Source organism: Bombina bombina, chromosome 3 (assembly GCF_027579735.1).
Source record: "Bombina bombina isolate aBomBom1 chromosome 3, aBomBom1.pri, whole genome shotgun sequence".
In the NCBI taxonomy this organism is placed as follows: Eukaryota; Metazoa; Chordata; class Amphibia; order Anura; family Bombinatoridae; genus Bombina; species Bombina bombina.
In genome coordinates this window covers 1,001,973,150-1,002,045,238 of record NC_069501.1, presented here as the reverse complement: position 1 = coordinate 1,002,045,238, position 72,089 = coordinate 1,001,973,150, and the positions used below count along the sequence as shown (strand labels likewise).

At 39.3% G+C, this 72,089-nt stretch overlaps 1 protein-coding gene across 1 annotated transcript; it reads left to right on the top strand.

Moving 5' to 3' along the window:
* Positions 1-28,201: 28,201 nt before the first annotated feature.
* Positions 28,202-46,443, top strand: ZBTB39 (zinc finger and BTB domain containing 39). The gene is made up of 3 exons (XM_053708170.1): positions 28,202-28,289; positions 42,202-42,259; positions 42,574-46,443. The coding sequence occupies exon 3, from the start codon at positions 42,667-42,669 to the stop codon at positions 44,755-44,757; it is 2,091 nt and encodes a 696-aa protein (XP_053564145.1). The 5' UTR covers positions 28,202-28,289; positions 42,202-42,259; positions 42,574-42,666; the 3' UTR covers positions 44,758-46,443.
* The last annotated feature ends 25,646 nt before the right edge of the window (positions 46,444-72,089 follow it).

The window sequence follows — 72,089 nt, the reverse complement described above, 5'->3', positions numbered from 1 at the left end:
TACACCTACTCTAATCCCCCTAATAAAATAAAAAAGCCCCCCAAAATAATAAAAATCCCTACCCTATACTAAATTACAAATAGCCCTTAAAAGGGCCTTTTGCAGGGCATTGCCCCAAAGTAATCAGCTCTATTACCTGTAAAAAAAAGTATAATACCCCCCCAACATTAATACCCACCACCCACACACCCAACCCTACTCTAAAACCCACCAAGTCCTCAACGAAGCCGGGCAAAGTGGTCCTCCAGATGGGCAGAAGTCTTCATCGAAGCCGGGAAGAAGAGGTCCTCCAGACGGGCAGAAGTCTTCATCCAGGCGGCATCTTCTATCTTCATCCATCCAGCGTGGAGCGGCTCCATCTTCAAGACATCCGATGCAGAGCATCCTCTTCTAACGAAGTCCAACTGAGGAATGAAGGTTCCTTTAAATGACGTCATCCAAGATGGCGTCCCTTCAATTCCGATTGGCTGATAGAATTCTATCAGCCAATCAGAATTAAGGTAGAAAAAATCCTATTGGCTGATGCAATCAGCCAATAGGATTGAAGTTCAATTCTATTGGCTGATCCAATCAGCCAATAGGATTGAGCTGGCATTCTATTGGCTGATTGGATCATCAGCCAATAGGATTTTTTCTACCTTATTTCCGATTGGCTGATAGAATTCTATCAGCCAATCGGAATTGAAGGGATGCCATCTTGGATGACGTCATTTAAAGGAACCTTCATTCTTCAGTTCGACTTCGTTTGAAGAGGATGCTCCGCGTCGGATGTCTTGAAGATGGAGCCGCTCCGCACCAGATGGATGAAGATAGAAGATGCCACCTGGATGAAGACTTCTGCCCGGCTGGAGGACCTCTTCTGGCCGGCTTCGATGAAGACTTCTGCCCGGCTGGAGGACCACTTCGCCCGGCTTCGTTGAGGACTTTGGCCCGGCTGGGTGAAGACTTCTCAAGGTAGGGTGATCTTCAAGGGGTTAGTGTTAGGTTTTATTAAGGGGAGATTGGGTGGGTTTTAGAGTAGGGTTGGGTGTGTGGGTGGTGGGTTTTAATGTTGGTGGGGTGGTATTGTGCTTTTTTTTACAGGTAATAGAGCTGATTACTTTGGGGCAATGCCCTGCAAAAGGCCCTTTTAAGGGCTATTTGTAATTTAGTATAGGGTAGGTCTTTTTATTATTTTGGGGGGCTTTTTTATTTTATTAGGGGGATTAGTTTAGGTGTAATTAGTTTAAAAAACTTGTAATTATTTTATTATTTTCTGTAATTTAGTGGGGGGGGGGTTTCCGTACTTTAGATATTTATATTTAATTGTATTTAATTGTATTTAGTTTAGGGAATTAATTTAATTATAGTGTAGTGTTCGGTGTAATTGTAACTTAGGTTAGGAATTATTTTACAGGTAAATTTGTATTTATTTTAGCTAGGTAGTTATTAAATAGTTAATAACTATTTAATAACTATTCTACCTAGTTAAAATAAATACAAAGTTGCCTGTAAAATAAATATAAACCCTAAGCTAGCTACAATGTAACTATTAGTTATATTGTAGCTATGTTAGGGTTTATTTTATAGGTAAGTATTTAGTTTTAAATAGGAATAATTTAATTAATGTTAGTTATTTTATTTAGATTTATTTAAATTATATTTAAGTTAGAGGGTATTAGTGTTAGGGATAGACTTAGGTTTAGGGGTTAATACATTTAATATAGTTGCAGCGACATTGGTGCGGCAGATTAGGGGTTAATAAGTGTAGGTAGGTTGAGACGACATTGGGGTGGCAGATTAGGGGTTAATAAGTGTAAGATTAGGGGTGTTTAAACTCGAGGTTCATGTTAGGGTGTTAGGTGTAGACATAAATGTATTTCCCCATAGGAATCAATGGGGCTGCGTTAGGAGCTTTTCGCTGCTTTTTTGCAGGTGTTAGGTTTTTTTTCAGCCGGCCCTCCCCCATTGATTCCTATGGGGAAATCGTGCACAAGCACGTTTAGCCAGCTCACCGCTACCGTAAGCAGCGCTGGTATTGAGGTGACATGTGGAGCTAAATTTTGCTCTACGCTCACTTTTTGCGGCTAACGCCGGGTTTCTAAAAACCCGTAATACCAGCGTTGTCTGTGGTGAGCGGTGAGGGAAAACTGCTCGTTAGCACCGCACAGCCTTACCGACAAAACTCGTAATCTAGGCGAGTGTGTTCACCAAAAATGGGCCGGCATCTAAACTTACATTCTTGCATTTCAAATAAAGATACCAAGAGAATGAAAAGAATTTGATAATAGGAGTAAATTAGAAAGCTGCTTAAAATTGCATGCTCTATCTAAATCATGATAGAAAAAATTTGGGTTCAGTGTCCCTTTAAGGCAAAGCTGGATAAATACAGCCATTGTAAGATATTTCACTCACAGTGGGGCATACAATACATAAGGTAATACAAATTACAAATGTTTTATGTTGATTGTTTGGCAGATATAATAAGTATGTATATGTCTAAAAATGTGATAAAGTTATGAGTTCGGAGATCAGACTATCTATCCAAGCTAATACCCATATTTGTGGTTTTTGCTTCCCAATAATAATTCATAGACCAACATGAACAATTTAATTTCATGCATTATATAATCTGCTGATAATAAAATAATAAGGAATTGTAAACACATTAATTTCTCAAAATATTATAGCATATTGTCACTTTAAGAGTCTGCACTGAATCATTTAAAAGCTTCATCAAAGAATGAAGATAAGTGTACATTTTACAAACAAGGTTCTCACACAGGTCAAATTTATATTCATATAACAGGATCAAATATGCAATAATTAGTAGTGTATTAAAGTAAATATCTTTTTGGCTTACTGTCCCTTTTATTTGTATATAAAATCATATATTTAAATATATTTTTCATATTCACACATGACTGCATATTTAAAAAATAAACTTAGTTTTAGTTTAGAGCTTGTGATGGATTATTTCATTTTTTATTTTTTTTTAATATTTTTATTAAACATTTTCATTGACAAACAAAAATAACAAAGAAAAGAACAATCAGATACAGCCTATATTGCCAATAAATCCTGTGCATGAACAAACTGTAGGCTGTCAATAATATGCATAGAGGCATCAGGATTACTCCAATCACAGTTAGCTTCTTGCCGTATATATCCAGATTGCATGTGACAAAGATGGATAATAATTTAAAATGAAATACAGTAAAATAAAGTAAAGATAAAGAAAAAGAAAAAGGAAGAAATTAAGAGAGAAGAAAACATAATAAGAAGAGGTAAGTAGCTACCTACATAAATGTGGTAGTGTTGCTATGCCGGTCAAGAGTGTAAAGAGCAGGAGGGGGGGGAAGGAGAAGAAATTGATAAGGAGGGGTGGGAGGGGGGGTTAGTACTATGGTCTAAGAGGGTTTATGGTTTCCCAGTAGAATTTGATGTTGCAAAAAAGGTTCAGCTTGTCATTTTTGAAGTAATAATATTCATCTAATTGTATGAGCTCCTGAGTTCGAGCTTTCCATGTCTCAATGGTGGGTATGATATTAGTTTTACAGTTTCTAGCGAGTAGAGATTTTGCTCCGTTTAAGCAGATCTGGAGGAGATGTGTTTAGGTTTATCATTAAATAACACCATCAAGGGTGTGAGTTTAAATTATGCGTTGAATAAAGGAGTGAGTATCTGTTACAAGGTGCTCCAAAAAGACTGCAATTTGGGACAGGACCACCAGATATGTGTCATGTTACCAATTGCGCTGCAGCCCCTCCAGCACATGGGGGATGACTCAGGGTAGATATATATTAGCCGTGCTGGTGTGAGGTACCATCTGGAGATGATTTTATAGTTCATCTTCAGAATTTGAGTAGATGTGGATGATTTATGGGTACAAAGGTACAACCGGTCCCATATCTCCACGGGTTCTTTTGACCAGTTCTGAGTGGATTTGGGTAGTTGTTTATGTAGACAAGTATCTAGTATTCTCCTGGATATTGCCAGTGTTCCTTTCAGAGCTTTCCCATATCTGCATAGTGATTCAAAATGTGTAAGGGGCGCATAAGAGATTGTGTGTGTGGGGAGGTAGCTAAGAGGTGCCTTAGTTGAAAGTATTTGAGCCAGTGGGTGAAGGTACCATTTAAGATATTTGATAGTTCCTGAGCGGGCTTCAGAGCTCCTAGCTGAAGAAACTCACATACTGGAGAGGAGAATCCCAGATCCATGAGCTGGGTGTTCCCAGCAGAAGCATGCATGTTCCTTAATAATTCTGTGTTCTGAAAAATTGGGGACATAGGTGAGAAAGGGGATGAAATTCCTGGTATGCGTTGTAGTATATTGTCCCATGAGTGAAAGATGTGTTTATATAAGGACGAGGACTTAACTGCGACCGGTCTGTAAGATGACGGTAACCAGCAAAGGACCAATTTGCGGAGTCCGAAGTATGTGGGAGTCCAGGGATAACCACGCTTTATCTTGATGCCCTAAGTGCCAGTCTAAAATGCGCTGCAATGTGCTCGCTTGGTAAAACCTCGCTATGCAGGGGACACCCATCCTGCCTCGCTGTTTTGTATGATAAAGGATTTGCTTTGCTACTCTGGGCTTTCTACCACCCCAAATAAATTTGTTGAGGATTGGTTGGAGTTGTGTTATATATGTTTGCGGAAGGTTAATAGGGACTGTCTGCATCACGTAAAGGATGAGGGGTAAGATAGACATTTTTACCACTTGTATTGTAGGGAGGGATTCTATAGCCAAGAGTATCCCTGAGATTTCTATGCGGGCGTCTAACTGTGTAGAATCTTCCTGTGATAAGCTTGGGAGGTCTGCATTTTTTTTATACTTATCGCTCTCCATCTGATTTAACTGATTATCAATATGGGAAGATTATACAGGGACTGGAAGTAGTCATGGAAAACTTTAGCTATCCCTCTACTGTCTTGAATATTGGCAAAGTCTGGAGTGGAAATCCTATGAATGTAGGAGTTGAGTGTTCTTTGGCGTAGGGCTCGTGCCAACATTGTGCCTACTTTGTTACCCTCTATGAAGTAAAGTTTCTTTAAAAAGAAGACGCCTCTTTATTAAGGTAAGCATTAAGTGTAGATCTAGCTTTTGCCAGCTCGCCCTGTACTGATATGCTGTGGGGGGAATGTGAGAAATCGGTCTCTAGTTCATTTAGATTTTTTGTCAAAGACTCAAATTCTTTCCTACTGGATTTAATTATATTTGCTTTATATTTGAGAAAATCGCCCCTAATAACCGCTTTGTGCGCGTCCCATAATATGTGTGGTGTAGTTTTGTCATTACTATTAAGGTGAAAGTACTCAGTTAGTGAAAGGGCGATCTTCTCTGTCAATTGAGGAGCGAGTCATCTAGCATCCAGCAGTATTTAGAAATCGGGGCAGTGGGCCAGGAGATTTCTAGCGTGATCATGGAGCGATCTGACCAAGATGTAAGGGTTATGTAGGAACGTTCCACTAAGTGTAGGTGATTCTAATCTAGAAAAATATATTCAATCCTGGATGAGGATTTCTGAGAGTGAGAATAAAAAGTGTATGTCTTCATCATGGGGTGTTAAAGTCTCCAGACATCTACTAAGGATAGGCCTTGCAGCTTGGCCTGAATGGCATGTAGAGTCAAAGGGGGGATATAGCTGCGACCATGTGAACAGTCTTGTTTGGGAAGTAGTGCTACATTAGCCGAGAGTATCCCTGAGATTTCTATGCGGGCGTCTAACTGTGTAGAATCTTCCTGTGATAAGCTTGGGAGGTCTGCATTTTTTATATATGTATCGCTCTCCATCTGATTTAACTTATTATCAATAGGGGAAGATTATACAGGGATTGGAAGTAGTCATGGAAAACTTTAGCTATCCCTCTACTGTCTTGAATATTGGCAAAGTCTGGAGTGGAAATCCTATGAATGTAGGAGTTGAGTGTTCTTTGGCGTAGGGCTTGTGCCAATATTGTGCCTACTTTGTTACCCTCTGGGAAGTAAAATTTCTTTAAAAAGAAGGCGCCTCTTTATTAAGGTAAGCATTAAGTGTAGATCTAGCTTTTGCCAGCTTGCTCTGTACTGATATGCTGTGGGGGGAATGTGAGAAACAAATCGGTCTCTAGTTCATTTAGATTTTTTGTCAAAGACTCAAATTCTTTCCTACTGGATTTAATTATATTTGCTTTATATTTGAGAAAATCGCCCCTAATAACCGCTTTGTGCGCGTCCCATAATATGTGTGGTGCAGTTTTGTCATTACTATTAAGGTGAAAGTACTCAGTTAGTGAGCGGGCGATCTTCTCTGTCAGTTGAGGAGCGAGTCATCTAGCCTCCAGCAGTATTTAGAAATCGGGGCAGTGGGCCAGGAGATTTCTAGCGTGATCATGGAGTGATCTGACCAAGATGTAGGGGTTATGAAGGAACGTTCCACTAAGTGTAGGTGATTCTAATCTAGAAAAATATATTCAATCCTGGATGAGGATTTCTGAGGGTGAGAATAAAAACTGTATGCCTTCATCATGGGGTGTTAAAGTCTCCAGACATCTACTAAGGATAGGCCTTGCAGCTTGGCCTGAATGGCATGTAGTGTCGAAGGGGGGATATAGCTGCGACTATGTGAACAGTCTTGTTTGGGAAGTAGTGCTACATTAAAATCACCCACCAGGATCACAAAGCCTTTAGCTATGGGTGTGAGTATGTCTAGGGCCTTCCTAAAGAATATAGCTTGTCTTTTGTTCGGGGCATATAAGTTAACTAGGGTAACCCGGTTGGTTGTATAGAGTACCTATTAAGATTAAGAGTCTGCCCTCTTCATCTTTGTGTACATATGTCAATAAAAAAGGTAACCTTTTATGTAATAATATACCAACACCGTTTGTCTTGGATTTGTTATGGGTAAAGTAGCCTGGAAGAGCATGCAGGCGCCGCCAACTGACAGAAGTGTGTCTCTTGCATAAAAAATCACATCTCCTCCTTGCCTACAGAACCAATTTAAGGCTATAGAGTGTTTTGTCGGGGAGTTGAGTCCCTTCACATTTTGGGACAGGAATTTCACATCAGGGAGGCTCATAAGGAACAATCAGTAAAGTGTGCAGAGCATTTCTGAATGGGGCTATAAATATTGTGTAGTTTGTGTGGTGAGGATTTTTGATATCATGTCCCTTAAAGCGGTACTCACGTGTGTATACCTAGGACCTTGCAACAGGAAGAAGGTGGTAGGAGGTAGCACAGGGATGAAGGGGACAGTTGTAAGGGAATGGTGACCGGCATTCTGGAGCATAATGGAAAAAAAAAACAGAAGTCAAACACCATATCAGCCAATAAACAAGAAACATCAAGCATAGCATTATGAGGTAGAAAAGAAGAAAAAAAAATAATAAACATAAAATTTAGCACTAATAATAAAAAAGAAAGAGTTATACATTGATATAGCGTTGTAGTAACACAAGATCATAACAAGAAATAGGGGGATGTAGTTCTAGGGGTATAGAGCTGCAATCAAGCAACAGTACAATACAAGTAATTAGTTAGGAGATCTTCTTTCTAATACTGGCAGTGAGGGTTCTAACTATAACAATGGGGAAAGGTTTTAGGTGGGCTTAACATAACTGACATATTGAGTTAGAACACTATCATTATACCGTGTGTACAATTAACAGACAAGGGTGGAACTGGGATTAAACTTGGTGATCTTATACAAGAAGGCTGATAATAGATTGGCCAGGTAGGCTGCTGTGAATAATTATCAGTAAACACTTTATATATGGAACTAATACTAAAAATCGGAGCAAATGTGTACTACTAAAAGTGAATATCATGTGGCCCATTATGATTTTGGCAAGAGGTAAGTGAGGGAAGTTAAAATAAAGGCCTCTATTTGACATCTTTCAATGCAAGCCATTCTAGCATTTCTATACATAGAGGTGCCCTAAACATAATGGTGTCTGACTGATATACAGAGTTATCTCTATTGCTCAAAAGTAAACAACAGGTAGGGGGGGTAACTGGATCCTAACTTAGTAGGCCTATTTTCTAAGGCCAGTAACAGGTTGGCCTAGCGGGCCGCTATGAGTAAATACCATTAAACATTTTGGACAAACGATTGAGTCCAGGAACTTGAACAAGTGTGTACTCCAAGCAGTACATATCAGGTGTCCTATCAGAATTTTGAGAAGAGGTTAATCCAACAAGCCTGCGATGAGGGATCAAGGAGGCGGTGGTGAGGAAGGCATAGGCTTCTGTGGGGAATCATCGTTTTTCCTATTTCTTTTTCTGTTGACTCTTGTCCAACTTTGCCTTTGCGGTTTTGGGTGTGTGGCATCTGATGTGACATTTTGGTTGGTTTGGTCAGCCAGCTTAGAAAGAGCCGGTGGTGGGATGTTAAGACCTTTGCAAAAGGTGTCTAAGTCCCCTGCTGATCTGTAGACAAAAACTTGAGAGCCTCTGAGAACTTTAAGGCAAAAGGGGAATCCCCATCTGTATGGTATTCCCATAGACTGGAGATGCTGGGTGAGGTATCGGGCCTCTCTTCTTCTAGCGAGGATTATAGGGTTCAGGTCTGCATAGATTTGAACTTGGGAGCCGTCAAACGATATAGACTGTGTTTTTCTGGCTGCATTGTATATTTTTTCCTTGTCTTTTGTATATTTTGAATTCTAGGATGACGTCTCTGGGTGGGTCGGTGTCCTTAGATTGTGGGCGTAGGGTTCAATGTGCTCTATCAAGTGGCATGTCCGGCAGTGATTCAGAGTCAGAAAGGTGTTTAAACAGTCTCTGCAGGTAATCATCTAACTGCTGAGGAAGGATGCTTTCCGGAATACCACGTATGCGGAGGTTGTGCCTTCTACCTCTGTTGTCGAGGTCTTCCACATGTGCTTGAAGGTCATCAATAGTAGTACTGTGGTGTTGTAGTTGTCTGGACATACTATACCATCAAATTTGTTGTTTATATATTCTGTCCCCTCCTCTAGGAACTCAACCCTGTTACCTAGCTCGTTTAAGTCTTTTCTTACTTCTTTTAATCCCTCTTTGATGAGCTGGCTGACATGCGTCATGAGATCTGCTAAGTCATCTTTGGTAGGGAGCGAGTCTAGGTTTGCTCTTGTTAGGGGTCTGAGTGATGAGCGTTGTGGGGTCTGTGTCTCAGAGTCCTCTGAATCACTCCCATCATCTTGCGTGTCTACATGGAGCGATGGAGTGGCCTCAAGTGGCTTAAAAACTTCTTTCATGGCCAGATTAGAAGTTTGTGAGCCTTTAGGGTGTTTAGGACCCTTAATAGTTTTAGGAGCTCTCCTAACTGATATGGCAGAATATAGGTTTGCTGTGTTTTCTTTGCAGATTCACGATAACAGTAGTACACTGAAGTGTCTGAGGAGGTCTTAATACTGGTAAGGAAGATTAAAAAAAAAAACTTTCACCTCTTTCGATTGCACCCAGTAGCTATTGAGGTTCAGTGTTTTAAAAACCTTTGAAAGTATCTAGGACCGGAATATAATGTTGCTGTTGGGCCCTTTTTGCAGCTAATTGCGGGAGTATACGCCTCCGACAGCTGCTTATATAGTCAATGTATTGCACAATTGAAATATTCCCTCTGGTACTTCTTGTGGGCTTATGTGTGGGTTTTGTGGGGTTTTATAGAGCCCGAATTGCTTCTTTAAGTTGAGAGACTGAGTCCCCTTTAGTACAGACCTGTTTATGGCAGAGCGTTATAGATCTGGCGGACCTCGTGGGCCTCTGCTGATTCTCAATTGTTGTCACGCAGCTTTGTTAATCTGTACCCGTCCGGCTGGTTTTGTGGCTGCTTAACTTCAGTCAGAATTGTGTACCGGAGGTGCTGTACAGGTTTCCCAGCAGTAGCTATGGGTGTGAGTATGTCTAGGGCCTTCCTAAAGATGCTGATGCATAGGCTTATGATCAGCAAAGCATTACTGGGAAATATCTACTTATTTGTGGGTGGGCAACAATGAATATTTACAATGTTTAGACAGATGTCTTTAGATAAATTTAAATATTGCATATCAGCTCATTAAAGGGACATTAATCCAAAAACGTTTCTTTCCTGATTCCTATTGAAAATATAATTTTAAACATTCAAATGTACTTCTATTATCTAATTACCTTCATTCATTTGATATACTTTCCTTTAAAACATATCTAGATATGCTCAGTAGCTGCTGATTGGTGGCTGCACAGAGATGCCTTGTGTGATTGGCTCAACCATGTGCATTGCTATTTCTTCTGTAAAGGATATCTAAAGAATTAAGCTAAATAGATAGAGTTAAATTTTAATGTTGTTTAAAAATGTATTCTCTATCTGGATCCTGAAAGAAAATATTTGGGTGTAATGTACCTTTAAAAAAAAAAGATACTGTTGCAAAAATAAATATATGTGAGCAGTTCAGACCAATACAAGCTCGATTTGATTTTAATAATAATGAACAAACGTTGATTTTAAAAATAAAAATATAAAACATTTTAATCCAAGTTACGTCCATTATAAATAATAATTACGCATTTCATAAGTTTTTAAATATAGCGTGGTAAACTTATCTTGCAACACGAGATTCACATCTTTAAAATTTCTATTCTAATTTCACGCACTAGCACACAATCGATGTGCATTGTTGAGATTGTAAATACATTTAGTAGAGCAATGTCAATACTTCACAATGAGTAACGATATTTCTTTAATAAACAATGAAAACATACAATGTTTAATTTTTAGAATCGAATATATTTTTATTAAATAACCTAAATAACCTGATCAATATTAAACATCGAAATGTTTAAAACATTTACTAATGTGACTGGATTATACTTACTATTGTGAGTAAAAATAAAATCGAGTTCAAATGTAAAGAATATATTAATATTTAACAGATTCTGTATATTATATATGCATCACACATATACGCATAACAGTCTCATAAATTACAAATAAGTCTACATGCAAATGTAGTAACAGCACCCCCAGGAGGTATGTGTATGGAAGTTACAAAGATATGAATCCATGAAACATTAAGGAACGGCCAATCAGAGTTCATAACTTGAGTCAGTATGGCCTCATAGACATGATAAAATTACAGTATTTTATCCAATCAGATGAACAGATACCATGTCCCATGGTATAACTCATGTTTACTTCCCCATATAAAAGTCCATCACATGTTGTCATTTTTGTCAGTTCTGTAATGCCTGTTGGGCTATGTTGTTTAGAAATATTATATATAAAAATATATAACTTGGCAGGCATGACATCTCCGAAGTTCACATGGGCGGAAAGTGCTGCACAAGGTCGGGGAGTTTTACCCGCAGCTGTTTGGGAATAAGAAGAAGTCGACGAAGCCGAATATTAGGAGGGCCCTCTGGGTGTGTATCACCCAAGATGTTAAATTGGTGTGTAACATCCAGAGGACCCCGGAGCAAATCATGCAGCGATTTGGGGATATGAGGTTGCGGCTTCGCAAGAAAGTCCACCTCATGAAGTAGTGGGTAAAAGCCCATCGGAGGGATGGAAATCAGGATCCACCCCCACGGAAACTTTTCCTGCAAGCTCATGAGGAGACTTTATGCACCCTCCCCAATCTCTGTTTCCCCGGCAGATTTGCATCCGTGCGCTCCTCGACTTCTTCTCAATCCCCAACTGCTGGCTCTGACACTCAAGACCCGGAGCGCAGTGCAGCAGCTTCTCCAATCGGTGACTTAAAGCGACAGTCAACAACATAAAAGATTGTAAATAAGAATACATGATCTCTTTATTTATAAAATAATTTTGAAAACAATGAACTCATGTGAATACAAATATTATTTTACTTTGTCAATTTGAAAAATAATATCTGATTGTTTGTGTCCATAGCCTGATTTGTATTAATGATATCCAATCCTGATTGAATCTTTTACAGATATGGATGTTGTTGCTGGAACCTCAAGCCCGTGTTCATCAGAGTATAGTATGTCTCATTATAATTTACCTTTGTCTTACAAACTTGGACATAACATTACCTAATCCATTCACATTGATCTATATTAATATGGATACTCTAATTCAATTTTCTTTTTCTTTTAAAATAACAATCACAAATCAGCGTTGGGATTCCATTGTAATACAAATCTAAATTTATGAGTATTTGAAGATATTCCTTTGATTCTTGATATCTTCATTTTAATCTAATCTTAGGGTCATGGCCATTTTGTATTCTGCCCCTGGGTAGTGCTTGACAGTTATTGGCTACATTTAGACAACACTAACACATTTTTACATATGTGCAGATTATATAAATATACGTTTCATATGCTTTGATATTTTCTTCTCATCATTAAAGGGACATGAAACCCAACATTTTTCTTTTTATGATTTAGACACAACATGTGATTTTAAACAACTTTCCAATTTGCTTCTATTATCTAAATTGCTTCAGTCTATCAGTATCCTTCCTTAGTTGAAAAGCATATCTAGGTAGGCTCAGGAGCAGCAATGCATTACTGGGAGTAACCTACTGATTGGTTGATGCACAAAATTGACTATTTACATTGGTTCAACAGATGTCTTCAGATAACTCCCAGTAGTGCATAGTTGCTCCTTTAAAAAAAGATTCAAAGACAATGAGGCCCATTTATCAAGCTCCGTATGGAGATTGTGGGCCCGTGTTTCTGGCGAGTCTTCAGACTGGCCAGAAACAGCATTTATTAAGCAGCGATCTAAAGACCGCTGCTCCATAACCCTGTCCGTCTGCTCTGAGCAGGCGGACAGGAATTGCCACAATTCAACCCGATCGAGTACGATTGGGTTGATTGACACCTTCCTGCTGGCAGCCCATTGGCCGCGAGTCTACAGGAGGCGGTGTTGCACCAGCAGCTCTTGTGATCTGCTGGTGCAATGCTGAATACGGAGAGTGTATTGCTCTCCACATTCAGCAAGGTCTTGCAGACCTGATCCGCACTGTTGGATCAGGTCTACAAGACCTTTGATACATAGGCCCCAATGAAGCAAATTAGATAAAATAATTAAATTGGAAAGCTGTTTAAAATCACATGCTGTATTTGGATCATGAAAAACAATAAAATTACACATTTGGAGTTTCATGTCCCTTTAAGAGAGAAGGATAATTAAATATTCTTGATGATAGCATGAAATTATATATTTGATTGTAATTGCATGCTCTATCCGATTCATTACATCAACATATGGACTAGACAATTCATTAACAGTGACATTGTGAAATAAAGATATTTATTTTTAATATAAATACAAAATATCTTCATTAATCCTTACACTGTTTTGATGAAACAATATTGAGATATAAATCACATCTGTCTCTCTTGGACTACCTATATATATATATATATATATCTATATATATATATATATATATATATATATATATATATATATATATATTAGTATTAGTTTAATATTAAGATCTCAAATCTTCTTAGTCTACACCTTTGTGCTTCAGAACATGGCTAGCACATGTTTATATTTAGTATAAATTTAGACAACAATCATCAAGCGATACACACATGAGAACTCTTAAATGTTCCTGGTACTCTGCTTTTGTGAATATTTTCTAAACACAGCCAATAAAATTTCATTATTACTCATCAATAATTATAAATCTTATTTTATTTGCATGCTCTATCAAAATGATGTAATGCCTAACTTTGGTTCAGTATCTCTTTAATGCAACATTGATGTGTGTCCTTGAGCACCAGTAACACATGTTATAATATTTGTTTTTAACGTGTACACAACATATTATGTTTTATAGAGATTGATGTAACATGTGAGATGGAGGAGAAATTGGCTCCCTTGGAGTCTGATGGTACGTCAAATATTTATAACATGTATATAACATAGGTTTACCATATTGCAGCTTTAAAAAGGGACACATTTGAAAAATACATAGGTCAGGGCTGTTTTCAAAGCTGTTTCAAGAAATGTTTTTATAAGAACCCTGACCTATGTATTTTTCATATGTGTCCATTTTTAAAGCGGGAATATGGTCACCCTAATATAATGTGTATTGTTTCTAAATCATACTATTGATGAAAAATAAAGTCTACAGCTTTGTACCTTTCAAATATATTATTCAATTCTTTTCAAATACACTACTGCCCCACTTTCTATATCATGCAGCATGAACGTATGTTTTTATTTTGTTTCAAATTTATGTATGATTTGTCATTAATGACATCATGATGTCACGCATATTTGTCAGTGTTTTTTCCCTGCTTTGTTTGCCATGTGCTGCTGGCAGCCATTTTACTAACCTCTCTTGCTAACTCTGGTGCATAATGTGTAATGCTGCTCATTTCCTGCACTTCCTTTTATGGCCAGACTGGTGTACATCATCCATGTGAGACAGGATGCAGTCTCAGAATTGTGATGTCATAACTTATTATTTAAAGGGCCTCTGTTCAGTATGCTTTGCCCTTGCGTTGTCTCAGACCTGTTTGTGAGAGCTCCTGTGTATTACCTGGCTGTCTGACGTCCCTCCTGGTTCCTGATCTCTGGCTTGTTCCTGACTCTGTTGTTCTCCATGTTCCTGATTCCGGCTTGTCTGACTACTCGCTTTGGCTCCTGACTTGGCTCGTCTGACTATTCGCTTTGGCTCCTGACTCGGCTCGTCTGACTACCAGCTCTGGTTTTGATTCCTGGCTTGTTATTTGACATGTGGACTTTTAATTATTTTTTGCTATTAATAAAGGTGTAATTATTTTTGCACTTCTAGTCTCAGTCTGATTCCTGGCATCCTGACATTACTCAAGGGCCATGAATCCTGATGGTGCTAATAATCCACCTTTATCTGCCATAATTTCCAGGATGAATGAACAGGATCACAGCTTGGATCAATTTGCACTAGCCCTGCAAACCCTGCTGACTTGCACTGCACATTTGGACCAAAGTGACCCACAAGTTATGGCTGCTCCTGTTTCCGCAGCTGCACCTCATCCTACCAGGAGCATGTCCGGTTCTGCACCTCTACCTCAGCGATATGGAGGCGATCATAATCATTGCAGAGGGTTTTTGAACCAGGTGGGCATTTACTTTGAGGTTACCTCAGGCGTTTCCCTCTGACAGAGCTAAGGTGGGATTTCTCATCTCGTTACTCTCTGACACAGCTCTTGCCTGGGCTAATTCCTTGTGGGAGACTAATAAACCTGTGATTTCAAATTACCCTGAATTTGTGGCCTCCTTTCGAAGGGTATTTGATGTTCCGGCTCGCTCCTCCTCTGCTGCTAAACGACTCATGTCCATTCAGCAAGGTACAAGATCTGTTGCTCAGTATGCCATTACGTTCCGTATGCTTGCCACAGAGGTAGGTTGGAACAATGAAGCCCTTGTTGCCGCCTTCTTTCATGGGCTCTCTGATGCGATTAAAGACGAAGTTGCTGCCAGAGATTTACCAGAGGATCTCGAGGCATTGGTGTCTTTTTTGATCCTAATTGACCTCAGACTCAGAGAGAGGCCTTATTTCAAGGAGCGCTTGCGGAAGCCTCCTTTTCCGTTGTCTCCTACGTGTTCGTTCCACCCATGCCTCCCTCTCCTCCCATGTCTCCTGGTCCAGAGTCATCAGGTACTGCTAAGTCGATGCAGTTGGGATTCATGCATCTCTCCATGGCGGAGAGGGCCTTTAGGAGGAGGGAGGGGCTCTGCCTCTATTGTGGGTTTCTGAAGTCTTGTCCTACACGGCCGGGAAACGCTCACACCTAAGGTCCTGTCGGGGGCAGACCTTGGGTGGTTTATCCTTGTCCCCGGGAATGGCTAAAGGAGAAACCTTTGGTCACGGTTGTCCTTTCCTGGGTGGACTCCTCCATAGTCACCCAGGCTCTTGTTGACTCCGGTGCTGCGGGCTATTTCTTTAAAAGTGCTTTTGTATCAAAGCACTCCATTCCTGTTTTGCCTTGGTCCTTTCCGCTTGCTATTGAGGCCATTGATGGCAGGCCCCTTGTCAGGGTGCCAGGAATCAGACTGAGACGAGAAGTGCAAAAATAATCACACCTTTATTAATAGCAAAAAATAATAAAAGTCCACAAGTCAAATAACAAGCCAGGAGTAAAAACCAGAGCTGGTAGTCAGATGAGCCGAGTCGGGAGCCAAAGCAAATAGTCAGACGAGCCGGAATCAGGAACAAGGAAAACAGCAGTCAGAAACAAGCCAGGGATCAGGAACCAGGAAGGACGTCAGGCAGCCAGGTAATACACAGGAACTCTCACAAACAGGTCTGAGACAACGCAAAGGCAGAGAATACTGAACAGAGACCCTTTAAATAATAAGTGATGACATCACAATTCTGAGACTGCATCCTGTCTCACATGGATGATGCACACCAGTCTGGCCATAAAAGGAAGTGTAGGAAATGAGCAGCATCCCCCAAAATGCACCATAGTCAGGAAAAGACGTGAGTAAAATGGCTGCCAGTAGCACATGGCAAACAACAGGGAAAAAACTCTGACAGTACCCTCCCCTCAACGACCTCTCCCCCGCGGGAGGACAAAAGGCTTATTGGGGAAACAGGCATGGAAGGAACAGAGGAGGGCGGGAGCATGAACATCAGAGGAGGGAACCCAAGAACGCTCCTCCGGACCGTAGCCCCTACAGTGAACCAAATACTGTACACGGCCCCTGGACATACGAGAGTCAATAATGCTGTTGACCTCATACTCCTCATGGTTGTCAACAAAGATAGCAAACCGATTACAAACCAATGGTTTCAAGAGGGAGACATGAAAAACATTTGAGATGCGCATAGCAGGAGGAAGGTCAAGAGTGTAGGCCACAGGATTAACCCGTCGGAGTATTCAAAAAGGACCAACATAACGGGGAGCCAATTTATTGGAAGGCACATGAAGGTTCAGGTTGTGGGAGGACAGCCAAGGTCTCTTACCAACCTGGTAGAAAGGTGCGGGCAGACGCCTACGATCAGCCTGGAACTTTTGGCGCTGCATAGAACGATGAAGGCAATCCTGAATCTGCACCCACGTGGAACGGAGTTGCCGGAGATGCTCCTCCAAAGCCGGAATACCCTGAGACATGAATGAATCGGGCAACAAGGATGGTTGAAACCCATAATTCGCCATGAACGGGGATAACTTGGAGGAAGCATTAATAGCACTATTACGAGCAAACTCTGCCCAAGGTAACAGTTCAGTGGTTATCTGAGACATAGCAATGGAGGAACTGTTCTAGAGCTTGATTAGACCGTTCTACAGCCCCATTAGATTGAGGGTGATATACAGAGGAGAAGGAAAGCTGGATCCCCATTTGAGCACAAAAGGAATGCCAAAATCTGGATACAAACTGGCTACCCCGGTCCGTCACTATCTCCTTGGGTAACCCATGTAAACGGAAGACCTCCCGGGCAAAAATCGAAGCAAGCTCCTGAGTGATAAGCAGCTTCATCAAGGGAATGCAATGTGACATTTTAGAAAAATGGTCAACCACCATAAGGATAACAGTATCGCCATTGGAAACAGGGAGCTCAACAATGAAGTCCATGGAAAAATGTGTCCAAGGACACTCAACATTAGCAGTAGGTTGAAGAAGACCCACAGGAAGACGTCGAGGAGTCTTATTCTGTGCACAAACTGAGCAGGAGGCAACATACGCAGCAATATCAGAACGAAGACCTGGCCACCAGAATTGTCGAGTGACAGACCAAATCATTTGGTTCTTGCCTGGGTGACCTGCGGCTTTAGGAAAGTGGTAAGTGTGCAAAAGTTTAGTTAGAAGATTCTCAGGAACAAAACACTTACCACTAGGTTTCTCAGGAGGTGCACTGGTTTGTGCAGCCAGGATCTCCTCTCCCAAGGGAGAAGTCAAATTAGTACGTATGGTAGCCAAAATATGGTCAGGAGGTATAACAGGAGTAGGTACAGACTCATCCTTGGACAGAGGCGAAAATTGTCGAGAGAGGGCATCAGCCATAACATTCTTACTACCAGGCAGGTAGGAGACCACATAATTAAACCGAGACAAAAATAGCGCCCATCTGGCCTGTCGGGGCAACAAACGTTTTGCTTCAGATAGATAAGTTAAATTCTTGTGGTCAGTAAGAATGAGCACTGGCACGCTAGTACCCTCGAGAAGATGCCTCCATTCCTTGAGTGCCAAAATTATGGCCAGTAATTCCCTGTCGCCAATTTCATAATTGCACTCCGCTGGAGACAATTTCTTAGAGAAGAAACCACACGGATGCAAGGAACCGTCAGGTGTAGGACATTGAGAAAGAGGGCACCTACTCTAGTCTCAGATGCATCGACCTCAAGAGTGAAATGCAGGACAGGGTTAGGATGAGACAGAACTGGAGCGGCAGCAAAGGCAGTCTTAAGTCTATCAAAGGCCTTAATGGCAGTAGGTGACCAATAGAGTGTATCATTCTCTTTACGGGTCATGTCTGTGATAGGTTTGACCAAGGAAGAAAAGTTTTTAATAAACTTTCTGTAGTAATTGGCGAACCCCAAAAAACGTTGAATAGACCGAAGACCAACTGGGCGAGGCCACTGCAGAACTGCAGATAACTTGTCAGGATCCATGGAGAACCCTGCAACAGAGATAAAATAACCTAGGAAGGTTACTTGAGTCTGATGGAACTCACATTTCAGGCCATTCTCACGTAGTCTCTGAAGATCGATTATTATTATTATTATTATCGGTTATTTGTAGAGCGCCAACAGATTCCGCAGCGCTAAATGAGCCTCAAGTGTGGGTGAGTGTATGAGGATGTTGTCTAAGTACACCACAACACACTGTTGCAACATATCTCGTAGGACATCATTAATAAATTCCTGAAAAACAGCAGGAGCATTACATAGGCCAAAGGGCATTACAAGATACTCATAATGCCCGCTCCTGGTGTTAAATGCTGTTTTCCATTCATGACCCTCCTTAATCCTAACAAGATTGTACGCTCCTCTCAAATCAAGTTTAGTAAAGACCGTAGCTCCCTTGAGGCGGTCAAAGAGTTCCGCAATGAGCGGAATAGGGTAAGTATTCTTAATGGTAAGACGATTAAGACCCCTATAATCGATACATGGTCTTAACTCGCCACCCTTTTTCTTCACAAAGAAGAAGCCAGCCCCTGCAGGAGAGCAGGATTTGTGGATGATTCCCTGCGACAGAGCATTAGCAACATACTCCTCTATAGCACAATTGTCTGCAACAGACAGAGGGTACACCCGGCCCCAAGGAGGAATGGCTCCGGGTTGCAGGTGTATGGCACAATCGTAAGACCGGTGAGGAGGCAACGTACCGGCACACACCTTGTCAAACATGTCTAGGAACTCTCAGTACTTCTCTGGCACTTGAGATACCGAAGAAGTGCCAGAGGAGTGCTTTAACTGGTTTCCGAAGACAAGTGGAAATACATTGCGGGGACCACAACAAAATTTCGGACCTGCGCCAGTCGAGACTGGGATTGTGCTTTTGGAGCTAGGGATAACCCAGAACAACCGAAAAATGCGGAGAGTTTATCACCTGGAACTAGAGGGTTTCAAAATGGAGAGCCCCAACAGCCATGGACAACGGAGCAGTTTCGTAAGTAACGAGTGCGGAATAAAGGGGCCTGCCATCAATGGCCTCAATAGCAAGCGCAATGGACCGAGGCAAAACAGGAATGGAGTGCTTTGATACAAAAGCACTATCAATGAAATAGCCTGCAGCACCGGAGTCAACATGAGCCTGAGTGACTATGGAAGAGTCCACCCAGGAAAGGACAACCGCGACAAAAGGTTTCTCCTTAAGCGTTCCGGGGACGAGGATAAACCACCCAAGGTCTTCCCCCGACAGGATCTTAGGTATGAGCGTTTCCCGGCCGTGTAGGACAAGACTTCAAAAGGTGGCCCTGTAACCCACAATAGAGGCAAAGCCCCTCCTCTTAAAGGCCCTCTCTGCTGTGGAGAGACGCGTGAATCCCAACTGCATTGGCACAGCAGTACCTGGTGACTTGGGACCAGGAGGCATGGGAGGAGAGGGAGGCATGGGTGGGAACGAACACGTAGGAGACAACGGAACAGGAGGCTTCCGCAAGCGCTCCTTGAAAGAGGGCCTCTCTCTGAGTCTGAGGTCAATTAGGATAAAAAAAGACACCAATGCCTCGAAATCTCTGGCAGCAACTTCGTCTTTAATCGCATCATAGAGCCCATAAAAGAAGGCGGCAACAAGGGCTTCATTGTTCCAACCTACCTCTGCGGCAAGCGTACGGAGCTCAATAGCATACTGAGCAACAGATCTTGTACCTTGCTGAATGGACATGAGTCGTTTAGCAGCAGAGGAGGAGCGAGCCGAAACATCAAATACCCTTCAAAAGGAGGCACAAATTCAGGGTAATTTGAAAGCACAGGTTTATTAGTCTCCCACAAGGGATTAGCCCAGGCAAGAGCTGTGTCAGAGAGTAACTAAATAAGAAATCCCACCTTAGCTCTGTCAGAGGGAAACGCCTGAGGTAACATCTCAAAGTAAATGCCCACCTGGTTCAAAAACCCTCTGCACTGAATAGGATCACCTCCATATCGCTGAGGTAGAGGTGCAGAACCGGACATGCTCCTGGTAGGCATAGGTGCAGCAGCGGAAACAGGAGCAGCCATAACTTGCGGGACACTTTGGTCCAAATGTGCAATGAGAGTCAGCAGGGTTTGCAGGGCTAGTGCAAATTGATCCAAGCGGTGATCCTGTTCATCCATCCTGGAAATGATGGCAGGTAAAGGTGGATTATTAGCACCATCAGGATTCATGGCCTTTGCGTAATGTCAGGGTGCCAGGAATCAGACTGAGACGAGAAGTGCAAAAATAATCACACCTTTGTTAATAGCAAAAAATAATAAAAATTCCACAAGTCAAATAACAAGCCAGGAGTAAAAACCAGAGCTGGTAGTCAGACGAGCCGAGTCAGGAGCCATAGCGAATAGTCAGATGAGCCAGAATCAGGAACAAGGAAAACAGCAGAGTCAGGAACAAGCCAGGGATCAGGAACCAGGAAGGACATCAGGAAGCCAGGTAATACACAGGAACTCTCACAAACAGGTCTGAGACAACGCAAAGAATACTGAACAGAGGCCCTTTAAATAATAAGTGATGACATCACAATTCTGAGACTGCATCCTGTCTCACATGGATGATGCACACCAGTCTGGCCATAAAAGGAAGTGTAGGAAATGAGCAGCATCCCCCACAATGCACCATAGTCAGGAAGAGAGGTGAGTAAAATGGCTGCCAGCAGCACATGGCAAACAACAGGGAAAAAACCCTGACACCCCTTCAGCCCGCACTCGTTACTCACGAAACTGCTCCGTTATCCATGGCTGTTGGGGCTCTCCATTTTGAAACCCTCCAGTTCCAGGTGATAAACTCTCCACATTTTCTGGTTGTTCTGGGTTATCTCTGGCTCCAAAAGCACAATCCCAGTCTCGACTGGCGCTGATCCGAAATTTTTGTTGTGGTCTCCGCAATGTATTTCCACTTTTTTTCGGAAACCAGTTAAAGTCTTGTGCACTTCTTTGGTATCTCAATTGCCAGAGGAGTACCGAGAGTTCCTAGACGTTTTTGACAAGGTGCGTGCCGGTACGTTGCCTCCTCACCGGTTGTGCCATAAACCTGCAACCTGGAGCCATTCCTCCTCGGGGCCGGGTTTACCCTCTGTCTGTTGCAGAGAATTGTGATATGGAGGAGTATGTTGCTGATGCTTTGTCATGGGGGATCATCCGCAAATCCTGCTCTCCTGCAGGGGCTGGCTTCTTCTTTGTGAAGAAAAAGGGTGGCAAGTTAAGACCATGCATCGATTATATGGGTCTTAATCGTCTTACCATTAAGAATGCTTACCCTATTCTGCTCATTGCGGAACTCTTTGACCTCCTCAAGGGAGCTACGGTCTTTACTAAACTTGATTTGAGAGGAGCGTACAATCTCGTTAGGATTAAGGAGGGCCACAAATGGAAAACAGCATTTAACACCAGGAGTGGGCATTATGAGTATCTTGTAATGCCCTTTGGCCTATGTAATGCTCCTGATGTTTTTCAGGAATTTATTAATGATGTCCTATGAGATATGTTGCAACAGTGTGTTGTGATGTACTTAGACGACATCCTCATACACTCACCCACACTTGAGGCTCATCGTTCTGATGTTACACGGGTTCTTCAGAGACTACGTGAGAACGGACTGTTTTGTAAACTCAAGAAATGTGAGTTCCATCAGACTCAAGTAACCTTCCTAGGTTATGTTATCTCCATTGCAGGGTTCTCCATGGATCCTGACAAGTTATCTGCAGTTCTGCAGTGGCCTCGCCCAATTGGTCATCGGTCTATTCAACATTTTTTGGGGTTCGCCAATTACTATATAAAGTTTATTAAAAACTTTTCTTTCTTGGTCAAACCTATCACAGACATGACCCGTAAAGAGAATGATCCACTCCATTGGTCACCTACTGCCATTAAGGCCTTTGATAGTCTTAAGACTGCCTTTGCTGCCGCTCCAGTTCTGGCTCATCCTAACCCTGTCCTGCCTTTCGTTCTTGAGGTTGATGCGTCTGAGACTGGAGTAGGTGCCCTCTTGTCTCAACGTCCTACGCCTGACGGTTCCTTGCATCTGTGTGGTTTCTTCTCTAAGAAATTGTCTCCAGCGGAGTGCAATTATGAAATTGGCGACAGGGAATTACTGGCCATAATTTTGGCACTCAAGGAATAGAGGCATCTTCTCGAGGGTACTAGCGTGCCAGTGCTCATTCTTACTGACCACAAGAATTTAACTTATCTATCTGAAGCAAAACGTTTGTTGCCCCGACAGGCCAGATGGGCGCTATTTTTGTCTCGGTTTAATTATGTGGTCTCCTACCTGTCTGGTAGTAAGAATGTTAGGGCTGATGCCCTCTCTCGACAGTTTTCACCTCTGTCCAAGGAGGAGTCTGTACCTACTCCTGTTATACCTCCTGACCATGTTTTGGCTACCATACGTACTAATTTGACTTCTCCCTTGGGGGAGGAGATCATGGCTGCACAAACCAATGCACCTCCTGAGAAACCTAGTGGTAAGTGTTTTGTTCCTGAGAATCTTTGAACTAAACTTTTTCACACTTACCACTATCCTAAAGCCGCAGGTCACCCAGGCAAGAACCAAATGATTTGGTCTGTCACTCGACAATTCTGGTGGCCTGGTCTTCATTCTGATGTTGCTGTGTATGTTGCCTCCTGCTCAGTTTGTGCACAGAATAAGACTCCTCGACGTCTTCCTGTGGGTCTTCTTCAACCTATTGCAAATGGTGAGCATCCTTGGACACATCTTTCCATGGACTTCATTGTTGAGCTCCCTGTTTCCAATGGCAATACTGTTATGCTTATGGTGGTTGACCGTGTTTCTAAAATGTCACATTGCATTCCCTTGATGAAGCTGCCTACCGCTCAGGAGATTGCTTCAATTTTTGCCCGGGAGGTCTTCTGTTTACATTGGTTACCCAAAGAGATAGTGTCGGACCGGGGTAGCCAGTTTGTCTCCAGATTTTGGCGTTCCTTTTGTGCTCAAATGGGGATCCAACTTTCCTTCTCCTCAGCATATCACCCTCAATCCAAGACTTTTGATAAAGGCCTATCACGGGCCGAAACGCGTAGACCTGCACTGGTAAGCCTTATTTCATTGAATCTAATATTTGTGAACTTGCTACACATTGGATTTATTTTTCTTTTCACAGGAACATTTCCATCTTGGTTTTCTCTTCCGTTTTGTGAATGAACCCTTTGCACCAAGGAGACAAATGTCTCAATACCTTCTAACACTTGGACACGTTTGATTGGAGTAATATTGTTTTGTGTTTATCTACACATCGCATCACATCAGTTTTTGTGCAGACACTTATCAATTGATATTTCACAGATTTTCCTTTTTCTTGGTTCATATTTTTACACACCTTTTAAAAAAAAATTTTTTATACACCTTTTAATTTTTTTATATATTTTACCGGACACTATTTCACCTATTGGATTTTTTCAGAGACATTTTTCACAATAACCCTCACAACTCAGCTGATTTGTCTACACACTTGCTTTATTTGGAATCATTATTTGGAATTATTTTTTGGACACATTTTTTGGATTCAATTACACCACGATTTATTCAAATTGATTTATTTAGAGTGGCTCACTATCCTCTACTGGACACTATACCAGGACACTGCTCCGTGGACATTTTATCTGTGTATAACCCACGAGATCCACCTTTTTTTGCAGGATTATCTGAAGCCAGTTCATTCATTGTATTTTTAGACATTGTATTTATTGGTTGTATTTGTTTGAATTGATAACCCTATTCAATTGTATAATTGATTATCATGGATCCATGATATGCATTGTGAATGTTTTATTTGTTTTATTGGTTTTACTGATTTCATTGTAATATAATAAATTGACCTTTACTCTTTTTATCTATCACTGACACCTAACCTCCGTTAGTTGGCGCCTGGGCAATCCATCCTTTGTGTCTTCAGCAAACTGTTTGTGGGCTTTCTTGTGCATCATCTTTAGAAGAGGCTTCCTTCTGGGACGACAGCCATGCAGACCAATTTAATGTAGTGTGCGGCGTATGGTCTGAGTACTGACAGGCTGACCCCACACCCCTTCAACCTCTGCAGCAATGCTGGCAGCAACCATACATCTATTTTCCAAAGACAACCTCTGGATATGACGCTGAGCACGTGCACTCAACTTCTTTAGTCGACCATGGCGAGTCCTGTTCTGAGTGGAACCTGTCCTGTGAAACCGCTGTATGGTCTTGCCCATCGTGCTGCAGCTCAGTTTCAGGGTCTTGGCAATCTTCTTATAGCCTAGGCCATCTTTTAGTAGAGCAACAATTCTTTTTTAAGATCCTCATAGAGTTCTTTGCCATGAGGTGCCATGTTGAACTTCCAGTGACCAGTATGAGAGAGTGTGTGAAAGCGATAACATCAAATTTAACACACCTGCTCCCCATTTACACCTGAGACCTTGTAACACTAACGAGTCACATGACACCGGGGAGGGAAAATGGCTAATTGGGCCCAATTTGGACATTTACACTTAGGGGTGTACTCACTTTTGACATTAATGGCTGTGTGTTGAGTTATTTTGAGGGGACAGCAAATTTACACTGCTATACAGGCTGTACACTCACTTCTTTACATTATAGCAAAGTGTCATTCCATCAGTGTTGTCACATGAAAAGATATAATAAAATATTTACACAGAAAAATGGCTTTCCTTTGCTCAAGTCGCCCGGCATAATTTTATTTCCAATGTTCTTCATATAAGGGAATATGTTCTGAGTATTTATAATTATATATATATATATATATATATATATATATATATATATATATATATATATATATATATATATATATATATATATATATATATATATATATATATATAAAAATATAAATATATATTTATCTACAGTATATATAAATATATATATACTGTATATATATTTATATATATATATATATACAGTATATATATAAATATATATATACTGTATATATATTTATATATATATATATATATACATACATACAGTATATATAAATATATATATATACTGTATATATATTTATATATATACATATATATATATATATATATATATTCATACATACATACATACAGTATATATATTTATAAACAGTATATATCTGAATATATCTATACCGATATATAATTTTATTTACATATATATATATATATATATATATATATATATATATATATATATATATATATATATATATATATATATATATATATATATATATATATATATATATAGGGGTTAAAATAAAATTAGGCCGGCGACTTGGGCAAAGGAAAGCCACTATATAAACTACCGCACTGTGTGTGTTTCCCACACGTGGCTTTCTTATAGGCGGAAGGGCTGTAGTGGGCGGAGCCAGACGGCCCTGCAGCAAGTAGGAGCTGCTCTTCTGTGTAGACACTGTTTCAAGGAGGGGATCCGGGTGGACCCTGGCCTCTGCATGTCATCAGGTGGGACTAGCCCTAGAATAAGCATGTGTGTCCTGGACTCCTCCTTCTAGGCTGATGGGCGAGTGATCACCTCATTCTGTCACTTCAGTGGTGCAGGGTGTTTCTTACAGCAAAAATAAGCACACAAAAATATGTTACTGACATGGCCGGTGCCCCTTGCTTAGGAGAAGAAGATGCAGTAACCGGCAGCCCCGGCTTAACTGAAAGGCATAAGGTCAGTGTTCATAGAGTGTAGATGAGGTTTTACTGGGACATCTGTTCATGCTATATTTTTATAGAGAGAAAAAGGAGGCTTCCATTCTCTCTTCTTTCATGTAATGCAGGTGACAGTGAATGACTATGCAGTGACAAACACATAATTTCTTATGAAGAAACCTTTTACTGTGATGAACAGTGGCTTTAATAATGTAGCACTGCCTACACAACTAGAGGTTCATGGGATCTATCTACCTATGACAAGCAGGGGTCGTTTTTTTCATTTTATAAGAGTTATGAATGCAAAATATTTTACATATTTTTGAGGATGACACCTTTTTGGTGCTTCAAAAAGTTATGTGCAATTGATGATAATAATTTTATAGACTGTGACTATCATAACAAAGTTAAAGTGATGGTTAATTTCAGACTATAAGAATGTTGAAGGAAAAAATATATCAGTTTACAAGTAAAACCACATATTTTTTTATTTTTTTTAAAGTGTATATTTATTTTTTAATAAAATATTTTTAATCCTAATTGGTATTGTCTGTTCCTCCACCCAGCTTAATTTCTTCTTTTGGCTGGGCTTTGATGTATAAAGCAGTCCCACCCATTTTCTACAAAGGCTTTCTAAGGGCTTTAAAGGGGTTGGACTTCAAGATTGTCAAATGACACACGCATTGATTGGATGTTCACTGGAATTGTCATTAAAAAAAAAAGAGTTCATCCGAGTGGGCCGGCATAACATTGCAAAAGAAGCATTACTTTATGCAGTAATTTAACCCTTTCACAGATGGATTAAAAACAAAAAAAGTACACTTATACTTTTTAATAGCAGAGATTAAATATATCATGGCATTTGATAAGTTCAGGTTCACCATCACTTTAATGCTTTGGCTGAAAAATATTTTATAGAGAACTTAATCTGAAAATACATTCTAACGTTAATCATTAAAGGCTATTTTACAGGCATTTTTAAACTCACAGTATTATATATTTAAATTTTGTTCTTTATAGTTCAAGCATGCAAAATGTTTTTTTTTTCCTTAACAATTTTCTGTCTGTCCAAAATTATATTCTGAATATAATTATCTGCATAGACTGAACTGCTTGATATGTTTTGGATTAGAGGTTTTAAATTCTTTATCTCCTTTAGGAACCAAATTTTTCTAGTATTCCTTTTCATATTTGCATCTGATCAGGTAAAACCAGACAATATTTCAACTGGCTGGTGAATATGTATATTTATAAAAAAAAAAAGGAAAAAAAAAGTATAGTGTGTGTGGATGTGTGGTTTGTGTGTGTGTATATGAAACCTTCTAGCGATGGGTAAATTAGATGATGTCCCAAATCAATCTTGTGATGTGAGTTAGCTATTAAATGACAGACCATAATCTATATTTCGGGCACTTTTGATTTAGAGTGACAAAGCAATGGTTTGATATATGTACAGCACTCTAAGCAGCACTGTAAACAAAAACCTCGGACTGGCCTCAGTAACAGCTGTTCCATTAGACACTGTAGAGGTAGGCTGTCGGGCAGGCTTCCCTGCTGCTTCTGTACGGGCTGTACTGACAATTGTTCCAAACCCTTGTTTATATTAAGCAAATATACCTTAACTTATTTAGAAATATATTGAAATTAAAGTATCACTAAACATTTTAAAATAATGTTATTGCAGTTTTATTACATCAATCTAGTTTACATTTAAATGATCTACTTTTACAAGGCATAGCAATGCTGTTTATAGATACTCTATGTCGTTTAAAATATATTTTCTATGGCTATTTAAGTATTTAAAGAACATTTCAGTGCTTTAAATTTGACAGAACCACATTATATTTGAGCTAAGCGTTGGTGATCAGCAGGAAGATATCTTCAAATCGAATGTATCAATGCTTTTAGACCAAATCCTGTCCAAGGATAGGATGAGATTCTGCTAACCTGTTTAGATTAGATATATCAGCCTCCCGCCGATAGATGTCGCAGCTTGATGATAGCTTGGTTTAGTGTTTAGTGACTTTCTAGCATGGATTCGTTCTACTCGTTATCAGCGGCGGAGGCCGGATGCACCGAGCTGCCTTTGTGTGCCCTGCCGGGACGACACCGAGGAGACTTCGGTGAGGACTCGGTTTTCATTTCCTTGTTTTGTTTACCTCATGGGTTTATAGTTCCTCACCTGTTTAGCAAATACATTGTTATGTGGGAAAGTGTTTACCCCCGTCTCAATGTTTTTGTACTGTTTATATTGAGATTATATATTTAAAAAAATGACTTACTGTGCTTTTGTGAGTCGCCGTATTCTCACAGGTGATTTTAAAAAGTGCACTATGCGTATAAAGTTTCATTCTCACATATTTTTAATATAGAAGGGATACTGTTATTTATCTTATTACTCCTAAATTGTATAGTACTACTTGATTACTACTTAAATATCACCTAAGAACATTACATGGATAACATCTTAAAATGAATGCAGTTTTGTGTGTATGTGTGATGCACTGTGGAACTGCTTTACCTATTTTGCTTCAATTATAGTAAAAGGACAATTTCGTTACAAAAAAATTACTGATATGTTCATAGGTTTAGCTTCATATTTCCTAACGTTTCTTGAAGTTTAAAAAAAAGTGGGTGTTCAGCACTTTAAAATGAGTGAATGAAAAAAAATATAAACATTCTTTTAATGAAGGCAGAATTTTAGCTATGGAAATGTTTAAAGGGACATAAGTTATATCTGTAACTGCTAATCACTGGCTGTGTTCTGCTCTGGAGTTGAATAGTAGTGCTTCTTTGGAGATACGTTAACTATGTGTTTAACCCCTTTTTAGTGCATAATCATGCTACTTTTGTGCATGGGTGGGTGCTGTGTTGCAAACTGGCAGAGTCAGGGAAGCTATAAGTGTCACTGTATTTTCGTGCAGGCACATGCTGCATATAAGCAAAAAAAAAAAAACCAAAAAAAACTTTGGTTCTGACTTTTCAGTTGAATGAACAACACTAAATTCAAAATAAACTTTCATTCAGATAGTACACACAACTTTCAAATCCACTTCTATTATCAAAATGTGCAGAATATTTTTATAGGCACACTTTGAGACCCCAGCTCCCACTGAGCATGTGCAAAAATTTCACAAAAATACATAAATATATACAGTGTATGTATGTGTGTGTGTGTGTGTATATATATATATATATATATATATATATATATATATATATATATATATATATTTTATCTAACAATAAAAAATTATACCCTTATTAAATCCATAAGCGGTAGTGCACAATAAATAAAAACAAAGTGGCAGGGCTCTAAATAGTGTCCTTCAAGGGGTCTTTAAAGGTACACACCTTCAAGGTACATGAAACTCAAAATTGTTCTTTTGTGATTCTGAGAGCATATGATTTTAACCACTTAACGACAGTGACGTACCCTGTAAGATGCTGGTCGTTAAGTGATTGTCTGGCTATAATAGCGCGGGTCTTCGGAAGACTTGCTAAAATGTTGCAGTCTCGCTGCTGGCTCTTGTGATTGGCTAAATAGATGTGTTCATCTTGCTGAGAGTAGTGCAATGCTGTTCCTTCAGCAATGGATAACAAGATAATGAAGCAAATTTGATAATAGAAGTAAATTGGAAAGTTGTTTAAAATTGTACGTGCTATCCAAATCGCGAAAGACAATTTTGCGGTTTCCTGTCCCTTTAAGCAACTTTCCACTTTACTACTTTTTATCAAATATTCAGCGTTCTCTTGGTATCTTTTTTTTAAAAAGCAGAGACTTGAGCTCAGGAGTATTCACGTGTCTGGAGCGCTATATGGCAGTAGTTTTGCAAGAATGTTATCCATCTGCAAGAGCACTAGATTTCAGCACTATTTCCTGCCATTTAGTGCTCCAGATGCCTACCTAGGTATCGCTTCAACAAAAGACTACCATGGGAGCAAAGCAAATTTGCTAAAAGAAGTATATCGGAAACTTTTTTTTTTAAATTGTATGCGCTGTCTTAATCGTAAAAAATGTGTTTTGTTTCATATCCCTTTCAGTGTTCTCCACAGAAACGTTTGCACGCTGGGTAGGATTGGAAAGTAGCTGGGTTGGGACAGAGCAATACTTTAACCCCTTAAGGACTACAGCACTTTTCAGTTTTCTGACCGTTTGGGACCAGGACTATTTTTACATTTCTGTGGTGTTTGTGTTCAGCTGTAATTTTCCTCTTACTCATTTACTGTACCCACACATATTATATATCCTTTTTCTCTCCATTAACGTGAAGGTAAACTTTGATGAATGAAAGCCTGTTTTTTAAAAATACTATTAAAAACAGGGGCACTTTCATTCATCAAAGTTTACAAAGCAGACATTTTGATTAAAAACTTACCTCTCTTCTTTGCACAGCCAGAGCAGCTTCCCCCTCCTGGAAATCCTCTCTTCACACGTCAGCAATGACTAATCCGGCTTCCTCCAATAACAGCATGGCCTCAGGCAATGACTACCCTGGGGGGGAAAGCCATGATTGGAGGAAGCCGGATTAGTCATTGCTGACGTGTGAAGAGAGGAAATCCAGGTGGGGGAAGCTGCTCTGGCTGTGAAAAGAAAAAAAGGTAAGTTTTTAATCAAAACGGCTGCTTTGTAAACTTTGATGAATGAAAGTGCCCCTGTTTTTAAATAGTATTTCTAAAAAACAGGCTTTCATTCATCAAAGTTTACCTTTACAACGGTTCAATTTACACCGTTTCAGAATAACAACCTTTTTTTCCAGTCATGTGACTGCTATTGAAAAGCATTGAGAAGCAGTGCATTTATTAAAATAGCCAGTAGGTAGAGCGGTCCGCTTGTATTGCAGCAAAGCCGAGCAAGCTGAAATTAATCAGTTTAACCAGACCTGAGCTATCGAGCAGATTTCAAAGGAACAAGATCTTCCTGTCTATAAATCTGTCCAGATTGGAATGCATAGAAATAACTGTTTACAGTAAAATGCAAGTAAAGTCTGTGTTGTGTGATTATTGTATTAGGTTTATAATGCGGTTTAACAAATGTTTTTGTTCATTTAACTTAGTTTAATTATATATTCTGTGTTGTGTGATTATTTTATTAGGTTTATAATGCTGTTTAGCATTTAAAGTCTTCATTTCAAAGCTTTAAAAAAAAATGTATTAGGTGTTACTTATGACAATTTTGAGAGGGGCCTGGATCCTATCTCCCTCACTTCCCATTGACTTACATTATAAACTGGGTTTCAATTTACAACGGTTTCGATTTACAACCATTCTTTCTGGAACCTAACCCCGGCGTAAACTGAGGGCTACCTGTATATTGATATTTAATATTGTTTTAAGTAGGGATGCAAAAAAATTTTGGTTGCAGAAACATTTTGGCCAAAAATGGCATTATCATTTTTGCCTGTTTTTTTTCTTGGTAAAATTATTGTGTAGGATATTTTTGTTTAAAGATATTTTTGTCAAATTTTAGTGTGTTACTTTCAGTAAAAGTGTGGACTTTTTTTATTGGCTAGAAGGTTTTCAATTCCGAATCATTCATTAAATTTTCTAATTATGCAAAAAAAACTAAAAAAAAATATTTGAAAATAATTTGAAAAAAAAAGGCATTTTTGGTTTCGGTTTTCGGCCAAGTGCATCATGGATTTTCGGGTTTGGTTTCGGTCCAGAATTTGCTTTTTGGTGCATCACTATAAGCAACTTTCTAATTTACTCCTATTATAAATTGTTCTTCGTTCTCTTGGTATTTTTATTTGAAAAAGTATTCACGAGCCGTCCCATTTTTTGTTCAACACCTGGGTACAGCTTGCTGATTGGTGGCTAAATGTATCCACCAATCAGCAAGCGCAACCTAGTTGCTGAAATAAAAATGGGCCAGCTTGTAAGCTTCCATTCTTGATTTTTCAAATAAAGATACCAAGAGAGCAAAGAAAATTTGATAATGGGAGTAAATTACGTTGACATGCTCTTCTCAGCAGTTTGAAGCCTGATTCCTCTCAGAGTACAGCGAATGTTAGAGGGATGTGAATTGTATTGAATGCAATGATTTCCCTAACAGGGGTCTATTTCATAGGTACTGGTTTGGCTATCTGCTATATGTGGATGGGTGTCTTTTAGTAAGTATGTTTTTTTTTATTACTTAAGACACCCCAGCTATGGTTTGGCACTTTATGCTTTTATATAAAGTTCTAAATATATGTATTGTACTTATATTTGCCATGAGTCAGGTTCATGTATTTCCTTGTGCAGACTGTCAGTTTCATATTTGGGGAAAATAAACATATTAAATATTTTTTCTTACCTGGGGTTTTAGTCTTTTTTTCTGATTGACTACATTTTTCTTACAAATTGCGGGCAGTACTAGGCTCGCGGGTGCCCCAAATGCTAGACTTTATTACGTCATTCTTGGCGCGAAATTTTTTTGGGCACGAAAGTATGTCCGTTGACGCAAATTTGTTATTTCCAGTGTCGTAGTTGACGCAGAGTCTTACACATGGTTGCGCCGTTAGTGACGCAAGGGTGTCATTTACAGATGTTGTTGGCGCCAAAATTTTTTCTCAGTTACGTTGTGCGTCATACTTGGCGCCAAATTTTTCATTTATTTATTACCCCATTGCTATTTGCCTCTTGCCTTTTTCTATGTCAGAGGACTATGCTGTTTGCATTTTTTCCCATTCCTGAAACTCATATAAGGAAATTGATAATTTTGCTTTATATGTTGTTTTTTCTTTTACATTTTGCAAGATGTCTCAATCTGATCCTACCTCAGAAGTATCTGTTGGAAATTTGCTGCCTGACATCGGTTCTACCAAAGCTAAGTGCATTTGTTGTAAGATTGTGGAAATTATATCTCCGAATGTCATTTGTAATAGTTGTCATGATAAACTTTTACATGCATAGAAAGTATCCATCAGTAATAGTACATTGCCAGTTGCAGTTCCTTCAACTTCTAATGTACATGATATACCTATGAATTTTAAAGAATTTGTTACTGATTCTATTCAGAAGTCTTTGTCTGCATTTCCGCCTTCTAATAAACGTAAAAGGTCTTTTAAAACTTCTCATAAAGTTGATGAAATTTCAAATGACCGACAACATAATGACTTATCCTCCTCTGATGAGGATCTATCTGATTCAGAAGATCCTTCCTCAGATATTGACACTGACAAATCTACTTATTTGTTCAAAATAGAGTATATTCGTTCTTTGTTAAAATAAGTGTTAATTACTTTGGATATTGAGGAAGCTAGTCCTCTTGACATTAAGACTAGTAAACGTTTAAATGCTGTTTTTAAACCTCCTGTGGTTACTCCAGAGATTTTTCCTATTCCTGATGCTATTTCTGATATAATTTTTAAGGAATGGAATAAGCCAGGTACTCCTTTTATTCCTTCTTCAAGGTTTAAAAAATTGTATCCTTTAGCAGCAATTTCTATAGATTTTTGGGAAAAGATGCCCAAAGTTGATGGGGCTATTTCTACTCTTGCTTAACGTACCACTATTCCTATGGAAGATAGTACTTCTTTTAAAGATCCTTTAGATAGGAAACTTGAATCCTATCTAAGGAAAGCCTATTTATATTCAGGTCATCTTCTCAGGCCTGCAATTTCTTTGGCTGATGTTGCGGCTGCATCAACTTTTTGGTTGGAGAATTTAGCGCAACAAGAATTGGATTCTGACATATCTAGCATTGTTCGCTTACTGCAACATGCTAATCATTTTATTTGTGATGCCCTTTTTGATATTATCAAAATTGATGTTAGATCCATGTCTTTAGCTAATTTAGCTAGAAGAGCTATATGGCTTAAATCTTGGAATGCTGTTATGACATCTAAGTCTAGACTATTATCTCTTTCTTTCCAAGGAAATAATTTATTTGGTTCTCAGTTGGATTCTATTATTTCAACTGTTACTGGAGGAAAGGAGGTTTTTCTGCCTCAGGATAAAAAACCTAAGGGTAAATCTAAGGCTTCTAACCGTTTTCGTTCCTTTTGTCAAAATAAGGAACAAAAGTCTAATCCTTCCCCCAAGGAATCTGCTTCCAATTGGAAGCCTTCCTCAAATTGGAATAAATCCAAGCCTTTTAAGAAACCAAAGTCAGCCCCTAAGTCCGCATGAAGGTGCGGCCCTCATTCCAGCTCAGCTGGTAGGGGGCAGATTAAGGTTTTTCAAGGATATTTGGATAAATTCTGTCCAAAATCAATGGATTCAGAGCATTGTCTCTCAAGGGTATCGAATAGGATTCAGAGTAAGACCTCCTGTGAGAAGATTTTTTTTCTCTCACGTATCCCAGCAAATCCAGTAAAAGCTCAGGCTTTCCTGAAGTGTGTTTCAGACCTGGAGTCTTCAGGGGTAATCATGTCGGTTCCTTTTCAGGAACAAGGTCTGGGGTTTTATTCAAATCTATTCATTGTCCCAAAGAAGGAAAATTCATTCATACCAGTTCTGGATCTGAAAATTTTGAATCGTTATGTAAGAGTACCAATTTTCAAGATGGTGACTATAAGGACTATTCTGCCTTTTGTTCAGCAAGGACATTCTATATCTACAATAGACTTGCAGGATGCATACCTTCATATTCCGATTCATCCAGAACATTATCAGTTCCTGAGATTCTCTCTTTTCTAGACAAGCATTACCAATTTGTTGCTCTTCCATTTCGTCTAGCAACAGGTCCAACAATTTGGTGCCCTACTCTCTGTAATCAGAGAGCAGGGTATTGCAGTGTTTCCTTATTTGGACGATATATTGGTACTAGCTCAGTCTTTACGTTCGGCAGAATCTCACACAAATCAACTAGTGTTGTTTCTTCAAAAACATATTTGGGGGATCAATTTACCTAAGAGTTTCTTGATTCCTCAGACAAGGGTCACCTTTTTAGGCTTCCAGATAGATTCAGTGTCCATGACTCTGTCTCTAACCGACAAGAGACGTTTGAAATTAGTTGCAGCCTGTCGGCACCTTCAGTCTGTCATTCCCTTCAGTGGCTATGTGCATGGAAGTTTTAGGCCTCCATGACTGCAGCATCGGATGCGATTCCTTTTGCTTGTTTTCACATGAGACCTCTCCAGCTTTGTATGCTGAATCAATGGAGCAGGGATTATACAAAGATATCAGTGTTAATATCCTTAAATCCCAATGTTCAAAACTCTCTGACGTGGTGGTTAAATCACCAGCGTTTAGTTCAAGGGGCTTCCTTTGTTCGGCCAACCTGGACTGTGATCACTACAGACGCAAGTCTTTCAGGTTGGGGAGCTGTTTGGGGATCTCTGACAGCACAAGGGGTTTGGAAATCTCAAGAGGCGAGATTACCAATCAATATTTTAGAACTCTGTGCAATTCTCAGAGCTCTTCAGTTTTGGCCTCTGTTGAAGAGAGAACAGTTCATTTGCTTTCAGACAGACAATATCACAACTGGCATATGTCAATCATCAGAATGGGACTCGCAGTCCTCAAGCTATGAAGAAATAACTTGGATACTTGCTTGGGCGGAATCCAGCTCCTGTCTAATTTCTGCGGTTCATATCCCAGGTGTAGACATTTGGGAGGCGGATTATCTCAGCCGTCACAGACTTTACATCCAGGCGATGTGGGGTCTTCTAGAGATAGATCTGATGGCCTCTCATCTAAACAAGAAACTTCCCAGATACCTGTCCAGGTCCAGGGATGTTCAGACGGAAGCAGTGGATGCGCTGACACTTCCTTGGTGTTATCATCCTGTTTACATTTTCCCGCCTATTTCTTCTTCCAAGAGTGATCTCCAAAATCATCATGGAACAATCGTTTGTGTTGTTGGTGGCTCCAGCATGGCCACACAGGCTTTGGTATGCGGATCTTGTTCGGATGTCCAGTTGCCAACCTTGGCCACTTCCGTTAAGGCCGGACCTACTGTCTCAAGGTCCATTTTTCATCAGGATCTCAAAGCATTAATTTTGAAGGTATGGAAATGGAACGCTTAGTGCTAAGTCATAGAGGTTTCTCTGACTCAGTGATTAATACTATGTTACAAGCTCATAAATCTGTCTCTAGAAAGATTTATTATCGAGTTTGGAAGACTTACATTTCATGGTGTTCTTCTCATAAATTTTCTTGGCATTCATTAAGAATTCCTAGAATCTTAGTTTCTTGGATGGTTTGGATAAAGGTTTGTCAGCAAGTTCCTTGAAGGGACAAATCTCTGCTCTTTCTGTTTTTATTTCACAGAAAGATTGCTAAACTTCCTGATTTTCACTGTTTTGTACAGGCTTTAGTTCGTATTAAGCCTGTCATTAAATCAATTTCTCCTCCTTGGACTCTTAATTTGGTTTTGAAGGCGTTATAGGCTCCTCCTTTTGAGCCTATGCATTCTTTAGACATTAAACTACTTTCTTGGAAAGTGGTGTTCCTTTTGGCTATCTCTTCTGCTAGAAGAGTTTCTGAGCTTTCTGCTCTTTCTTGTGAATCCCCTTTTCTGTTTTTTCATCAGGATAAGGCGGATTTGCGGACTTCTTTTCAATTTTTACCTAAGGTTGTGAATTCTAACAACATTAGTAGAGAAATTGTTGTCCCTTCCTTGTGTCCTAATCCTTGGAACGATCCTTACATTCTTTGGATGTGGTAAGAGCTTTGAAATATTATGTTGAAGCTACTAAAGATTTCAGGGAGACTTCTAGTCTATTTGTTATATTTTCGGGTCCTAGGAAAGGTCAGAAGGCTTCTGCTATTTCTTTGGCTTCATGGTTAAAGCTTTTGATTCATTTAGCTTATTTGGAGTCGGGTAAGACCCCGCCTCAGAGAATTACAGCTCATTCTACTAGATCAGTCTCCACTTCGTGGGCTTTTAAGAATGAAGCTTCAGTTGATCAGATTTGCAAAGCAGCAACTTGGTCCTCTTTGCATACATTTACTAAATTCTACCGTTTTGATGTATTTGCTTCTTCAGAAGCATTTTTTAGTAGAAAAGTTCTTCAGGCAGCTGTTTCAGTTTGATTCTTCTGCTGATGTTTTAAGTTTTTCTTGTCATTACAGAATAAATTTATAATTTGGGTTGTGGATTATTTTTTTCAGCGGAAAATGGCTGTTTTTTACTTTATCCCTCCCTCTCTAGTGACTCTTGTGTGGAGTTCCACATCTTGGGTATTGATATCCCATACGTCACTAGCTCATGGACTCTTGCCAATTATATGAAAGAAAACATAATTTATGTAAGAACTTACCTGATAATTAATTTCTTTCATATTGGCAAGAGTCCATGAGGCCCACCCTTTTTATGGTGGTTATGATTTTTTGTTTAAAGCACAATTATTTCCAAATTCATTTGTTGATGCTTTTTACTCCTTTCTTTATCACCCCACTACTTGGCTATTCGTTAAACTGAATTGTGGGTGTGGTGAGGGGTGTATTTGTAGGCATTTTGAGGTTTGGGAAACTTTGCCCCTCCTTGTAGGATTGTATATCCCATACGTCACTAGCTCATGGACTCTTGCCAATATGAAAGAAATTAATTTATCAGGTAAGTTCTTACAAAAATTATGTTTTTCCTGTAGTGTAGCTGCCCCCCTTAATACACTACCCCCTCCCAGATCCCTTTCAAAACATTATTCTCCCTCCTCTCAGACCATCCTCTCCCACCACTCTCTCCCACGACTTTGAACGGCCAGATCGCGGGCATGCACACGCCTCCGTGTGCACCCGAGAGTGATTTCCCACTGCTGGCCGGAAATTCGCCAGCGATGGGCCGCCCACCCACCTCCCTACAATGGCTCCCACCCACCACCGATCGGCAGCATCGCTGGCTGATGCAGAGAGGGCCACATACTGGCTCTCTCTGCATCAGTGTGAAAAAAGGTGTTGCAGTGATGCCTCAATATCGAGGCATCACAGCAATACCTTGAAAGCGGATGAAAGCGATCAGGATTACTTCCACCGCTTGAAACACATGATGTACAGGGTATGTCGTTGGTCGTTAAGGAACGTTTTTTTGTAGGATGTACCCTGTACATCGTCACTCGTTAAGGAGTTAAATATTATACAAAACACATTCTCTCATACAACACACTCTTATACCCACACACACACTAATACAAAACACATACTCTCATACAACACACTCATACCACACACTAATACAAAACACATACTCTCATACAACACACTCTCATACCACACACTGATACAAAACACACCCTCATACAACACACACACTAATACACACCACGCACGCTAATACAAGACATATACTCTCATACAACATACACACACCAATACAAAACATATACTCTCATACAACACACACACTAATACAAAACACACACTCATACAACACACTGTCAGCCCCATATCCAAGGTTGCCTTGTGGGAGCTAGCTGTCTGCAAAGACATAACCGGCATCAAATTGTGCTAGTGTGGGATGTATGTGTATGGCTAAATATCCTACCCAGGTAGACCTTAGTGAGCCCAATAGAGGGGTTAAATTCTAAAAAAACTTAACAATATCTGCTCATAGAGAGCAATTCATTTTTATGTGATTCATACTTTCTAATGCTTTCAAACTGTTTGGGGGTTTCTTGTCCGTTTTAGGAACATGTCATAACAATCAAAAGATTTTATGCAATTTAATGAAAAAAATGCTAGACAATGTCTGCAAAGGAAGGATTGGCTGGATTATAGTATGGAGATGTCATTTTTATTTTATTACATGTGTCACTCACAGGGTTAACTTTGGAGTAACCGCTGGGGTGGAGTGTCCTAGCTAGCTTTCAGATAGGGAGTGATGCATATACTTAGCTCTTTCTCTGCAGGGTTTGGCCGCTCCTCACCAGCTTGTGTCTGCTGCTCCTGCACGCTGCAGCTCAGACTAATGGAGGGAATGGCTTGCACTGGCGCAGAGTACATCAAGGTTCTAAACGTTCTGAATTTCCCTCATCCACAGCCCTATCATCATACTGCAACTGTGTGAACCGAGAACATGTTACATGGAGCCGCGCTAAATACTGACAGTGTTGGTGCGCAACAAAAAAAGTCCCTAAAAATACATATGTACAGCTGGTTCTTCCTACCCTAGCAAATGTTTTAAAAACTTTGTGCGTGCACATCGTGACCGCTCAAGGCAAGCTCACCACCTGAAGTATCCCCTGCTGGGCTAGATCAGGGCAGTGTCAGTCTGCAGGAGCCGGTCTGTGACAGTACTCACAAGGATATCCCCCGACTGCCTTGTCAGCATTGTGCGTGCACGACACGACCCCTCAGGGCCAGCTCACCACCTGAAGTATCGCCTGCTAGGCTAGATTAGGGCAGCCAAATAAAATATTTGGGGATGCTGCATTCTGGCTCTCAGGTTTTAGGTTGAACAATTCTGTTCTAAAGTAACTTTTTAAATACTTGAACGAAAGGAGCCTCGTAATCTAGAAACTATACTATGTTCTACCTAGTCTATTAGCGAGCACAAATTTAAAGGGAATTGCCAGATGCTCATGGTCTTTCTGGAGTTAATATTATATAGCAATTAAATATTGGCACTGTAGAAGTATAATGCTTAGTAAACATTAAACTAATAACACACAAAGAATGAAATGTTGCCATGTTTTTATTGAACACACCATGTAAACATTCACAGTGCAGGTGGAAAAAGTATGTGAACCCCTAGACTAATGACCTCTCCAAGAGCTAATTGGAATAGGATGTCAGCCAACTGGAGTCCAATCAATTAGATGAGATTGGAGGTGTTGGTTAAAGCTACCCTGCACTATAAAAAACACGCACCAGCATTGGCTGATGTGAATGATGCCTCGCACAAAAGAGCTTTCAGAAGACCTACGATTAAGAATTGTTGACTTGCATAAAGCTGTAAAGGGTTATAAAAGTATCTCCAAAAGCCTTGCTGTTCATCAGTCCACGGTAAGACAAATTGTCTATAAATGGAGAAAGTTCAGCACTGCTGCTACTCTCCCTAGAAGTGGTCGTCCTGTAAAGATGACTGCAAGAGCACAGCGCAGACTGCTCAATGAGGTGAAGAAGAATCCTAGAGTGTCAGCTAAAGACTTACAAAAGTCACTGGCAAATGCTAACATCCCTGTTAGCGAATCTACAATACGTAAAACACTAAACAAGAATGGATATCATGGGAGGATATCACAGAGGAAGCCACTGCTGTCCAAACAAAACATTGCTGCACGTTTACAGTTTGCACAAGAGCACCTGGATGTTCCACAGCAGTACTGGCAAAATATTCTGTGGACAGATGAAACAAAAGTTGAGTTGTTTGGAAGAAACACACAACACTATGTGTGGCGAAAAAGAGGCACAGCACACCAACATCAAAACCTCATCCCAACTGTGAAGTATGGTGGTGGGGGCATCATGGTTTGGGGCTGCTTTGCTGCGTCAGGGCCTGGATGGATTGCTATCATCGAAGGAAAAATGCAGGAGAACTTAAGGCCATCTGTCTACCAGCTGAAGCTCAACAGAAGATGGGTGTTGCAACAGGAGAATGACCCAAAGCATAGAAGTAAATCAACAACAGAATGGCTTAAACAAAAGAAAATACGCCTTCTGAAGTGGCCCAGTCAGAGTCCTGACCTCAACCCGATTGAGATGCTGTGGCATGACCTCAAGAAAGCGATTCACACCAGACATCCCAAGAATATTGCTGAACTGAAACAGTTCTGTAAAGAGGAATGGTCAAGAATTACTCCTGACCATTGTGCACGTCTGATCTGCAACTACAGGAAAGGTTTGGTTGAAGTTATTGCTGCCAAAGGAAGTTCAACCAGTTATTAAAACAAAGGGTTCACATACTTTTTCCACCTGCACTGTGCATGTTTACATGGTGTGTTCAATAAAAACATGGCAACATTTCATTCTTTGTGTGTTATTAGTTTAAGCAGACTGTGATTGTCTATTGTTGTGACTTAGATGATGATCAGATCACATTTTATGACCAATTTGTGCAGAAATCCATATAATTCCAAAGGGTTCACATACTTTTTCTTGCAACTGTATATCCAACACAATGCACCACAAATAAAGAAAGGGAAAGTCTAAAACATGAATAAAATAATCCCAAGTAGGGAAGAGGAAAACCACTCGGTGAAAACATCTAAACCATGTAAATACCCCCCCCCCCCCCTCAGTTTCCTGGCTAATAACGTGAACCAGTTTTAGACTTTAATAATACATTTCTAATTTTAATACTATAGTGCATGAACCCCTTTCTTTTTGTCTCTTTGTGGTGCCTTCTGGAGTCAAGAAATGATCATAACCTGTGCCCAAAAAACATTATTGTTCAAAATATAAACTCTCTACTCATCTGAAAGCCTGGCATTCCATCCTGCAAACATACTAAACACAAAAGCCTGGCATTCCATCCTGCAAACATACTAAACACAAAAGCCTGGCATTCCCTATGCTAAACACTTGATACATATCAGAAAACATAGCACTCCAGTGTCGCGCTATGGAGGGAGGGGCAAGTGTCAGTGTGCAGGTACTAACAAGGAGATCCCCCCCCCCCACCAGCTGCCTTGTCTGCAAGCACTTGACCTGGCTGCTCTGTGTAACCCTGCTCCTCCCGCTCCCAGTGCTAATAGCACAAAAAAAAGCGTTATCCCTGCTGCAGTCTACTTGCCCGCAGCAGGGCTAAATGTAAAAATAAAACACATTAAACTGCATGTCCCGGGCGTCGGGCGATAGGAATTGCGCATCCCTGATGTGCATTTATATTTTGACTGTATGCCATTTCTTTCTGCATACACGGTACGTTTTATGCGATGAGATTGCACAGTGCTCTGCCTTGGGGGTGATATAAATAACATTGTGCATTGTGGCTAAAATGCAAGTCTGTCAAAAGAACTAATATATGGGGCAGTCTGGAAAATGGTTAATAAAGGGATTATCTATCTTTTTAAACAATATAAATTCTGCAATGGGCTGTCTCTTTAATCAAGAAGAATCTGCCTGTCAACCTGTTTTGTTATTCATGCATATTGCTTATACATTAAATGTCCCAAGGTTTCAATCACTTCACTGATCTAAATTTATTTCTTTCTCTTCTCTATACAGTGGTGTCAAGCTTTTCATGTGAACGACCACAGTGAACATTTTTTCACTCGCAAGGCTGGTGAGCAAACTAAAGGAACTAAACGTACTTCATACATAAAACCATTGCTTTGGCTTCCACATTTAATGCGTATGTTATTTTATGGACAACCGTAGACAAATAGTAAAAAACTTATCCAACTTTCCTACTTTTTGCTTTAACATAATTTTCTTTAGCAGCACTTACTTTTTAGAGACAATATCACTGCTGTAGTATAAACACTTTATATAAATTATAGCATCTTCCTAAATAATATATTCTGTTCTGCATATTGTTTATGTTCTCAAGTAATGAAATTAGAATTACCTATAACTTTTTTTTTTTTTTTTTTAAAGGTATTTCATATTGCTTCGTCAAAAGGGGGATGAATTGCCTCTTTATCGGTAGGAGTCACAACAAGGCTTCCCTTCTTTCTCAGATCACCAAAGATGGGTATGCGGATCAAGCTTAACAGCAGTGACCACCCTTATAACCTGCTGAAGGAGCTTAACAAATCACGTTTGTCAGAGACACTATGTGACGTCACCATTGTTGTGGGGAACCGCTCCTTTGCTGCTCATAAAGCTGTTCTTGGCTCTGCTGCTGCGTATTTCCAGAAACTCTTCTTAAGTACAGAATTGGATGTTGCACGCACCTATGTGGTGGATTTTATCACCCCAGCTAATTTTGAGAAAGTTTTAAGCTTTATATATACTTCTGAACTGTTTACGGACCTAATCAATGTTGGAGTCATATATGAAGTTGCTGAGAAACTTGGTATGGAGGATTTGCTTAGGGCTTGCCATTCAACTTTTCCCGATTTAGAAGGCTCCTCCAACCATAAGAACCAATGTTCTGTGTCCTCCAGTGAAGGACGTTTAAGTACATTAAGTGCTGCATCCACAGAACAGAACCAAGGAGAATTAAAAGGAAATGGTGTTGGTAACCACCTTCCTTCTATTGATAAAAATTTCATTGGTCAGGATGATGCTATTGGTGGTTTTAAAGGTGAAGATCAAGAGGCAAGTACACACCAGCCCCCTAGTTTCCCACTGTCAGCAAAAAATGAAGAGCAAAGTACCTCAGTGAGGTACCAGTCCTCTCACTGCTCAGTAAACTCTGGCTTTGCTCCCACAAGTACCTGCCAGCCCTACAAAGCAGAACAAAATGGGGACTACAGTAAAACTGGATACTTTTCTGGGGATACTCCTAATAGTGGACATGCAAAAGAATCTGCTGGAGGATTTGAGGCAATAGGGGATTTGCATCTAGATGAATTAGAAGAGGATGAGTTGCAGTTTGATGATGGTGGAGATGAGGATTCTGGTCCTTCAGGAGAAATTATTGAACTTAGCGATGGCAGTGAGGATGAGCTACTCCTATTTGGTCAGGGAGAAGGGAGAAGTAAGAAAGCTATGCCTTGCCAAGTATGCAAGAAAGTGCTGGAACCTAACTTGCAGCACATTCGGCAACATGCACGGGAGCATGTGGATTTACGGATTGGCAGCTGTAAGGTATGCCAGACTCGCTTCCATGACAGGAGTGCTATGGTTACCCACGTTTTGTCACATATAGGGATCTTCTTATTCTCCTGCGATATTTGTGAAGACAAGTTCTTCAGTCAGTGGCAGCTCACTCTTCATCGGGGTCAGGAAGGGGCAGCATCAGAACATCATATAATTGTGCATCCAGGACAGCCTCTGCCAGGAGAGGTAAATACATTTGTTGGTACTCTATGTGCAGAGTTACCTTGTGCAGCCTGTCACAGGACCATGTCACGTGACTTTCACTCTGTACGCACCCATGCTTTAGAACATCTTAACCCTAAGGGGCTAACTTGTGGACTTTGTGAACTGCGTCTCCCATCACTTTGTGGCCTGATGTGGCATGTCTTTTCTCACATGTCTATATCTGTCTTCTCCTGTTCACTGTGTGCTAGTAGCTTCCTGGACCGCCATCTGTTAGAAAAGCACATGGCTGTCCACCAAAGCTTAGATGAGCCCCTATTTCGCTGCCACTTATGTTCACAGGCCTTTAAGTCTGAGTCAGCACACCGACAGCATCTGACACAGCACCATTGTGGCAGCATCCCATCTGATCGCCCAGGGTTTTCTGAATTCCCTCTAACCCATTTGGCACAATCTAAGAGAAAAGCACCAGAGGAATTTTCATTTGATGAGCATTCACTTGCAGGACAGACAGGCCACAGCAAATATACATGTAAGGTGTGTGGAAAATGCTTCTCACACACCAGTGAGTTCAATTACCACAGGAGGATTCACACTGGGGAAAAGCCGTATCAGTGCAAGGTGTGTCACAAGTTCTTCCGCGGCCGTTCTACCATCAAGTGCCATCTAAAGACGCATGCAGGGGCCCTGATGTACAGGTGTACTGTATGTGGACATTACAGCTCTACACTGAACCTCATGGGCGAACATATTGCAGTGCATCGGGGCAATCTGCCCTCAGACTTTACCATTGACCAAACATTTATGTACACTATTCACTCCAAAGACACAGACAAGAGTGCCGACAGTTGATTTGTTATACAGGGAACAGTTTAGAGTGCTGTTTATCTGCCTTTTTTAAATCTTATTCACACTATGACAGGTTGAATTCAGCTGAGGTATTTCCATATTTACATCATCTGCTTCTTCTTTTTTTTAATTTATGTTCTCTCATATGTTTGTTTGACTCACCAGTTTTCATTATATGTGAAATTTTAATTTACCTGAACCTAATGGCCCCACATGAGCTTTGCCAGTGGTGGTTTTTAGTTCACTTGAATATTTTTTTTAATGTGTTTTAATAATGTTAGTTTTTGCATGTTAAAATGTATGTCACTGTTATTGTAGTTTTGGCACTTTAAACCACTGACGATTAACCTCATTTGCTGCCACTTCGCTGCAGGTGAACTTTCCTATTGATCTATTTTGACCATTGCAGGAATAGAATAGATAATGGCATGTTTTAGAAAGTGACTGAAGGACTGATCAGTAAAAGTTATGGCATATGCACTGGGCCACCTGAGCATTATGTTAATCCTTAATTTATTGCAAGTTGAACTTTAATATGTTTTGCTTTCATCCTTAATGCAAAGTATGTATATTTCTCTTTGGACCTATTAATGTTGCAAACACTTAGTACCTCCCTTGTTTTATTAAAATCAGTTTTTAGGGTGGTTTCTTCAAGTTTACCATTTGTACCCTTCTCCCGGTTTTGTAACAAGGGCATATAGTGGCTTGCTTAAGTGAAAATAAATTTGAGTAATGTTTTAGGAATACTAGATGTTCTAAAAACGACCATCCAAATGATTTAAAAATGACAAGTTAGCTTAAATTCTAGTTTACTAGACAGTGATTAAAGGCCCAGCATATGGTGGGATTAAAATGTCATATAGCTAAATGATCTGGAATTGCATAATCTGTACAGTTTGTATTTTATTTGCATTTCCCCTTCTGTTTGGGAAGACTTAGTTCTAACCTCACTGTCTGTATTTGCTAATTAGAGCTTAACAAGTGAGTTTTATACTATAATTAGTATAACTGATCTGCACAGAATGTATTAAATCATTCAGATCCTTGCCTCTGCACTCTACCAGGCTTCTGATATCATTTGTAATTAGTGTTAGTTGTTAAACTACCAGTCTATTTGCTTTGTCTATTTTTTACAGTAGATTTATACAGTTGAACAGTCGTTCAGAATGAGCACTGAAGTGTTTACATATTATTTTCATTACTACAATTAGGGGATTATACTTCATTGACACTAACAGTATTGCAGATATCAATTGGATGCTCACCAGTGCCAATAGATGGAAGGGACTGCTGCTCTCCAAATTTTAAACTCTTTTTAAAATATAATGGGAGTCTGGAATGTTTCTTTGAAATAGATATGTGTATATTCCCTTCAGAATACTATAATTACTGTAAGCATATCTTAGACCTTATGCAAGTTATAATAATGTGCAAGTCTCACAAACTACTGACAGCTACTTCTATATAGAAGTAGCTAGTGCTAATTTATCATTTACTTTAGCTCTGTATTATTTATAATGTAATTGGTGGTTGCATTAAAGTGGGCTGCTCCTAAGTTTAGCTCATTTTGTTTTGAGTTCACATACTAAATAATAGATTTCCATTAAGTTGAGATATAATGTATCAACCTTACCAACACAGTTCAGTGGAATGAAAGCCAGTTTTGCTTTATATGACTTTCTTTCTGTACATTGTTTGGACCGTTAAGTTTTTGCTCATTAACATAATTATTATTATATAAACCATAGTACTGTAGATAAAGTTTTCTCATCTATAATTACACATTCGTAGCAGAAATAGTTTTCCTTAAGTGATCTGTACAAACACAAAGCCTTTCCAAATCTACCAGGTTCTTCCAAAAAAATTTTGTTTTTCTACTTTTTTTTTTTTTTTTTTTTATAGTCTAATGCTATAAACAAACTATGAAGCAACAAATGTAGGCTGCATACATTTTCAAGGCTCTCTTCAGGGACTATTATCAAGATCAAAATATATTAGGCAAGATTACAAGAGGAGCGCTAAATTATTTATTAAATAACCAGCCATTACAAGTGGCTAGTTATTGCTATCGCAAGCTCATGGTAGCAATTAGCACTCAGATATCAGATCTCTGGTTAATTTTTTAAATGTCCCCCCAGTTGCCCCAAAATAAAGTGTTGTGTTAAGGTTTTTTTTTTTTTTAAAAAAACTTTTTAAAAAAAAAATATATATAACAGCAGTTATAAGCAGTTAAAAGTAGCGGGTGTGGGATGTTGGAAAAAAACGGCACTGAAAAATGCTTTTACATTGTGGTCTATGGGGACTTTTATTTTTGTAAATATTTATGTATATGTTTATATACATATATTTGTGTTTAACCCTTTCGTGACAGGGTTAAAGTGTCTACATCGGAACACCTGTTCCGATGTAGACAAATTGAAACTACGCGATCGTGCATACGATCGCGAGATTTCAATTATTGGATCGCATCTGGGGGGCGTCCCTACAACCCTAGGAACGCCCTCCAGACCGCGATCAAGTCCTTGAAGCGCAGAAGGCTTCAGGACAGCCGTTTGATATGACGTTCTATTCCGTCATAACGGCTTTAAAGCCCAGTGTAAATATGACGGAATAGAACGGCATAACGGCGTTAAAAGGTTAATATGTGTATATACACATATAAACGCATAAATATATACAGTGGATATAAAAAGTCTACACACCCCTGTTAAAATGGCAGGTTTCTGTGATGTAAAACAATGAGACAAAGATAAATCATTTCAGAACTTTTTCCACCTTTAATGTGACCAATAAACTGTACAACTCAATTGAAAAACAAACTGAAATCTTTTAGGTAAAGGGAAATAAAAAACTAAAATAATATGGTTGCATAAGTGTGAACACCCTTAAACTAATACTTTATTGAAACACCTTTTGATTTTATTACAGCACTCAGTCTTTTTGGGTATGATTTTTTCAGCATGACACATCTTGACTTGGCAAGATTTGCCCACTCTTCTTTGCAAAAACACTCTGAATCTGTCAGAATGTGAGGGCATCTCCTGTGCACAGCCCTCTTCAGATCACCCCACAGATTTTGAATTGGACTGACACCACCATGCTTCACTGTGGGTATGGTGTTCTTTTAGTGATGTGCAGTGTTGTTTTTGCGCCAAATATATCTTTTGGAATTATGGCCAAAAAGTTAAACTTTGGTTTCATCAGACCAGAACACCTTTTGCAACATGCTTTTGGGAAACTTCAGATGTATTTTTGCAAAATTTAGCCGGGCTTGGATGTTTTTTATTTATTTATTAAGAAAAGGCTTCCGTCTTGCCACTCTACCCCATAGCCCAGACATATGAAGAATGCGGGCGATTGTTGTCACATGTACCACATCCAGTACTTGCCAGATATTCCTGCAGCTCCTTTAATGTTGCTGTAGGCCTCTTGGCAGCCTCCCAGACCAGTTTTCTTCTCGTCTTTTCATCAATTTTGGAGGGACATCCAGTTCTTGGTATTGTCACTGTTCCACCATATTTTCTTCACTTGATGATGACTGTCTTCACTGTGTTCCATGGTATATCTAATGCCTTGAAAATTCTTTTGTACCCTTCTCCTGACTGATACCTTTTAACAATGAGATCCCTCTGATGCTTTGGAAGCTCTCTGCGAACCATGGCTTTTGCTGTAGAATGCGACTAACAAAATGTCAGGAAAGACCTACTAGAACAGCTGAACTTTATTTGGGGTTAATCAGAGGCACTTTAAATAATGACAGGTGTGTACTGACGCCTATTTGACATGATTTTGAATGTGATCGCTTAATTCTGAACACAGCTACATCCCCAGTTATAAAAGGGTGTTCACACTTATGCAACCATATTTTAGTTTTTTATTTCCCTTTACCTAAAAGATTTCAGTTTGGTTTTCAATTGAGTTGTACAGTTTATAGGTCACATTAAAGGTAGAAAAAGTTCTGAAATGATTTATCTTTGTCTTATTTTTTTACATCACAGAAACCTGACATTTTAACAGGGGTGTGTAGACTTTTTATATCCACTGTATGTATGCGTGACTTACCACCTTCATTGCGCTAGTTCTCATGCCATGTTTCACATTTGCGTGCACTGGTATTACTCAGTTGAGCGGAAGCGATATTTTGCGCTCAACTTGTAATCTGGCCTATTATCTGCATTGTTTAAATCTATCAAGTTTTTTTGCACATGAATATGTCATTACAAAATAAAAAGGCAGTCCAGACAGAGTGTGGTAGGAACGTTTCTTACTAGAATGTAAAGCTAATTTGTAGTGTGCAATTAATTTGTAAGTCGAAAATATTTTCTTTGAAATGTACACTACTGACATAATTAATAATTTACTGTGTGTGAGCCATACGTTTCTATTAATTTTAAGTGCAGTAATACTGCATTCTTTAAAAGTTGCTTGAATACCAATACCCTCTTGTTCTATGGGTGTCTTATTCTATTTGATATTTGTTTGCAGTGATATGAGAGTATGAGGATTTATAATTTGGCCCAGTTTGACGTTTGAACATTTATTTTAAATTGTCCATGTTTCCTCTTGAGTCTACTAGCATCAACAAGGATTTACTTCCACTTTTATCTATTCATGTGTATTTATAATCATTATATAATTTAGCAAAATGCAAATGCATACTTAAGTAATTAATTAAATGGGATTTTAACTTGTATATTGTTTTAACTCAACCATGAAGAAGATGATATATTTCTAATAGACATTAGATTTTCATTACAGTTGTTGAGTTCTCATGCTTGTGGAAAATATTGTTTCCATGCTAGTTTGATTAGATATTTATTGTTATGATTCTGTTATGCTATTGTTTGTTTTAAAAATGTTATTTGGTCAATTGTCACTGCAATCAAATGTTGCAAACAAAGTTCTGAATATGAAATAACAAATTAGAATAAATCACTTAAAGGGATATGCTACCAAGTGTTTCTTTCATGATTCATGTAGAGCATATCATTTTAAACACCTTTTCCATGTATTTCCTTTATCTAATGTGATTTTTTTTCTCTCTGTAACCTTTGTTGAAAAGCATACCTAGGTAAGCTCAGGAGCTGCGAACTAGCTGCTGATTGATGGAGGCACATATATGCCTATTATCATTGGCTTACCCAGTGTGTTAAACTATCTCCCAGTAGTGCATTGCTGCTCTTTCAATAAATGGATGCCAAAAGAATGAAGCAACATAGAAGTACATTGGAAAGTCGTTTAAAAATGTACGCTATATCTGAATCTCAAAATCATTTTGTGGGAGGGGGGGTTTCATTTCCCTTTTAAGAATTGTGGAATTGTATGTTTGACGAATAGTTGCTCATATATTACGATTGATGACAGTTTTCTTAGTGCTGGCAAAGGAGCAGTAGGTAGTGGGAATTGTATCTAGTTCCTACATTTTGTTAACTTATTACTCATGCATCTATGACTAGTTTCAACAAATAGCTTACACCATTTATTTTTTTTACACAATTTCTAAAGTTAATCATATTAAGCCATATAAGATAGTGACCCTTCGTTTGTCAAAGCTTTCCCATTTCCTTATATAAATGTGGCAAACAAGAACTATTAAAGCTGAAATAATTGGCCTGGTAAGTGTATTTATATAGAAGTACCTTTTTGTCCTGGCTAACATAGTAGATGTTGCTAAAGTAAAATGTTGTACTACAAACTGCAGGTAGCTTTACTGACATATCATGCAAAAAGTGACCAGGAGGCATATAAAGTCTTCCAACATACACAGCTGGAGTACCATAAAAAATGCAATTTTATGTCCCTAAAATCTGTTAGGATAATGCTTTGTTGTTTGCATTTCCCTCCTATTTTTTTGTGATGCACGGCACTTACTATAAATAATCTCATGTACAGGTAGCCCTCCGTTTACGCCAGGGTTAGGTTCCAGGAGGAATGGTTGTAAATTGAAACCCAGTTTATAATGTAAGTGAGGGAGTTAGGTTCCAGACCCCTCTCAAAATTGTCATAAGTAACATCTAATACATTATTTTTAAAGCTTTGAAATGAAGACTTTAAATGCTAAACAGCATTATAAACCTAATAATATAGATTGTATCATCATCAAACTAAGTTTAATGAACAAAAACGTTGTTTTACTTGCATTTTTCGGCAATCAGTTCTATGCATTGTTCGCATGCTAGATAATATTGGGTCTGCACCTATTCTATGCATTTCAATCTGCAGTAATCAATAAGCAGTTAGGCACCCTCAACTCAAGCAGCTGGACAGGAAGATAATAGGGAAGTGCCTGCTAGATCTTGTTGCTTGATAGCTAATGTCTGCTCTGTGTTCACAGATCAATTTCAGTCTGTTAAGTTGCATAACTTTGCTGCAAAACAAGCGGACAGCTCCACCTACTGGCTATTTTAATTAGTTCACTGCTTTCCAAAGCTTTTCAATAGCAGTCACATGACTGAAAAAAAAGGTTGTTATTCTGAAGTGGGGAAAATTGAACCGGTGTAAACCAAGGGCTACCTGTATTGTATTTAGACTGATTAGCCTATATACCTTACAATGACATTATAACTGGTTGTAGGTTAAAAGAGCAGATGAAAACTTAAAGGGACACTGAACCCAAATTTTTTCTTTTGTGATTCAGATAGAGCATGCAATTTTAAGCAACTTTTTAATTTACTCCTATTATCAATTTTTCTTCGTTTATCTTTATTTGAAAAAGAAGGCATCTAAGCTTTTTTATTAGTTCAGAATTCTGGACAGCACTTTTTTTATTGGTGGTTGAATTTATCCACCAATCGGCAAGAACAACCCAGGTTGTTCACCAACAATGGACTAGCATCTAAACTTACATTCTTGCATTTCAAATAAAGATTCCAAGAGAATGAAGAAAATTTGACAATAGGAGTAAATTAGAAAGTTAAAATGTCATGCTCTATCTGAATCACGAAAGAAAATAATTAGGTTGTGTCCCTTTAAACTAACTTGTGGATTGAGGTCCTTGCTACTTGTCAGTTGTTGTTTTTTCACCCTTTAACAGCAGTTCTGACAGTTTGCTCTCTAATTGAAAAAGTAAGAAAAAAGTAAGCTGAGATTTTACTACTGAGAAGTGTTAATTTATTTGTTACAGTCCAGGTTGCATACTCTTTAGAATTAATAAAGTAATAGCTCCAGTCCCTATAAGTTTAATTCTTCATGAAACCACTCCCTACAGCTTCCTCAGGCTAGTAATGAACAAGGGCTGTGCTGCAAATGGATTATGTTGGGGTACAGGAGAAGGAATGGAGCTTGACATTTGAATATCAGACAATGAGGAGCCACAAACACTACAACTCCTATTCTAAAAACGAGAGGCGATATAGGCCTAGATTCAGATTATCGCTGAACCGTTGTAGGATTAATGAACAAATTGGTTTTACAAGTCCATTGTAAAGTAGAATTACCAGAGAATGTTTAGCGTGGCCCACATCCCTTTAGTACACTTTATGCTTCCCATGGATATTGCAAACACACATATTACCAGCGTTTAAATTTGAGACCTTAAAGGGAAAGTTACACTGTAAAATTGTTTTATATTAATATATTTTCAATGACTTGTTATACCAGCTGCAGGGTATAAAATGTATTAGAAGTTGCATTTTCAGGTTTATTTGTGTATATGAAGTTGCTGGTTTTGTGCTTTTAAACCACAGCCTATTACAATGGGTTGAGTTTCAGGTAATATCAGATCTCATTATGTTATCACTTTGTGTACACACATTTGCTTCGTTATCTAATATTTGTCTGGAAAACCAAAGCTCAATACTTAGAGAGAACAATGGAAAATTATCATTTTATTACTTAACTAACCTGCACCCCACTGGCAGTGTAATTTATTCTGCTGGTTGTGTTTACTTAGGCTATCCAATAGCCTAGACTCCTGTATACAAACTTACTGTAGGTGGGGGGATACCACAGGCTAAATCAGCTATTTCAAATGCCAAAATAGGGGTAAAAGTAAAATGTTAGGGCTACAAAGCATTTAGTACACACACACAAACACACACACATATATATTTACAGTGTGTATGTATGTGTATATATATATATATATATATGTGTATATATATATATGTGTATATATATATATATAGAAAATAATGAGGAGTGCACTCGCCAGGGCTTTTCAGAAGTTTAATTCCAATATGTGAACATTTTCGGGGGCTTAGCCCCTTCTTCAGACATACAAAGATACAATATTGTATCTTTGTATGTCTGAAGAAGGGGCTAACCCCCCGAAAACGTTCACATATTGGAATTAAACTTCTGAAAAGTCCTGGCGAGTGCACTCCTCATTATTTTCTATTTACTTATCTGTTGCACCCTGGGCATTGGAACTGGATTTCTGGAGTGCTTGTCTATCCTGAACTTATTTTTATATATATATATATATATATATATATATATATATATATATATATATATATATATATATATATATATATATATATATATATATATATATATATATATAATTAGTTTATTATTGGAATATTTAAAGAGACAGTAAAGTCCAAATTAAACCTTCATGATTTAGATAGAGCACATAATTTTAAACAAATTTCCGGTTCACTTCCATTATCTAAAAGTGCACAATCTTTAATCTACTTTTGATGTCATGTTGGGGGATCGCGGATCAAACGCTTTTTGTCGTTGGGGGATCGTGGATCAAACGCTGTTTGTTGTGATCCCCCGCACTAAGTGCCGGGGATTGTTTGATGGCCTAGTGGGCGGCACTCCCAGACTTCATGTAAGCACGTGATGACATCACAAAGGGGCTGAACCAGGATGTATCTGGAGCTGGATGGGGAAAGGTTCTTCCAACCCCTTGATCTCAGATTCCCTTAGCAGTTACAAACCTCCAAGACCCCTTATTTGAAAGAGAACCTCCTGCTCTTTCAAATGGTGGGGTTCTTAGAGCAATACTAGAAAGCAAATGTTTTAAAAATAACGTATGGACCTTTGCTTCGGGATGTTACATTATATGCTCAATAAAAATTTTTAAAAAAGTGGTTGTAGGAGTTATGCAGTGTATTTAATAGATTCAAAAAAGCTATTGGTAAGACTTGTCAAGATTATTACTTTGTGTTTTATTAGAAAGCAGGAAGTATTTTGAAAAGATAGCAAATTACATATGGATTTGAGATGCTTGTTTTACATACTTGTACTTGCTTCTTACGTTTCTCTTATGCATTGTATAGATGTTTTATGGTTTATGTTGAACATGTTGTTGTTTTTTCATGTTGGGCCTATTTATCTCTCCATTTGAACATTGAGATCACTGGATTGGTTTGTAACTCTGTTACTTGATCTGTAGTGAAACAATACTAAGAAGATAAATATTTAATAATAAAAGTATATTGATTTTTGACTGAGCAAGATTGATTTGTGCTATAATAGCTTGATATCTGTAGTTTCTCACCTAGTGCTTTAAACTAGGTGTGCTTTTTTATTTTATTAAATGGAGGGCAGTAACAAATGGAATTGCGTGGGCCACGCTTTATAATTCATACATATTCTAAAAAAAAAAACACCTCCAAAAAAAATGAAATTTCTCCAACATAGGTGTGTCCGGTCCACGGCGTCATCCTTACTTGTGGGATATTCTCCTCCCCAACAGGAAATGGCAAAGAGCCCAGCAAAGCTGGTCACATGATCCCTCCTAGGCTCCGCCTACCCCAGTCATTCTCTTTGCCGTTGTACAGGCAACATCTCCACGGAGATGGCTTAGAGTTTTTTAGTGTTTAACTGTAGTTTTTATTATTCAATCAAGAGTTTGTTATTTTGAAATAGTGCTGGTATGTACTATTTACTCAGAAACAGAAAAGAGATGAAGATTTCTGTTTGTATGAGGAAAATGATTTTAGCAACCGTAACTAAAATCCATGGCTGTTCCACACAGGACTGTTGAGAGCTACTAACTTCAGTTGGGGGAACAGTATGCAGTCTCTTGCTGCTTGAGGTATGACACATTCTAACAAGACGATGTAATGCTGGAAGCTGTCATTTTCCCTATGGGATCCGGTAAGCCATGTTTATTACGATTATAAATAAGGGCTTCACAAGGGCTTATTAAGACTGTAGACTTTTCTGGGCTAAATCGATTCATTATTAACACATATTTAGCCTTGAGGAATCATTTTATCTGGGTATTTTGATATAAGAATATCGGCAGGCACTGTATTAGACACCTTATTACTTAGGGACTTTCCCAAAGCATAAGCAGAGCCTCATTTTCGCGCCGGTGTGGCGCACTTGTTTTTGAGAGGCATGGCATGCAGTCGCATGTGTGAGGAGCTCTGATACTTAGAAAAGACTTTCTGAAGGCATCATTTGGTATCGTATTCCCCTTTGGGCTTGGTTGGGTCTCAGCAAAGCAGATACCAGGGACTGTAAAGGGGTTAAAGTTTAAAACGGCTCCGGTTCCGTTATTTTAAGGGTTAAAGCTTCCAAATTTGGTGTGCAATACTTTTAAGGCTTTAAGACACTGTGGTGAAAATTTGGTGAATTTTGTACAATTCCTTCATGTTTTTTCGCAATTGCAGTAATAAAGTGTGTTCAGTTTAAAATTTAAAGTGACAGTAACGGTTTTATTTTAAAACGTTTTTGTACTTTGTTATCAAGTTTATGCCTGTTTAACATGTCTGAACTACCAGATAGACTGTGTTCTGAATGTGGGGAAGCCAGAATTCCTATTCATTTAAATAAATGTGATTTATGTGATAATGACAATGATGCCCAAGATGATTCCTCAAGTGAGGGGAGTAAGCATGGTACTGCATCATTCCCTCCTTCGTCTACACGAGTCTTGCCCACTCAGGAGGCCCCTAGTACATCTAGCGCGCCAATACTCCTTACTATGCAACAATTAACGGCTGTAATGGATAATTCTGTCAAAAACATTTTAGCCAGTATGAACACTTGTCAGCGTAAGCGCGGCTGCTCTGTTTTAGATACTGAAGAGCATGGCAACGCTGATACTAATATCTCTGAAGGGCCCCTAACCCAGTCTGATGGGGCCAGGGAGGTTTTGTCTGAGGGAGAAATTACTGATTCAGGGAACATTTCTCAACAGGCTGAACTTGATGTGATTGCATTTAAATTTAAGTTGGAACATCTCCGCATTCTGCTCAAGGAGGTATTATCCACTCTGGATGATTGTGACAAGTTGGTCATCCCAGAGAAGCTATGTAAAATGGACAAGTTCCTAGAGGTGCCGGGGCTCCCAGAAGCTTTTCCTATACCCAAGCGGGTGGCGGACATTGTTAATAAAGAATGGGAAAGGCCCGGTATTCCTTTCGTCCCTCCCCCCATATTTAAAAAATTGTTTCCTTTGGTCGACCCCAGAAAGGACTTATGGCAGACAGTCCCCAAGGTCGAGGGAGCGGTTTCCACTTTAAACAAACGCACCACTATACCCATAGAGGATAGTTGTGCTTTCAAAGATCCTATGGATAAAAAATTAGAAGGTTTGCTTAAAAAGATGTTTGTTCAGCAGGGTTACCTTCTACAACCAATTGCATGCATTGTCCCTGTCGCTACAGCCGCATGTTTCTGGTTCGATGAGCTGATAAAGGCGGTCGATAGTGATTCTCCTCCTTATGAGGAGATTATGGACAGAATCAATGCTCTCAAATTGGCTAATTCTTTCACCCTAGACGCCACTTTGCAATTGGCTAGGTTAGCGGCTAAGAATTCTGGGTTTGCTATTGTGGCGCGCAGAGCGCTTTGGTTGAAATCTTGGTCGGCTGATGCGTCTTCCAAGAACAAGCTACTTAACATTCCTTTCAAGGGGAAAACGCTGTTTGGCCCTGACTTGAAAGAGATTATCTCTGATATCACTGGGGGTAAGGGCCACGCCCTTCCTCAGGATCGGCCTTTCAAGGCAAAAGATAAACCTAATTTTCGTCCCTTTCGTAGAAACGGACCAGCCCGAGGTGCTACGTCCTCTAAGCAAGAGGGTAATACTTCTCAAGCCAAGCCAGCTTGGAGACCAATGCAAGGCTGGAACAAGGGAAAGCAGGCCAAGAAACCTGCCACTGCTACCAAGACTGCATGAAATGTTGGCCCCCGATCCGGGACCGGATCTGGTGGGGGGCAGACTCTCTCTCTTCGCTCAGGCTTGGGCAAGAGATGTTCTGGATCCTTGGGCGCTAGAAATAGTCTCCCAAGGTTATCTTCTGGAATTCAAGGGACTTCCCCCAAGGGGGAGGTTCCACAGGTCTCAGTTGTCTTCAGACCACATAAAAAGACAGGCATTCTTACATTGTGTAGAAGACCTGTTAAAAATGGGAGTGATTCATCCTGTTCCATTAAGAGAACAAGGGATGGGGTTCTACTCAAATCTGTTCATAGTTCCCAAAAAAGAGGGAACGTTCAGACCAATCTTAGATCTCAAGATCTTAAACAAGTTTCTCAAGGTTCCATCGTTCAAGATGGAAACCATTCGAACTATTCTTCCTTCCATCCAGGAAGGTCAATTCATGACCACGGTGGATTTAATACATATTCCTATCCACAAGGAACATCATCGGTTCCTAAGGTTCGCATTCCTGGACAAGCATTACCAGTTCGTGGCGCTTCCTTTCGGATTAGCCACTGCTCCAAGGATTTTCACAAAGGTACTAGGGTCCCTTCTAGCTGTGCTAAGACCAAGGGGCATTGCTGTAGTACCTTACTTGGACGACATTCTGATTCAAGCGTCGTCCCTTCCTCAAGCAAAGGCTCACACGGACATCGTCCTGGCCTTTCTCAGATCTCACGGATGGAAAGTGAACTTGGAAAAGAGTTCTCTATCTCCGTCAACAAGGGTTCCCTTCTTGGGAACAATAATAGACTCCTTAGAAATGAGGATATTTCTGACAGAGGCCAGAAAAACAAAGCTTCTAGACTTTTGTCGGATACTTCATTCCGTTCCTCTTCCTTCCATAGCTCAGTGCATGGAAGTGATCGGGTTGATGGTAGCGGCTATGGACATAGTTCCTTTTGCGCGCATTCATCTAAGACCATTACAACTGTGCATGCTCAGTCAGTGGAATGGGGATTATACAGACTTGTCTCCGAAGATACAAGTGAATCAGAGGACCAGAGACTCACTCCGTTGGTGGCTGTCCCTGGACAACCTGTCACGAGGGATGACATTCCGCAGACCAGAGTGGGTCATTGTCACGACCGACGCCAGTCTGATGGGCTGGGGCGCGGTCTGGGGATCCCTGAAAGCTCAGGGTCTTTGGTCTCGGGAAGAATCTCTTCTACCGATAAATATTCTGGAACTGAGAGCGATATTCAATGCTCTCAAGGCTTGGCCTCAGCTAGCGAGGGCCAAGTTCATACGGTTTCAATCAGACAACATGACAACTGTTGCGTACATCAACCATCAGGGGGGAACAAGGAGTTCCCTAGCGATGGAAGAAGTGACCAAAATCATTCTATGGGCGGAGTCTCACTCCTGCCACCTGTCCGCTATCCACATCCCAGGAGTGGAAAATTGGGAAGCGGATTTTCTGAGTCGTCAGACATTGCATCCGGGGGAGTGGGAACTCCATCCGGAAATCTTTGCCCAAGTCACTCAGCTGTGGGGCATTCCAGACATGGATCTGATGGCCTCTCGTCAGAACTTCAAAGTTCCTTGCTACGGGTCCAGATCCAGGGATCCCAAGGCGGCTCTAGTGGATGCACTAGTAGCACCTTGGACCTTCAAACTAGCTTATGTGTTCCCGCCGTTCCCTCTCATCCCCAGGCTGGTAGCCAGGATCAATCAGGAGAGGGCGTCGGTGATCTTGATAGCTCCTGCGTGGTCACGCAGGACTTGGTATGCAGATCTGGTGAATATGTCATCGGCTCCACCTTGGAAGCTACCTTTGAGACGAGACCTTCTTGTTCAGGGTCCGTTCGAACATCCGAACCTGGTTTCACTCCAGCTGACTGCTTGGAGATTGAACGCTTGATCTTATCGAAGCGAGGGTTCTCAGATTCTGTTATCGATACTCTTGTTCAGGCCAGAAAGCCTGTAACTAGAAAGATTTACCACAAAATTTGGAAAAAATATATCTGTTGGTGTGAATCTAAAGGATTCCCTTGGGACAAGGTTAAGATTCCTAAGATTCTATCCTTCCTTCAAGAAGGATTGGAAAAAGGATTATCTGCAAGTTCCCTGAAGGGACAGATTTCTGCCTTGTCTGTGTTACTTCACAAAAAGCTGGCAGCTGTGCCAGATGTTCAAGCCTTTGTTCAGGCTCTGGTTAGAATTAAGCCTGTTTACAAACCTTTGACTCCTCCTTGGAGTCTCAATTTAGTTCTTTCAGTTCTTCAGGGGGTTCCGTTTGAACCCTTACATTCCGTTGATATTAAGTTATTATCTTGGAAAGTTTTGTTTTTAGTTGCAATCTCTTCTGCTAGAAGAGTTTCAGAATTATCTGCTCTGCAGTGTTCTCCTCCTTATCTGGTGTTCCATGCAGATAAGGTGGTTTTACGTACTAAACCTGGTTTTCTTCCAAAAGTTGTTTCTAACAAAAACATTAACCAGGAGATTATCGTACCTTCTCTGTGTCCGAAACCAGTTTCAAAGAAGGAACGTTTGTTGCACAATTTGGATGTTGTTCGCGCTCTAAAATTCTATTTAGATGCTACAAAGGATTTTAGACAAACATCTTCCTTGTTTGTTGTTTATTCTGGTAAAAGGAGAGGTCAAAAAGCAACTTCTACCTCTCTCTCTTTTTGGATTAAAAGCATCATCAGATTGGCTTACGAGACTGCCGGACGGCAGCCTCCCGACAGAATCACAGCTCATTCCACTAGGGCTGTGGCTTCCACATGGGCCTTCAAGAACGAGGCTTCTGTTGATCAGATATGTAGGGCAGCGACTTGGTCTTCACTGCACACTTTTACCAAATTTTACAAGTTTGATACTTTTGCTTCTTCTGAGGCTATTTTTGGGAGAAAGGTTTTGCAAGCCGTGGTGCCTTCCATTTAGGTGACCTGATTTGCTCCCTCCCTTCATCCGTGTCCTAAAGCTTTGGTATTGGTTCCCACAAGTAAGGATGACGCCGTGGACCGGACACACCTATGTTGGAGAAAACAGAATTTATGTTTACCTGATAAATTACTTTCTCCAACGGTGTGTCCGGTCCACGGCCCGCCCTGGTTTTTTAATCAGGTCTGATAATTTATTTTCTTTAACTACAGTCACCACGGTACCATATGGTTTCTCCTATGCAAATATTCCTCCTTAACGTCGGTCGAATGACTGGGGTAGGCGGAGCCTAGGAGGGATCATGTGACCAGCTTTGCTGGGCTCTTTGCCATTTCCTGTTGGGGAGGAGAATATCCCACAAGTAAGGATGACGCCGTGGACCGGACACACCGTTGGAGAAAGTAATTTATCAGGTAAACATAAATTCTGTTTTTAATTATATTTTTAGTTTAAAATTATACAGGAAAATGGTTACTATTAATGCATTTATCTTTCTATACTGCTTACATTTTTACAAAAGTTGGTACAAATACACATGCTTAAAGTGAAGGTAAAGTTTTACAAATCTGTACACTCTGAGTTAGTCATATTCTAAATAACTCCGTCGCTAACTTCCCCCCCCCAAAGGGTTATATAAATATATAATAAACAACTTATTTTCCCCTACCGTTTGGTCCCTGACTCCTCCCAACAGCCATTTCCTTGTTTTACTGACAATGACGTATAGAGCGGTCCCACCCGCTCTATATGTGCCAACAATGCGCGTTCACGCGGATCCAACGAACTGCGCATGCGCATATGTGTAATACTCTCAGCAATGCGCATGTGATATGCTTACCGGTATCCAATGCGCAGGTGTCAATTTTTTTCTGCAAAGTAGGAGCGCGCCTGTATCACACTGAACAACGGCAAATAACGCATGCGCATATCATATGAGAGGCAGATGACGTTGTTTGACGGCCGCCTAACGGTCAGCATTTCAATAGGCTGAAAATAAAACGTGACCATAGAAGGAAAAAAAAAATATTACGGGTTGAATTTCACTAAATCTAAAAATTGTGAGTAAAAACGCTAATAACTGTCTTTATAATTACAATTTCAAAAAGTGATGAATGAAACTCATATTCAATTTGGGTGACAAGTGTTAATATATTGAGATACAGTTAACTTTACCTTCACTTTAAATACCTAATGAACTACAGAACTACTTTTTTGATACAAAATTACTGATATCCTGTTTTTGTTCACTGGTACTGAGATTCACACAAAAATTTAAGGGCTGGATTTACATATATAAATTCAACACATTTCTAAGCCGCAATCACAATGCTAAACACATACTGTGATTTCCATGTGCATAAACAAACTAGAAATTACTTCTATACATTTAAAAAATAAATATATTTATAAAAAACAATTATTATGGCAGCAATATTTCCTTTCAGATATTAATGCACAGTTTATAAATAAACATTAAAGTCAGAAATCAAAAAATGTTGAATTACTGAGGCATGTTAATGGTAGGCACCAGTTTGTTAACCTCGACAATATTAATATAAAGCTATAGCCGAGGGGGAAGAGGTAAGTTTATTTATCTGTTATAGCTAATAAATTTGAAATGTTTTGTGAGATTTTTTTTTTAGTTAAACGCTCTTTTGCAGGGCTTCACACATTTTTGGCGCCATGGCTCCTAGAATTTAATATTATTCTACATAATAAAATTTTACTTAAATAAAAACTATATAAAACAAACAAACATATGTGTTTCATATTTTTTTTATTGGCTCTTAAAGTACACTTCTATTTATCTGGAACAATTTTTTTACTTTAATTAACTTTTTAAGCCTCCTAATAGGGGTATGAAGCCCAAAAATGTTTTTGTGATTCAGAAAGGGCATACCATTTAAAAAAAAAAAAAAAACTTTCCAGTTTACTTCCAATATCAAATTTGCTTTGTTCCCATTGAATTCTTTGTTGAAGAGATTCCTATGTAGGTGTCTAACGCACTACATTTCATGAAATATTGATTTTATATCTAGTGCTGTAGCATATGGACACTCTCCTGAGTTTACGTTCCTGCTTTTCAACAAAAGATACCTAAAGAGCATAGAACATTTGATAATAAAAGTAAATTAGAAAGTGGTTTAAAAATCACATGCTCTCTCTGGAGAGAAGGAAGAGTGCTATGACAATGTTGCTATGTAAAATATTTCTAAAAGTTTAAAAACTATCTTATGAAATGTATTACTTAAGATTTTGCATTAGTCATGTTAATTTTTTTATTTGACCGGTCTTGTTCTTCTCTCATAAATGTAAATATTTTACTAGAACTCTCAAATTTGTAAAACTGTTTCTAATTTAAATGTATGGCATTTGTAATCACCCTTTTCAAATGAGGCCATATTTTAGTTCACCCCAGTGCTTTTCAGTGCAATTTAGAAATCCTAGTAAACCATGAAAAAGTGTGTGTATCTATATATATATATATATATATATATATATATATATATATATATATATATATATATATATATATATATATATATATATATATACAAATCTAAATAATCTCACAGTTGTAGAAATGAGGAATATATATTATATAATATGCCACAAACATAAATATGTGCACATGCATACAAAAAGAGAAGTGCTCTCCCAGGAATGAGCAACAGCTCAGTAGCATATTCCATGGGATTTACCTCCCAGAAGAAGCCTCTTTTAGCCCAATTGCGCTTTTCACAGAGAACTTTCCAGAAGTATATCTGATCCTGCCTAGCAATGTCAGTCCAGCCCCAAGCAATCCTCCTCTGAACAAGGAAAATGGCAACCTCAGATGTATGTTTTAGCCTTCTGTGCCTCGTCAGTGAGGTGCAGCCATATTCCTCTAAGCACATTGCGCAAAGGAGTCCGTGTCTGGTTTCCCCATCACCCTTAGGTAGACTTCCTGATAGAGTGCTATTCTTTCTGTTTGTATTTGCAATATGACCCTGGGGAAGCCCTAATGGTGATGAGGGAAACCAGAGATTTACTCCTTTCCCAATGAGCTCAGAGAAATATGGCTGCACCTCGCCTACAAGGCCAAAATGATCAAATCTGGTATTTTGGGGCTAGACTGACCTCTTTAGGTGGGATCAGACTGATATACTTCAGGAGAATTCTTCTCTGTGAAAAGAACAATTGAGCTAAAAGAGGCTGCTCCCTGGTGGTAAATCGCCATAGAACAAGCTACTGAGCTGTTCTTTCCGGAAAGAGCAATTCTCTTTCTATATGTATTTGTAATATGACCCTGGGGAAGTCTGACCAAAGGGTGATGGGGAAACCAGACGCGGACTCCTTGTCCAATGTGCATAGAGGAATATGCACGTCAATGACGAGGCCCAAAGAAGGCCTAAACAGTTGGGGTTGCCATGTTCCTTGTTTAGAGAAGGATTGGCCTGTATTTCAGGGCTGGATTGACCTTGTTAGGCGTAATCAGACTGATGTACTTCAAGAAAGTTCTTTGTCAAAAGCACTATTGGGCTAAAAGAGGCTGCTCCCAGGTGGTAAATGACGATTATAACAAGCTATTGAGCTGTTTGTTCCTGAGCAAACACTTTTTCTGTATGTATAAATATGCTCACAGTTGTAGAGATGATGAACATTTCTCTTGCAAGGTGTATCCAGTCCACGGATTCATCCTTTACTTGTGGGATATTCTCATTCCCTACAGGAAGTGGCAAAGAGAGCACACAGCAGAGTCCATATAGCTCCCCCTCTAGCTCCACCCCCCCAGTCATTCTCTTTGCTGGCTCTAAGCACTAGGGTCTCTCTACGGGAGGGTAAAGTGAATGTGGTGGTAGAATTGTATTGGCCTTTCTGAGGTCTCACGGGTGGAAGGTGAACATCAAAAAGAGTTCTCTGTCCCCACTCACAAGGGTTCCCTTCCTAGGAACACTAATAGATTCGGTAGAAATTAAAATATTTCTGACGGAGGTCAGAAAGTTGAAACTTTTAACTACTTGCCGAGTTCTTCATTCCTTTCCTCGGCTATCTGTAGCTCAGTGCATGGAGGCAATCGGATTAATGGTAGCGGCAATGGACATAGTCCCTTTCGCTCGGATAAATCTCAGACCACTGAAACTATGCATGCTCAATCAGTGGAATGGGGATTATGCAGATTTGTCTCCTCAAATACAGTTGGACCAGGAAACCAGAGTTTCTCTTCTCTGGTGGTTGTCTAAGGATCACCTGTCTCAGGGAATATGTTTCCGCAGACCAGAGTGGATTATTGTAACGACCAACGCCAGTCTGTTAGGCTGGGGTGCAGTCTGGGACTCCCTGAAAGCTCAAGGCTTATGGTCTTGGGAAGAATCTCTTCTCCCGATAAACATCTGGAACTGAGGGCGATATTCAACGCGCTTCAGGCATGGCCTCAACTAGCTGCGGCCAAATTCATCAGATTTCAGTCGGACAACATCACGACTGTAGCTTACATCAATCATCAGGGGGGAACAAAGAGTTTCCTAGCGATGAAGGAAGTAACCAAAATAATCAGGTGGGCGGAGGACCACTCCTGCCATCTCTCAGCAATTCACATACCAGGAGTAGACAACTGGGAGGCTGATTTTCTGAGTCGTCAGACTTTTCACCCGGTGGAGTGGGAACTCCACCCGGAGGTATTTGCCCAGCTGACTCAGCTATGGGGCATTCCAGAGTTGGATCTGATGGCGTCCCGTCAGAACACCAAGCTTCCTCTCTACGGATCCAGGTCCCGGGACCCCAAGGCGGCATTGATAGATGCTCTAGCAGCGCCTTGCTCCTTCAATCTGGCTTATGTTTTCCCACCGTTTCCTCTTCTCCCTCGTCTGGTCGCCAGAATCAAGCAGGAGAAGGCTTCGGTGATTTTGATAGCGCCTGCGTGGCCACGCAGGACTTGGTATGCAGACCTAGTGGACATGTCATCTGCCCCACCAAGGACACTACCAATGAGGCAGGACCTTCTAATACAGGGTCCGTTCAAGCATCCAAATCTAGTTTCTCTACGTCTGACTGCTTGGAGATTGAACGCTTAATTCTATCAAAGCGTGGTTTCTCCGAGTCAGTTTATAGATACTCTGATTCAGGCTAGAAAGCCTGTCACCAGGAAAATCTACCATAAGATATGGCGGAAATATCTTTGTTGGTGTGAATCCAAGGGTTACTCATGGAGTAAGATTAGGATTCCCAGGACATTGTCCTTTCTCTAAGACGGATTGGAGAAAGGATTGTCGGCTAGTTCTTTAAAGGGACAGATATCTGCTCTGTCTATCCTTTTACACAAGCGTTTCAAGCGTTTGCACAGGCTTTAGTCAGAATCAAGCCTGTCTATAAACCTGTGGCTCCGCCATGGAGTCTAAATCTAGTTCTTTCAGTTCTTCAAGGGGTTCCGTTTGAACCTTTACATTCCATAGATATTAAGTTGTTATCTTGGAAAGTTTTGTTTTTGGTAGCTATCTCTTCTGCTCGAAGAGTCTCAGAATTATCTGCCTTACAGTGTGATTCACCTTACCTGGTGTTCCATGCAGATAAGGTAGTTTTGCGTACTAAACCTGGTTTTCTTCCTAAAGTGGTTTCTAACAAGAATATTAACCAGGAAATTGTTGTTCCTTCTCTGTGTCTCAATCCTTCTTCGAAGAAGGAACGTCTGTTGCACAATCTTGATGTAGTTTGTGCTCTAAAGTTCTATTTGCAAGCAACTAAGGATTTCAGACAAACATCTTCCTTGTTTGTTATCTGTTCTGGTAAGAGGAGAGGTCAGAAAGCGACTGCTACCTCTCTTTCCTTTTGGCTGAAAAGCATCATCCGTTTGGCCTATGAGACTGCTGGCCAGCAGCCTCCTGAAAGAATTACTGCTCATTCTACCAGAGCAGTGGCTTCCACATGGGCTTTCAAGAATGAGGCTTCTGTTGAACAGATTTGTAAGGCAGCGACTTGGTCTTCACTGCATACTTTTGCCAAATTTTACAAATTCGATACTTTTGCTTCTTCGGAGTCTATTTTTGGGAGAAAGGTTTTGCAAGCAGTGGTGCCTTCCGTTTAAGGTACCTGTCTTGTTCCCTCCCTTCATCCGTGTCCTAAAGCTTTGGTATTGGTATCCCACAAGTAAAGGATGAATCCGTGGACTGGATACACCTTGCAAGAGAAAACAGAATTTATGCTTACCTGATAAATTACTTTCTCTTGCGGTGTATCCAGTCCATGGCCCGCCCTGGCATTTAAGTCAGGTAAAAAATTTTTTGTTTAAACTACAGTCACCACTGCACCCTATGGTTTCTCCTTTTTCTTCCTAACCTTTGGTCGAATGACTGGGGGGTGGAGCTAGAGGGGGAGCTATATGGACAGCTCTGCTGTGTGCTCTCTTTGCCACTTCCTGTAGGGAATGAGAATGTCCCACAAGTAAAGGATGAATCCGTGAACTGGATACACCGCAAGAGAAAGTAATTTATCAGGTAAGCATAAATTCTGTTTTTTTAATATCTCACAAATCTAAATATGCTAGCTTCTGTGACTCAGTGGAATGTTGTTTTACATCAGTGTTCAAGAAGAATTAAAGTTGTAAATTATGTCAAAGCTTATCACAATTTAGAGCCTGTTTGATCAAATAAGAAGCCAGATACAGGAAGAACAGCTAAACACTAAAATAAATAATATAGGTAGAGTTGATCTCTGGGATATGCCAAACCAAGGTTTATGAATTGGAGAAATTTGCAAATAACCTTGCAGCATTCTTGTAACTTATTGTGACTTGGTAGTGCTTTAAAAATCTCAGTTAGTTGTACAGAGACATAGTAATACTTTTTTTAAGGTAACTGAGGGTCTTTCCTTTGATTTAGGTAGTGGTTAAATCCTTTATTACAGGGGATAAGGAACTAACACATTTGCTTATATGCGTTACATTAACTATTTGAGCACTTTGCCGCTTAGATCAGATGCTGTTTAATAGCATTTTTAGAGCTTGATGCAGCAGCATTGCAGGTTGCATCAATATTTTGATTCCTTCATTTAGTTTATCTGTTGGCTCAGGTATCTGGGTGATTGGCTTTGTATTAGGTATGTAAATGTGCAGTATATTGATTTCATGATGTAGATAAAGCCCATAAAGCAAGCAATATAATGTATTCCAAGAATATGCAACAGAAGAAAAAAAAAAGCTCAAATCATGAATCTCAGCCAATAGATTTTATATTTTTTTGCCTCCTAGACAGGCCCACTCACTGACTTGTGTGAAACACTAATCATGGCACTTGCCAATCACAAAAAATCAGACTACAGCAGATGAAAATGGGCAATATAGTAGAGAGATGCAAGCTATAACCTTCCTGGGGCTTTTATCTAAAGCATGCAGTTCCTCCTCATTATTTGTCCTAAACAAGGATCAAATATGCAGCTAATCATCATTAGGTTTATACACCGTAAGCCAATAAGTCTTGTTTATACAGAGTCAAGCCAGGAATCATCCAGATACCCATGTGAAATTTTAAAGTTGCATTCAAGATGGTGTTGGGGTAGGAAAACACACATTACATGTACACCTATCTATTCCATAATGTAATTATAACATGAATGCCATATTAATCATTTTTGGTATGAAAACCCCATAATATTCTGATTCCTAAATTGATATAATTGTCATCCTCTAAATTTTAAGGCATAGCATAATGACCCCTTACTCGTTTTCACACTTTTTAAGAAATAAACTAAATGTGCTCTGGTTAGTTTCTGCCAATAGATACATTGTTTAGTGAGCTATCCATGTCATTGCAGGCATTGAAAGCATGTTAATAATGTTTACTCTAAATGTCTTACAGCTGATCATTTAGGCCAGGGAGCAATTAATCAGCTGCTTTTCTCAAAATAACAAACAAGTAAGTAGTTAGGATGAAATATAATTAATGCATATTAATTGTGTTAATTACCTAACATTGGAATTGTGACGTTGAATCCACATGTCCATTGTTTATATGATTGATATAAAGGGAAAAGAGAATAATTTAATAAGCTATCATAAACTTTTCATAGTATATGGTGAACACTTGCTTTACAATTACTGTAAACTAAAAAGGAAAATGTGGATCCGGCAAAGATACCCAAGTGCCTTTTTATTTAAAAAAAAAAGTTTAAGCGGAAAAATTATTTAATAAAATTACTTTGAAATATTCTCTCTTATTATACTGATTTGCCGAATTATTCTTTTGTTTTACTTTGTGATTCTTATATTTGTATTACTTAGTAGATGAATCAGGATTGCTGGACAAGACATTTGAACAGGCAGTGTGCATCTTAACACAACACTTAAGAACAACTAACTAGTCCTGTGAATCTAAATTTTCTTTTTGTCTAGTTGCAGATAAACGTTTATGGGATTTTATATTTCTGTTTTCTAGCCCTGCATGTTAAATTCACTAAAGTGTTTTTTTTTTTGCAACTTATTAATATTTCCAAATTGCTTCCTAAAAAGTGTCACAGGTTCTGTGATTACTTTTATTGTGCTTACAAGCATATGCCAATAGCTTTGATGCATGTATATCTAACACTCGTATGCTTCATTAAATACAGTTTGTTTATAGAATGGATGGGGATATGGGTTTTGGTTATGGTAATAAAATGGCATATATGGGACGGTAGAATACTTAACTAGTGTTGTACACAACAATGTGGTGTAGACGTAGCTTCCAACGCTTGTGTTCACTAATGGTACATAGATTCGCATGATACATTTATGCTGTTATGTTACTCATAAAGATAAATCCATTTGAGGCCAAGTCCTGCAAAATATTGCATCAGAGAGGTTCATTTTCTGCTTAGAAAAATAGTACAGATATGCTTGTATTCATATAGGTATAAGAAGATGGTGTAGGTCCCCTGCTGTCATCAATTCATACCCCACCTTACTGTGTCTTCTGTTTGCTACCTCATGAGGTCATTCATTGGTAATTAATACTCAATTATTTGTTCTATCCCTCGCATGTACCACCACATCTGTATTTGGTTTTTTTTTTAATTCTAGCACTATAGATCACTGTGATCATATTTTCTCAACTTTTAATTCTCGATTTGCCTCACATACCAAATAACTAGTATTTCTGGGGGAAATCCATTGTCTTTATGCTTTATTCAGATGCAGCAGTAAAACATTTTTCACCTCTGAACATAAGATGTTACTACACATCCCAAAATAACACTCAGGACCATTCATGGTACACATTTTGGAACTATGCTGTCATAGCTCAACTTCCTTGGTTTTGTGTTTGATTAGATATGCATTATGATTTGAACAAGTAGAGATGTAACGCAATACCATTTACATCTAATATGCATAAATATTATATATCATTACCACATGGTTTGAATGCAACTTTGCAAAAATCTTCTTGTGCAGTCATTTCATTTACTCCAGTTTGAAGTTTTGCGTACAAATCCTCATTCTATAAGATTGTCATGGATGCTGAGGATATATTACATTCATAACTATATCAAGTCCAGGTAGAGAGCATTGCCATTTTAATGGGCACACCTCTCAAAACAGAGTTTGTGCCTTAACCAGAATGCCAGTGTAAAGTATATGTGAATATCTTATTCATTGTTGCTAAATATCCAAAAGAAAAATATTTTAGATTAATATAACAATATGGGGCTAGATTTAGAGTAGCAACTTGCTGGTTTTGTATTAAAATAACATGTTAATGTGAACCCAAACAGCTTGACCAATACTGTTTAGCATTGAAATACAGCCACAGTTAAGCAGAAGGTAACAGTTTTTTCTTGAGAAATGGTACGGTAAGACAGAATCGCCTATACCTCTGTTAAGTGTGTATATATTTAGTACAATTTTGAAATCTATCTGATGACCACTAGAGGTCACAACAGATATAATGAAAGCAAAGTAAAATATTGGACATTCCCATATGGATATTAATTTGCACAAACACCTTGTTTGTTTTTTTTGTTTAAATTTTCAATGCAAAGTATTATTAATTCAACATGTGTGTGCCCAGTTGATTGTATGCAGTGAAAAATAACATTTAGGGAATTTAGATTACCTCCTTTTTTTTTTTTTTTTTTTTTTTTTTTTTTTAAGCCTTTCAGTTACTGTAGACATTTAACTTGTTTATGCTAAACATCAACTGATCACTGTAAAGTTTTGTATATTTTGTAAACATTTTTAGATTGTGGATTTTTCTTTTTGTATAACACCATGTGAGTTTTAATTTAGAATAAAAAAAATCCTTTCACAATGTCTTAAATTATTTGTCTGTAATTTAGGTTGCTAATCCTATATTATAAAAGACAAGAGTTTGTCTGAAGCCGTCATGCGCAGTTCAGACAAACTCTTGCAGCTGATCGCACGCGCAGGGGGTGAAAGAACGCAGCGCGAGGACCCGGCAGCAGAGATGATCGCACGCGCAGGGGGTGAAAGAACGCAGCGCGAGGACCCGGCAGCAGAGATGATCGCACGCGCAGGGGGTGAAAGAACGCAGCGCGAGGACCCGGCAGCAGAGATGATCGCACGCGCAGGGGGTGAAAGAACGCAGCCCGGCAAGGAGAGAGAGAGAGAGAATGAATATATCACACAACATCACACAACACGGCCCGTGTCAACGGGCTTTAGGACTAGTACATTAAATAGTTTGGTAAGTATTTAGTAATTATTTTGTATGCGTTAATCATGCATGGAAATCAGATGTTTTACCTACCTAGTACTTAATGGAACAGTCTACACCAAAATTATTGTTTAAAAAGATGTATAACGCCTTTACTACCCATTCCCCAGCTTTGCACAACCAACATTGTTATATTAATATACTTTATAACATTTAAACCTCTAAATGTCTGCCTGTTTCTAAGCCACTGCGGACAGCCTCTTATCACATGCTTTTTTATTAGCTTTTCACAACAAGACAAGGCTAGTTTCCGTGTGCTATATAGATAACATTGTGCTCTCTACTGTGGAGTTGTGCACAAAACAGCACTAAATGGCTAAAATGCAAGTCAATAGATAAAAAAACAAATAGCCATGTGATAAGGGGGCTGTTAGAAGAGGCTTAAACACATGGTAATCAGAGGTACAAAGTACATCAATATAACCAATAATAAAGGGATTATCTATCTTTTTAAACCATAACAATTTTGGAGTTGACTATCCCTTTGAAGGGACAGTAAACATACAAAATCTAAATCATAATTGTGCAGTAGGTGAACAGGTAACTAATATAAGGTTCTTGCCTTAAAAAAAATCTTAAAGTCTCTAATGTTATTGAATACAGATGTCCTTTGTTTACAAAGGAAGACCCCTTCTAGTGTTTTTTTTTTGTAAGCCATGTCACTAATTACAACCTGCGTGTTTGCACCTTTGAGGTAAATGTGGCTCACTTCTGTGCTGGATAAAGCTGCCAACAGGTTAATTATAGTCTCAATGTAATGTTACTGACAATAACAAGAGTAACTGTTCTCTACAATTAAAATAATCTGAAATCATAATCTCCAAACAATGTAGTAGTGTAGCAGGTGAAACGGTTTAATGGTTGGGTGTATATGAAGAGGCATAGGTAGTGGATGTCTCACTATAGCAGATTAGTGAGACCGAGGAAAGTGAATAGTTTTTCTTATGTCGGTCTATGGACATATGAATGTTTGCCAGCAAAGTCTCTCATTCCAGCTTATCAATTACATTTTCCATACTGATCTACAAGGCCAGTTTGTGCTGATTCTTCTTTAGTAAATGACTGGTAATTTTTATCTAGCAACATAGGACACAAGTGCAGCCATGGTTCAAAGTACCTTAAATGGATTACAAAAAAACACTTACTATAATAAAAAGTAAATGCAAAAAACATGATCCTTCCTGCGGTGTACTCCATCTGGACATGTTGTTCCTTCGTAGTTTGAATTTGCCACCCTGGGATTACACATACTTGCAAACTGATAATAATGGGATTATATTTAAACTCCACTTCTATGCGTTTCACTGCTGTCTCTGCAGACTTAAATGAATAGTCTAGTCAAAACTAAACATTCATGATTCAGACAGAACATGCAATTTTAAGCTACTTTCTAATTTACGTCTATTATAATTTTTTCTTCTTTCTCTTGCTATCTTTATCTGAATGTAAGCTTAGGAGCCAGTCCATTTTAAGTTCAGCACCGGGGTAGCGGTTGCTGATTGGTGGCTACATTTAGATACCAATCAGAAAGTGCTACCCAGGTGCTGAACCAAAAATGGCCCGGGTCCTATGCTTACATAATTGCTTTTTCAAATAAAGATACCAAGAAAATGAAGAATGATAATAGGAGTAAATTAGAAAGTTGCTTA

What these genes read in the sequence shown, in the direction of transcription:
- ZBTB39 (XM_053708170.1), top strand. Translation starts at nt 42,667, where the DNA reads ATGGGTATGCGGATCAAGCTTAACAGCAGTGACCACCCTTATAACCTG.